General features: G+C 44.3%; 2 long non-coding RNA genes across 2 annotated transcripts; one reads left to right on the top strand and one right to left on the bottom strand.

Moving 5' to 3' along the window:
* Nucleotides 1–52245: 52245 nt before the first annotated feature.
* Nucleotides 52246–53195, bottom strand: LOC138525568 (uncharacterized). Its single transcript, XR_011283366.1, has 3 exons — nucleotides 53088–53195; nucleotides 52883–52967; nucleotides 52246–52730 (listed from the first exon to the last, which is right to left on the bottom strand). It is a non-coding gene; the product is annotated as an uncharacterized lncRNA (long non-coding RNA).
* Nucleotides 53196–53436: 241 nt separating this feature from the next.
* Nucleotides 53437–54301, top strand: LOC138525567 (uncharacterized). Its single transcript, XR_011283365.1, has 3 exons — nucleotides 53437–53540; nucleotides 53661–53745; nucleotides 53898–54301. It is a non-coding gene; the product is annotated as an uncharacterized lncRNA (long non-coding RNA).
* The last annotated feature ends 17788 nt before the right edge of the window (nucleotides 54302–72089 follow it).

The raw sequence follows: 72089 nt of genomic DNA, 5'->3' as shown, positions 1-72089 counted from the left end.
ATTCCAATCTCCCACAGGAACATGCACCTCAGAACTAAGGATGTGCAAGTTCTGTATTGCTTTGAAAATTGTCGGTGAGGAATCTGGTAGGAAAACACAGCAAGCGGACCCCACTAATTTGCATACTCCACCACGTTCTGCCAGGATGACATCTAATGCCATCCGATTTTGGAGCGCTACCAATCTTATTGTCTTTTGTTCTAGTGTCATATTGTAGAGTATATCCGTGGTCTGGTTGATGGTTCTCTCCAGTACTCTTGCTAGCCCTCTAATGTTTTCAGAGTTTGCTATCTGTCCCCAAAATGGCACAACTGATTTCGCTATATCTCCCAATACTTGCCCAGGGGTATCTCCGTTCTTGTCCCGCCGTGGGCGAGCCTTAGAAACTTCCAATGTACTAGCTATACATACCCCAGGTAACAGGATTCCTAAATAACAGGTTCCCTGCAAATCCTTCGGCAACCAGGGAAATGCTGAACTACCACAAACGAAATAAACAGGCCCCCCTACATACAGAGGCCTGTTCTCCCCGGTCAAATGTACAATGTTCACACAACCTCAAAATCTCCCATTGGCCGAGTGCCATTTCTTTGTACACAAAAGGGGACTGAATCGGGGCTATGATTAATAGAGTAGGAAGGGGGCACAGCATCCTTATTGCCTATCAGAGCCATTTTAAAGGAAATTAGAGTTTGGAAAGGAAGAGATAGTTTATCAGATGGCCTAATAGAAGCAACATTAGGTCTACTTCTATTTGCGAAAAGCGAGCATCCCAGGGGAGTCAATTCACGTTTCTCGAAATCATTTAAATTAGTTCCATCAAAGTTCCCTGAGATGCTATCATTCCAACGGCCAAAGAATAGTGCTCTAAGAGAAGCATAGCAAGCAGTCGTTAAAGGTAAAGGGTGAATATACCATCCTAGCCCCTTGTTCCCATGTTGCGGTAAATGGGTGCAAATCCAGCAATTACTCTTATTAAAAATAGCATGCCTTGCATTCATTACTATCATTAAAGTGTTATTATGATACTTTTGTCTATGCTTGGAGTCTCTAGGTGACAAGGTGTGAAGGTGTACAGAGGGAGACAAAGCAGTAGGTACAATCTCAATTGGCAGTAGAGGTTTTAGAGGGAAAATTTCTTCGAAGTACCAAAGTCCCACAGCAGTAATTACACAAATTCCAATTATTATTAACACAACACAGCAATACGTTTTCGGGGCCCAGGCACATTGTTCGTTGTCCGAGTTGGTCACCCCCTTATTTACAAGTCCAATGCGGGGAGCAGCGGTGGAGGTGGCAGGCATCGTAGTTTCTCAATCGACAACCCCAATGTTCGTTGCTGGCGACACTCCGGTCGCGCGACTTCTTAGTCCTTCCCAACCCTAGCCAGCAGAATCCCTTTTTTTTTTCCTTTTGTTCGAAAGGAACTTTCTTTTACAAGAGAAAACTTTCAATCACTTCTTCTTTCCATATGCACGGAAAAGACCCGTGCCGCAGTTCTATTTTCTTCGTCGAAGGTCGTACCTGGTGGTACCCAGAACTGTTTGAGGGAGAGTGAATCGCAGAGGTCACGAAAGAGCGCAGATGAGGAACAGGGAGAATCAAGATGGATGTTGAGGTCACCAAGGAGGATCAGCTGAGTGGTTGAGGCCAGGAGGGAGGAGGAATGGTCTGCCCACTTGGAGAGAAAAGAGGTAATTTGACCAAGGGGCCAGTAGAGAGCAGCAACAGTGAGAGAGTGGCTAGGAGAGAGGGAGAGCCTGCAGGCAAGGCATTCAAAAGAGGAGTAAGTCTGAGTGGGGATGATAGAGGCAGGAATACACTCTGGGAAGATCAGGGCTACACCGCCTCCAGGCCGGTTGGATCTTGAGGCGGAGAAGATCTTGTAGCCGTCAGGGAGGAGAGTGTCAAAATCTGTGACAGAGCTGGTTGTGAACCAAGTTTCGGTAAGACCGAGGACATCCAGGTCAAGTTCTTCCAGGAGGTGGCAGAAGTCAGAGGAGTGTTTGACAACAGAGCAAGAGTTGAGAGTGGCAAGATGAGGAAGGTTGCTAGCCTTTAAAACCTTCCGGGAGGGTAGACAATTGTAGAATTTTAGGTGAAATGTTTTCTATGGAAATGGCAAAAGATTGCCAGAATGACTAAACAATATCACACAAACTTGGCGTTTGGACAGAAATTTCTCTTGTGAAATATGGAATCTGCCTGTCTAATTTTCCTGATGATGACATTTGTAAATATAAGTGTTTTGCTCCATAACTGATTTTGGCAAAAGTAACTTTGGTAGAACAAAGCAAATTGTAAAAACGCACACAATAAAATTGAGTCACTTCCTTTAGTCCAATCTGCTGACAGGGAGGAGGCAACATCCACAGGTTGACCTATCAGATTCTTAGAGGTAGGTCTGGCTTAGTTTTGTCCACATCGTAAAAATCCTCTGATGTCATCTGGCCTTTATAAGGAGGAAGTTTTGGGGCAGTCAGGACATTAAAAAAAATCCAAGATTCAAAAATCCAACTCAACATCCAGGTACCCAGACATTCCACATTCACCCTGCAAGATTCCAGATTCCAGTGCCAGGCCAGGGGTAGCGGAGCGCAGATCCAGGCAGAACCTCTTTCCCTAGGCTGAACCTCTAATCCAGAATCAAACCCTACAAAAATCCCAATAATTCAGGGAGAAAGGGAGAAAGGTTGTGGAACCCTTTTTGGGATTATCCAGTGACCAGCCAGCTTTTTCTCCAGCTACCTGATTTGCCCATCTGATGCACCTCGTTGTCTACAGTGACCAGCCTAGGCCCAGCTGTCCCCTCCATGAAAGCCCGCCACTGTTGCCTCGCTGTCCAGAAAGCCGGCTCGCTGTCCAAACTACCCCATACAAGTGCTTGTTGTAAGTATCACCCTTCCCCAGTAACCAAAAACTGCATCCCTTGCTTTGTTACCTGGTATTATGTGCAAGCCCACAGAAATCCTATAAATACCCTAGTAGATCCTTAAAATTGTTAGAATCCTCTATGTATCCAGTGCTTAGGACAATCTGTGTTAATCTCCATGTGTTAGCACAATTCGTTCCAAACCATTTCGGTCCTTGTGTAAGTCCCTAGTACCATTTTGAATAATTTAATGAATTCCCATATTGAGCTGAACGCAGCATGGATAGGTTGCCTCTGCAAGTAACCTCCTCACATACCGTGTGTTTCTTTAACAATCTAGTTACTAAAATATAGTTTCAGTAAAAGAAATTACCTTCCTAACAAAACCAAGTTGTCCCGTGAAATTGTTGCTGTTTAAAAACCAAGATTCCTTTCATTTAAGAATTCCATACTGTAATCCATCCACAGTTATCCTTTCATTTTCAAACCATACCTGTTATGTGCCTTTGTCCTTTAGTATTAAAACCGTATTCCGATGATTTTGTCTGTTTAGCTCATTTTCCCAGCCGTTTTGCTATTTTAAACCCGTGAAACGAAACAATTGCAATTTCGCCATGTGTGATTCTTGCTACACTGTGATTTTCTTCCATAGTCGATTTTCTAAACTGTATGCCTGTTGTTTAGTACCTTCCCTTGTAGCTTGCGAGTTTTCTTGCTTCTTTGATACAGCCACACACATTCCTGCCTTATTCATTCAATCGCACATGTAAAACAACTGTTTAGTAATTCCGAGTGCCATTTTGCTAATTTTTCAAGGGAGCTCATTCCAATTTTTGCCTCCCATTTAGGGGTGGTAGGTCGGATTTTCAATCCGATTTTAGCATAGTATACCTGACTCCTTGCTACACCTCTAGATCCACACAATGTGGGTAACAGTGGTTTGAGGGAGTGTTGCAGGGCTAATGCTTAACTGTCATGCCGTTTAAAAGCACTACTCTAAAAGTAATCTTGCTTTCTTTCAATTGTGCATTGTGTATCCTGCACCAAAAGGTTAAACTAAGTGTATTCTATCATTTTGTTGTGTAATTGTCCCCACACTGGTGATTGCTGCCCTATTTTGAATGTGTTTGATTTTTATTCAAAATTAAAAATAAATAAATATTCTATCATTACACACCGGCCTGGTTCATGGTCCAATTGCGACATGGGGTGTACGTTAAGGGGGGTGTGAGACGGGTTGTCTGCCTTCTCAAAGCTGAATCCAAATTCAGAAATGTCAAAGCATTTTGATTGTGCGCTGCATCCCTGGCCAGTATAAAGAGTCCTGGTCTGGAGTGAGACACCTCTTTAACATTTTTAACACCCAGCCATCTCCCCATCCTCCCCCAGTGATGCTTAATAGTGTAATTATGTATATTTGTAAAGCACTTTTCTTTAGCTTGAGGCATCTAGCTCCTTAGGTTAATGTTACCTTTTAAAGTCACCTGTTTCCTGTATATTTTTCTGTTTGTTTTATTTGATTCCAGGTGTATGTCCATCTTTTTTGCACCCTCGTAAACTGGCTCACCACTTGTTCACATCTGTGAGTGTTATTTTAAAAGCACTTGTTCTGGAAATGCCCTCAGCTTCTGTAAATGTTTCATTTTAAGTTATTTCTGATCGAAATTGACATCTCTGTTATTCAAATACATAAAACAACTATAAATAACTTCCCGTCTGTTTTCATGTTTCAAGTCTTGCAATAATTCCTTTGTCTTCATCAATTGTGTAATGTGTTGTGTTTTACTCATTGACACCTTATGTTCATTAGGGACAGTTGGTTTTGCACATAGATACCTTAGTCAACATGTAATTATATTTGTAAGGAGCAGTGAGGGAGAAGATGAGGAGCTAGATTACTTTTCAACCTCTGTGTCAGATGTTGAGGTAGATTGTGAGACCAAGGAGCAGGGTGAATGGAGGTTGGGATGGAGTGTGACGAGAGATAGACAGTGTTTGAGGAGAGGGAGACGGCGGTTAGGGAGCGGAAGACAGTTTTTGGGGAGGAATAGAATGTTGTTGAGTAGGTGGTTATTGTGGTTGAGGATAGCAAGGTGGAAGTTGAGGAGGGGGAGCCAGTGTCTGAGGGAACACATTGTTTGAGGAGGGAGAGTCAGATGACATTTGATAAGTATATGGCTAGTAACACGGAGCCGGTTGAGATGTCTTCAGAGCCACCCGATGAGGTAGGTGAGTATCTTGACTTTTAAGTTTACAGGGAGGAGTAACTACTCCAGGAAAATAAACTAGAGGTAGCCACAGTGGTGCAGGGAGACAAAAGGCATAGGCATGAGGATTAGGAGGTGTTGCAGGAGACACACAAGAGCACCAGGTGGAGGAGCAGAAGATGGTCCCATAGGAGATGTATCAGGAAAATGAGATTGGGGCCTCTGCACCATTGCCTGAATGTGTAGAAGGGACAAGGTGGGCTTGGGCTTTCCTTAAGATGGTAAAGTCATTTCAGAAGACAGCCCCACACTTGGCATTGATGCCCTGTGTTATGTTCAGGTGGGAGCAGTAGAGTGTAATATCTAACTTCTACCAGAATTCCGTACATTGGGGTAACCCAAGTAAGAGTGTGTTGGGCACCTCGTCAATTTTCAAGCACTTAGGCAGTGGTATGATGATGTGTTAAGGAGCCCATTGACTAACAGGGACACTTTACTGCGACTAGCAATGCAGCCTTCAGTTGGTGTTGGCAGAATTCAGGGTGGGATCCCATTTTGAAAGAGAAAGCCAGACAGAGTGACACGGAATTCAGATAATTAACTCACGTATTGCCTGACTTTGCCAGTTAGTGTGGGCCCACTAAACCACTTGCACGCTAGTTCTTAAAAGTGCCAATACTTGACCATATGTGTAGACAGGCATCAAGCATGGCAGGTATACCAGAGCAAACAGCATCAGAAAAAAATATAATTAACACTTTAAAGAGGCGGTAAAGAGGGGTGAGGGGGGGAGATACTGCAGAAAACAAATTTCCCATTGTACTTGAACATATTGGAAATCCATGTTCATGTGAAGGACAAGAACAAACTGCGTTGAGGGTCAAGAAGAAAAAAAAGAAGGACTGGTACTGTTACAGAGTTAAGAGCAGACAGATCACTATTTGCCCGACTACTTGTTGCAAGCAGATCACAGAATTAAGTAGATTACATGAGACATTAGACATTATGAATTCTCTGCAGCACCCTGATCACTGTTTAAAGATGATGGAACTATGCATTAATGCCAGCAAACTAATCAAAGTCTGGAAATTGATCCCACCACCAATGTAAAGCAGCAGCAAGAACAGCAAACAAAAAAGACCAACACAGAAATTACCAATAATCTACATGAAAGGAACTTATCTGTTGCAATTGTTAATGACATGCCAGAGGTACAAGCTTTGCAAGAATAAAAAAACACTCATATGTCCATTCACCAAACATTTCAAAAGAAGCTTTTGGAGTGTAACAAAATACACTTAGGGTAAGATTCTCAACCCCCTTCAAACCGGTCATAACACACAGGTCTATCTAGGCATAGTAAGACGTCAGAGGGAAGGCAGAGGGGGGACAAGACAAACGATCTTACTAGACCTTGTGCCATTCAGACTGTGCAAGTGTGAAAACGAGAAGTGCAAGGGGAAACGGAGGGGGAGTGCAAGGAAGAGCGTACCAGCTTTGCAAGAATCAAATAACACTCATATGTCCATTCACCGTGTGTATTGGTGTCCAGAAACATTACATAAAAGGGGCATGCCTGACAATGCTGATTGTTGGGGTTGTGCTCAGGAAGTTGGATCATTGGAACACATGCTATGGAGCTGTGTGCGGGTCAGGGATTTCTGGATTGACATTTGTGATGTGTGTGTCAGAATTTTGGGTGAAGGGTGTGTCCTGGACTTTAAGACAATGATCCTGGGGGATGATTCTGGGCTGGCTGATGTCAGCTCTGACCTCAAGAAATGGCTTTTTAGAGCAACCCCTGTTGCTAAAAGGTTGATCCTTCGAGGATGGAAAAGTGAGATTCCTCGGTCATTTGAGGAATGGGTTCTGGAAATGCATGGTCTGTCTAGAACAGAAAAATTGATCTACAAATTGAAATGTAAGTTGTCTTCATATGAAAAGATTTGGAATATGTTCAATGACTTTGTTTGATCCGGTTTTTGCTTATTATTCTTCTGTATTTTGATGTTGTTTTTGTATATACTTGTACATAAATAAATAAATAAAATTAAAAAAAAATATGTCCATTCACCAAACATTTCAAAAAAAGCTTTTGGAGTATAACAAAATACACTTAGGGTAACATTCTGAAACCCCTTTAAACTGGTCTTAACACACTGGTGTATCTAGGCACGATAAGACGTATGAGGGAAGGCAGAGGGGGGACAAGACAAACAATCGTACTAGACCTTGTGCCATTCAGATTGTGCAAGTGTGAAAACGAGAAGTGCAAGGGGACAAGGAAGGGGAGTGCAACGGAGAGCGGAGGGGAAAACAGGGCAGCAATGCTCTGAGTAAGTGCAGCCAGCAGGTCAGCGCAGCTCTGGGTAGTACAAGGAGAACAAGGGACTGTAAAGGTACAGCTACAGCCCCTAAGTGTGTGGTAGGCCCAGAGGAAGTGCAAGGGTGAATGATCAAGAAAGAGCCTGATACACAGTGATACTCTGAAAGTAGCCAAGCAACCAGTCGGTACAGCAGACAGGTAGGTCAGGTAGGTTGGCAGGGGAGGGAGAGAGAGAAAGCAGAGGAGAAGAGGAACGTTTTGAGCTGCTTCCGGAATCCAGGTGTTCCGCTCCCATTGGAGAGGTGCAGGGAGGCCCTTCCAGGGGGAGACACCTGCAAAGGAGAGAGATCTACCCCCACACTCTGCCTAGAGAAGTATCTAGTCCTTAGAGAGTTTGAGGTAGCTGAGCGAAGGGCTTGAGAAGGAAGGCATTTTGGTAGAGACCGTTGGATCTAGTGCGGGCCCTGGCCACAGAAAGCCTTGTGGACAATGCAAAGGGTCTTGAACTTGATCTTTGCAGCCATCGGTGGGAGCCAGTGGAGTGATTTCAGGGCTGGAGAGATATGGTCCCTGGACTTGAGTCCTGTTCTGGATTAGTTGCAGAGGGTGGAGTGTAGAGGAAGGTAAATTGAGAAAGAGGCTGTTGCAGTAGAGAGAACCAGGGATATGTTGACAGTGAGATTCTGGGGGAAAGTGAGAAAGGGAAGAGTCCCTTTGAGTAGGTGCAGCAGGTAGTGGGACTTCTTGGTGACGTCTGAGATGTGAGGAGAGAAAGAGACACTGGAGCAAAAGATGACATTAAGGTTTTTTGCCCCGCTGAAGGCGAAGGACGAAGGCCCAAGGCAGGCGGCCAGAGTGAGAGAGGGAAAGCAGGGGTAGGGGTCACAATGAGAAGGATATCCATCTTACTGACATTAAGGCAGAGATCATTGGAGGCGCACCAATCCTGAATCGCGAATAGACAGTCAGGAATGAGTGAGAGAGGCTGAGGGGAGCCTGAAGTAAAGCTGAGTGTCATCTGATTAACAATGAAAGTTAGAGAAGGTAGAGATCAGGTGGGCCAAAGGGGCCAAGTAGAGGTTGAAAAACAAGTGTGAGAGGACAGAGCCCTGGGAAACGCTGCAGGTAGAGAGAGAGGTGACAGAGAGAAAGGGCCCAGGTTGGACCTGGGGGGGTCCAAGAGGAAGGAGGTCAGCAACTCCAGAGCCTGATCCATGATGGCCAAGTTCTCATGGAGTTGATTGATGAGGATGGCTGGTTGACCCTGTCAAAAGCAGAGGAAAGATCATGGAGGATGAGGACAGAAGGAATGCTGGAATCAAGGTTAGAGAGCAGATCTTCACATGTGTTCAGGAGAGCAGTTTACATGCCTCTGGCAGCTCTGAAGCCCAACTGATGGTCATAGAGACAACCAACAGATTCAGTGTGGAGAGTAAGCTGGGAGAAGGTCAGCTTTTCCAAAAATGTTCGCAGAAAAGGAGTGATGGAGATTGGGTGATAGTTGCCGGCCAGGTAGGATCGGCAGACGGCTTCTTGAGGAGGGATTGCCCAAGGGAGTGCTTATGGGGAGAGGGGAAAGTTCCAGTGGGGAATGAGTGATTACAGAAATCAGTCAAGGCTGGAGCCAGCGTGTCAATATGGTCCTTGATGGTTCTGGAGTAGCAGGGGAGCACCTGTTTGGATGACACTTTCATACATCAGACTTGTCTTGAAACCTCATCAGGTGTTGACAGAAAGAAATAGGAGAAAGGAGGAGGAGAGGGAGAGATGGCCTAAGGGGGCAGAGACTGGAAGAGGGAGAGGAAGAGGAAGAGGAGATAGACAACAGGATGTCCTGAGCTTTGGAATAGAAGTGAGAGGCCAGAGCCATACAGAGAGCCTGGAAGGGAACAGGAGAGGTAGAGACAGCAACAGGATTGGTCAGTTCCTTGCAGATTTTAACGAGTTTGGCCATGTTCTTCTGTAGTAAATACATTCACTACAGTCACCAAACACACCCCTTTGGGTCTTAATTCACTAGGACCACAGGAAACCATTTCTAATCAGGTATTCGATAAACTGCAAGCATTAACTTTCCAAGTCTGTCTGTCCAGACCAGTATAACTTAACTTGCAGAGTTATGATGGACAATGTTACAAGACGTGTTTAGTACCTGAAATAAAGAGAGTCAACTCACAGGTTGTGATTTGGAATCAAGATGAGCAATCAAAGCCAACAATTCTGTCTCCCATTGCACATAGATATGACATGGAGGACAGAAAAGTAGCTCCTGATCTCTGTGAAATGCCATGTGCTCCACAATCCATTCTGCATTTGATAAAATGTTCATTTACAAATAACATCCATTGTGTAAATGTTTAGCAAGCAACCTACCTTGTACAGACTTGCGTGCGTGTGAAGGAAATGATGAGCTATGTGATGATGAGTCTCACACTGTACCAATTTTAAATGTTTGTTATCGAAGTTTAGCAATTCAACAGTTCGGTCTGAATATATTGTCATATATCAGAAGCTGAAAATACGTAACAATTGTTCAAATGTCATATTGGTAGGTTTTCTTTCCTGTGGGACATCCTATTAAACATACAGAGAAGGTTTCATAATGGGCACATGAACATTGTTGAGACACCAATGAATTCAAAGTAAATGTTGGTACAACCACTGTTAAGGCCTGACAATGGCCCTCATTACGACCCTGGCGGAAAGCAACTGACCTGACCGCCATAGCGTAAATAGCGTTTCCGCCATGGCACGACAGAGTAAAGTGCGGCTAATTCTGACCCATCGGGCACGAGCACTACGCCTTGGCGGAAGTGCAAAGCCCGCGATGGCGGAAATGTCCCCAAAACGCCCCTCACCGCCGTCGTACGGCGACCTAGGTGCAATTCCGCCACCGGACATAGCGATCACCGTAATGAGCGGCAATCGGAAAATACGGTGACCGTAAATATACGGAAACGGAAGCAAAAACATGCTCCCGGAACGGGAAACAGCACGCCGTACACCTATAAAATCAGAATATTCACACAACCATTAAAAATACTACCCTGAGAGACATCCCAACCCGTCATCCACCCTAGTGAAACCAAAACAATGGGAAAAGTAGCGAAAAAAGCGTGCGACCGCAAGCGGCAGGTCCACTTCTCACGTGAGGAACTCACGGTGCTCACAGAGACGATCCAGGAGAATGCTGCTGTCGTCTTCTCGACGCAAATGACCAGGACGGCACTTGCGAACAAGAAGGCCATATGGGCCCTGGTGGCACAGCGGGTAAGTGCGGTGGGGACCGCACCCCGCAACCCACAGCAATGCAGAAAGCGATGGGACGACTTGCGGATACGCGTACGGAGCATACTATCCGCCAACCGTAACATTGCCACAGCTACCGGGGGAGGATCGGAATCACCCATCAAGTTGACCCCCTGGGAAGAAATCTGTGCCTCCACCATTGGAATGGAGACCATAGAGGGAGTCGGAGGGATGGAGAAAGGAGTGCAGACATCCGAAGAATCAGGTAGGTGGGACAAATAAAACTATGCTAAAACCACAATGTCCAATCATGTGAAGTACCATGTGTCCACATAGTGCAACAGAAACACATGTCCAGGAGAACGTCCACTTACATTGGCCTGATAGCGGACATTAAAAGTCACAATAAATAAATAAATAATTAAAATTCCTAAAAACACCCTCTACACGTGCAGCAGGCACCCCCTAACTGCAGGCTGCAATACAACTGCACCCTCAATGCACACAAAAATGAAACCACCTCCAAGGCCCTGACCCAAATCACCCTCAGGTACCACCCCAATGCATGTGACACATTGCCATTCCAATTTCCACAGACCCATTAATAACGCTCGCCCTCCTTTACTCCACCACAGGGTCCGATTCAAACGACGAGCTCCAGGACACCCCTACCAGCACACCTGCAAAGAGGGCCAAGACCAACGGCCAAAGACCCTCCACCTCAGCTGCACGGATCAAGACACGGCAGCAGCACAAATCAAGTGGCAGCACACAGGAGGGGACTTCAACAGGCACCCCAGCAGCCAGCATGGCCACAACACCACCACCACCACAGGCCCCCCCAATGGATGCCACAGAAGGCACTGCTTCTGGTGGCAGCAGCACCATAGGTGACACTGCATTAATGGCAGCATGCTCCGACACAGAAAACGGTGATGTCGATGTACGATCCATCCATGACCTGTCCCAATCCCCCTGTTTGTTTCATCCCGTACAACATGAGGATACCACGCAGGGGCACTCACAAGACGACGACTGGCCATCCCCCACAAGCCCTGTGTCAAGGCAACATGAGGTGATCAGCCCCTCTGTGACACCACCGCAAATGGCCATGGCCCAGCAGAGGCAACAGTCCCTCGACCAGGTGATCGTGCAACAGCAGCAACTGGCCACGCTCCTCAAGGACCATGCTGATGAATGTGGGGGTACCAAGGCAGCCATAGAAACATGTACAGAGACACTAAGGGCAGAAATGGAGAGAAGCACCGAGAGCCTGAGAGTACAAATGGAGAGAAGCACCGAGAGCCTGAGAGTACAAATGGAGAGAAGCACCGAGAGCCTGAGGGGGGAACTGCATGCGACGTCCAAAGACGTATGTGCTGAACTTGCCGCTGTGCGCCGTGTGCTCACTGAGCTCTCACAAACCCTTAGGGACATGCATGGACGTGAGCAGGCAGAGACATCATCCGTTGCAAGTTCCGTCCAGGGCAGCCCCCAACGTAGATCTGCGAGGAACCTGCGCTCCACAGGCAGGGGTGCCCCTGATACCCGGAGAGGGGGCTTACAATAGCGTCTGCCCACTGACAATGAGCATCTTTGGACACTGGTGTTCGGGGGGGAGGTAGGAGGGTGGAGGGGGTGTGTTGGGCTTACTTGGGTGGTGGGTCGATGGGGTGTGTAACACAATTTCACATATGCTATAAACATTTCACAATCATCCAATGAGATGTGTGGACATTGATCTTTGTGTACGAGGCCATCATAGGCGTACAGTCCATATTGTGCATGTTCCAGACACACACACTGCCACAAGTCCCGTGTCCATGTATCAGCCACCAGGCGTGAGTGCTAGAAGCATGAATCTATGATAATCTGACGAATTTCACGGCCCTCCTGTGCCTCGCGGACTCCTTGAGGTTCTGCCACATCCCCACCCACATCATCACCATATTCTGGTGCTTGCAGTTCTGCGTCAGGGGGCATGGGCACATTTCTACGTATGCACATGTTGTGTAGCATGACACATGCCATGACCATCTTTGCAACCTTCTCATGGCGGTACAGGAGTGCCCCGCCAGACCTGCTGAGGCAGCGGAAACGACCCTTCAGTAGGCCGAATGCCTGTTCTATGACTACACGGGTACGTGAGTGGGCATGGTTGTAGTCCTCCTCATGCTGGTTCTGTGGGTTCCGGAGTGGTGTAAGGAGCCATCTCTTCAGTGGATACCCGGCATCACCTGTATGTGGACAATAAAGGATGTTTGAGGAATGACATTGCTACGTAAGCACCCCCCCCTTCCTGGCAGGTCATTGCCGCATCACATACCCCACATTATCATGCATGAAATGAGACTCACCGAGTAGCCAGGATCTGTTCCCTGCATGTCGCTCCATGTAGCGTGGTATTGTAGGGTTCCGTAAGACCATGGAATCATGGGTTGATCCAGGAAATCGGGCACAACAATGTGTAATGATCCTGTTTGAGTCACACACCATTTGTACATTAAGAGAATGATATTGTTTTCGGTTGCGGTACTGGGCCTCCATGGCATGTGGGACAACCAATTCCACATGGGTGCAGTCGATGGCACCAATGCGACCCGGTATGCCGGCAAGTGCATGGAATCCCACTTTTGTGTTCGTAATTTCCTGCTCCGAGCGTGGTAGAGAGATGTAGTCGTCTGCGTGCTTCAGGAGGGCATCAAGCACTTGCAATAGTGTCCGTGACAACAGTGGCTGTGAAATGCCATGCAACTGTCCGACTGTGTGCTGGTAGGTGCCTGTGGCCAGGAAGTGGAGTACAGACACCACCTTCACTAGGGGTGGGATGGCGGTTGGGCTATCTATCATGCTGACAAGGTCAGCGTGTGTCATGTCCACAATGGCGGTTATGGTGTCCCAGTCCAAACGGTAGAGGGTGTGGATCTGCTCATCAGTGAGGTTGAACGGATGTGCTCGGAGGCGTGGGATTGCGGGCTGCCTGCGTGGTGGTAGTGGCTGTGCTGGTGGGCCTTGCTGGCCCTGCCTTGCCCTCCTCCTCCTCCTGCGTCTCCTCTGTGCGGCCGGTTGTTGTAGTAGTTGGTGTTCGTCTTCTTCTTGAAGTTGGAGTACTTGCAGTGCTATCAGGTCCCCCAGGGCCAATATCGCAAGTCCTGCCGGTAGCATTTTGGAGTGGGTGTGGTTGTGGGAGGGGGTTGGGAGTGCAATTTATGTGTTTTCAAGCTGTATAGCCTCCACCTGTGGTGATTCATTCCACCTGTGCAAGCTGCAATCCCCTTTGGGCGAGCACGTCCCGCACACAACGCTGCAAATCGACGCATGGCATCTTGCTATTACAATCATGTATTTCATCCCGATGCCAGTGAGATATTGCTTCATATGTTAATTCTGCTATGGTCCCATTGTTTCACATACTATCTTTGCAGTCGGGAACAAACTTGTGAAGGGTCAGTGGAATGTAGTACTCGATTAACGGTGGACCCTCATGCAGCGCTTTACCGCGGTTCACCGACGGGCGGGGCGTCCCATTTGTGAGTGAAGCCAGTTGCCATTTTCACACACTGCCGCACTAAATGGATGGATTTGTGATTTCAAGCGGTCACAGATGCCTTTTCGACGTGATGTTGCAAATGAGGAATTCGAAGGACAGCGCTTTCGGTTTCCAGCTAGCGGCGAGGAGACGCCCACAGGTCTGACTGCAGATAGAAAGTTCTATTGTTTAATGTCCTTGGGACAGGGGCCATGCCGAGAATGCAATGATTGATATGAATAGTATGGAATGCGCAATAGCGTAGTGGAGGATAAGGCAGGACGTTCCCAAATACATGTTACTTCACAACACTAGAATTCCGGCCTGGAGCACAGTGGATTTTGCAGACTGCATTAAGCACAGATTCAATGGAAATTTCAAATGTTATGTGAGTAAATAATCAGGCGTTTTTATACCGGAATGAGGGAATGATGTATGGATGCATGGACAGATGATTTAATAGAGAGTCTGCCATGTACATGGCTTTTTGGAATCTATCAACTTCCTCTGCGCTATGTGATGCAGGGCTGCCATAGTGGGACCATCGTCTATCTGCCCTTGTTGAACCCTCCCTGTCTCGACGCGCCTTCAAACACTTGTGTCTATGCACGTTACTAATCCCATCTAATGGATTCTGTTTTAACAGACGCATGCACACAAACACTCGTTTGTAATAGTGTTTTCACCTCGATTTATATAGTTATGATTCGCAAGTGATTTTTGGGTGCGAATAATCCTTTTGAGTGGGCTAGCATGCATATGGCTGTGGATTTAGTGTGATCTTTGAAGTGAGTTATTCAAACGGAGTTCAGATGCCCATACTATTCTTTTTCGTTTCATTTGGGTGACAGGTATCTCCTCCCCTTTTGCCGCTGCCATCTGTATGCCACTCCTGCAGATGGCTTTTACTCCCGACACCTGCTGCTTCGTGTTAATCAGTGGAGCACCATTACGATCTTATGGGACGATCGCCAATGGCCCACATGCCCTTACGCAGTACTAGTGGCTAGGAGCAACATTTCGAGCTTTCAGCTGGACTAGTGCCTACCTAATGGGACGGACCTGCGGTTCTAGGCGCTTCCATGTTTCCTTTTTGAACGTGAATGTAGCCCCTGTGTACCATGGAGGAACAGGGCGTCACACAAGAAGAAGCTGGTCATTTATTGCGGATGCAGCCCACAATTATGAGATATGATTTGGAGTTCATGACCTAATAGCTGTATGGCCCGGGTGATTTTGTTGTGCATTAAATTTTGATTATGATATTGACCGTGTAGCGTTATTCTTTGCAAGTAATGTAGCATATTCCTATTTGTGGAGCGATGTATTGTGAGGAGATCTGCTTTGGGTTCGGCCTTCTGAGTATAGTTGCGTGGTACTGTACTGGGCGCGTTTGCCTACGAAGCCCAGTAAGGTCAGGGATAGGGGCTGCAATTATGTCTGTTTTGATGATGTCATGCTCATGGGAGGGGGGTTAGCTTTTGTGTAACAGATGCCGGTCAGCCAGGTGGATTGGTGGAATGATGTGATTTTCAGAATATGGCTGGTCACAGGTGCCTGTGTTTGCGTGCGTTTCTTGGAGGGAGACTGAGGTCATGTCCATTGGAATAGCTTCTGTATTCGTGCCATCTGTGCCCTGCTGCTCCCATTGGCCCCTCTTGAGATGTGCCTGGCTGCTCAGTCACTCTGCCAACTTGTGTGGTACATGCTTATGCTGATGGTTGGTTTGTTTACTGGCAGGAGTACAGGGCTGGTGCAGTCTCACTCAGGATACTGCTTTGTATGTTGCCTTACACTGGTGTCAAGCGATGGGGGGCCTGTTTTTGTTTGTCTCAGTTTTCAGTTCATGTTGCTGTACTTGAAGCTTCACATGCCTGTGCTGCATCAGTACGGCAATGGTGCCATGGCTAATATGGATGGCCACTCACAAGGCACTTGGAGCCCCTAAATTCATTTGTTCGTTGGCATGCATGGGTGACTTGTACATTTCACTGGTTGCATTGTGTGACTTCATTGCACCTACGAGGAGTTGTGCAATGTGGCCAGGGAGTGGTGTACAGGCACTCAGTAGGGCCTTTTACGGTTGGTTCGCGATGCCGTACTTCTCACCATGCCGGAATGGTACTTTCCGCCATGCTTGATGGCGTTAGGTACATGTCCGCTAGGGTCAGAATTCCCGTACCGTTGCGCCATGGTGGTAATTACGGTTTCGCAGTGCGCGCGTGCGCGTACTTGGTGCAGTTAGCGTTGGCGTTCACTACGGTGTCGCTAATGGCATCGTACTTTACGGTGACGGGTCATAATCGCACCGAGCGGTATTCGATGGCGGTATTGCATTTCCGCCATCGTTTTTCGATTTCCGCCAGGGTCGTAATGAGGGCCAATATCTTTCAAATGAGACCATAGAACTTTAAATCTTTTGATAAATAACAAAGATATTGACGAGTTACTGAACTTTGATGATGGCCATCTTGCTGATTTCATGAATCATGCACCATAGAGTGACATGATAGAAATGATTCTTTCATTTGTACTTTCTGGTGAAACAGGGCCAGCAGTGTTACCTTTTCCTAACTAACACTGCCATGAACGTACATATACTTCCCTACTAAAAGCACCTTAGAATGGGCAATCAATGCAGGTGTTACAGACATTTACCGGGATCACAATAAAGCCAACATGCTGCATTCTGAATTATCTGTAAACAAACTCTAGAAAAAAGCTAGAATACTTTCGTAGATAAAGTTTGTTGTAACAAACATCTTACCAACTATTGTAGCACTTCTTATTAAAGACAATGGGCCTCAGTACGAGTTGGGTAGTTTCTGGCAGTAAATCCGCCCAAATACCTCTGAACCCAATTACTGTTACTTTTACTTGGTCCAGCAGTATTACCCCTTGATTACAAGTGGCATTAGCAGTGTAACTCCCCATATTGTTTTAGTCCATAGGACTCAATGGTGAATTTTTGTCAGAATTACTGCAGCGGTAATTCCGCCAAAAATGGGCAGAAAGTCGGCAGATTTACCTCCAGCTCATAGCCGGAGGTGAATCCTCCAACTTTCCACCAAACTCATAGTTGGGCGGTGTGGTAATGCGGCAGTAACGGTATTAATGTTGCATTTTTACCAGACTGCACAACTCGTAATGAAGTGTCACAAAGCAACCACATTTTTGGGAATTGATTGAAAGGGAATTGCTTATCCCTACACCCGTCCTTCCTCCCACTCCACACTTGTACCAAAATTTGATATCTGGTCTGGAAATCCTAAGGTCATGATGTTAAGAGACAGCTCTGCCCTGGAATGCATGAACCCGTGTAGAAAAAGTATTCTCTTTTTCTTCAAATTTTTACAAGTTAAATCTCTAGGCATACAATTTTGTTTTTTTCAGAGTTACAGAACATTATGCCTTTTTCTCCTACCATAGCTTGATTTCAGAGGTGCTCATTCGATTTCAGTGCTTTGCCAAGCGTCCCAAAGTACCGTTTAGAATAGTAGGTCAAGGTCAGAATTAGCACATGTGGTCAGAAGAATTATGATGCTGTTCAGTTGAGTGGAAATAGTGAATGGGAACCAGAGTTGAGTGGTGACATCAATCCAAAAGATCCTTGTGCATATGCTATAGTGTATCACATATATGCAAAAATGTACACAATGCCTTGTGAAGTGCAGTAAAACCATCAGAAAAAAACAGAATGTGCCATGATGTGCAAGTCATGTACAATTCATTGACTTTGCTAGAGTCCCTTTCGGGAGGTAAGTTTGTCATCATGGAAGATGCTGGGTGACAGTACAAGGACATCTGTTACTCAAAAGGTATTAAATAGGAATAATTGATGCAGAAAAAATCATTGAGAACACGTATTGAAAATTACGTTTTTGACACAGGCATTGTAATGACCAATCATGTCTCTAAGAACCAATTAAAGTATGTTTCTTTGAAATCAATTAACAATACTGTACTTTCCCAAGCAGAACCAAGTTAAAAAATACATTAAAACATGATGTTTCTGTATCAGGCTGCTGAATCACTACGACAAGCCATCTTGAGAGTGGAGAACTGGAAACTTTCATGTTCCATCACGTAGGACAAAGTCACAAAAGCAATACAAAAAGGTGGATCATCCTTTTTCAAATGGTTCATAGGTGAAGAAGATTTGATAGCTTGTAGTTTGAAAATATATATTTGAACCAGAAGGTTCCTCTTTACCCTCCTTCCTCCTCCTTACAACATATGTTACCCTCAACGACATGTAAAACTTTGATTGCTTCCTAGCTAGGTTTGCGCCATATACAAGGCTGTTGCCTTTGCATAAACCTTTGTGTATGAGTGCCTAACAGAAAGGCAAGCTTCATATGATGCCTAGCTTTCAATAAAGTTATACACACATTTTATGATATCTTGCATTTGTATTGCGCATTCTGCCATAGTTCATGGCATCGACGTACCTTTGCCTGTCAGAGAAGCAAAAGAGGAATATGATAGTACATTCAGTAGTGGTAGAGAGGAGCAAAGTTGGGTAGATAGTTGGGATCAGGGCGAGGGATAGATAAGATGCTCAAGAAGGCGTCTGGAGGAAAAGGTGGAGGAGCTATGTGTACAATTGGACCACATTTATTGTGGGACTCAACTGTAGTCCGTGGGGCGCAAAGCCAAAAGGAGAGATATCTGCAGGAGAACTGTTTAATGTCCTAGGTCCCCCAAAAACCATTGGAGTGGTTCTATGTCAGAAATCAAAATTTTGAAATGTTTGCAACAGCTCAGGGAAAAACAAGGGAAAAACTAAATTCGTTGGTTTCTTCAATTATTTGTGTCATGGTTACCACAACCCTGGCATGTGCGCAAAGTGCTTTAGCACACAAGGCCTGTCTATGGCTTAGCTGTGGTTAGACATTCAAGCCTTCCACAATGTCATGGTGAGTCAAACCATGCCCAAGAAAACAGCATACAAAGTCCTTCTGATCCCCGAATTGTCACGAACGGCCAGGTTACGGCAGATGGGAAAGCTGCACTGAAATATGGGTTCATTTAACTGAGGGTGAGATTTCAACCATGGCTTTCCTGGGAGCAGAAGCCCCAGTCCAGCCTTCCTAGATGTTCATGATTTCTGCCAGGGCTTTTAAGGTAATGGCTATATTGGTGTTTGAGGCTGGACTCCTCTTAGGCCAAGGCATAAGGGAGTTAATTTACGTAATCCAGCCTTTGACTAGCATTCACAACCTGGGCTGCAATTACTGTGTCCAGTTAGTAGAGGGCATCATGCAAAAGTTAGGACAAAGCACATTTCCAAGTCTACCCCTCTGAACTTACATTCCAAGTTTATGTTGGCCTATCAATACATTCCAAAAGCCATGGCAAATTGTTGGTGGAGCTTTTCCATGGTTTTAGGTTCCTCGGTCGACTATAATAAAGTCATGACAACTTTAGCTAATGAAGTCCTACACTGAATGGGAGATAATGGAGAAGTATATATACCACTTAATATTGATTTGGAATTATTTCTAGAAACACCTGATGGAAGGGGACCCTTAATGCAACTGCAATGATTTGTCGCCAGTAATGTCATGACAAAGAAGAATTACAGTTCATAACACTTCATAAAACTAGGCTGCTGAGCCATTCACTATAAATACTACCCTGCTACATAAAAGGCTTCCTCTCCTGCATTGGCACAAAGCTCCTAAACCAATGAGTACCGATTAATAAGGAATCTGATGTTACCAGAGTAACAAAGGATGTGCAATCCTTTTGAGAACTAGACCCCGCATGATTTCTATCTAGTACTTTTAATGTTGAGGACGCATATTCTGCCCACACGATCGATAATGGTGAAAGGGGACTCTCAAAATGAAAGTAGGAAAACATGTTCAAACCTGGAATGTTTCACTGCAATATATGCAAGAAATGTCAAATCAAATAACTTCCATACGTGTTCTGCCAATCGTACCAGCTATCCCAATAGACCTTTCAATTCAGTTGACTTACTTGCCATAATGAAAAAGTTAGCAACATATATTTGTTCAAAAGTTTCACAGTATGTTGTGACATTAGATTAGGTCTCTAATGTCCTGTGCATCAACAAATAATGTCTCAACAGTGTCTTTGTGAGTGATTTGTTTTACAGCATGGTGATCTGCACACACATATGGCATACATTTGTGCTATAGACTCTTTTATTGATGGGTCCATTATTTCTGAAATGTGGATGTCTGGACAGTGAGAACATTGTGCAACAAATGATCACAGGGACACATTTTCAACACATCGAAGAAGAACACAATCATACACATGTTACACTCTATGCCTGCTACCTGCAAGTGTTCTTCAAAAAGCACCTACTGTGTACCCTCGGACGCCCAGGGAAGTTGGTTGGTGTGGACAGCTGTTGGGCATAGGGATGCCTTCTGAACTTCCACTATGGCCCTGCAGAGATGCACAAAGATACATCTGTCAGTATGGAAACATTCAGGCCCTCGGCAATATCCACAAATCCCACACTGACACAGGTCCCCTACCCTTGCCTTTTTCTGTTTCCATCGAGCCCCCATGGAGCCAGGCTGCAGGACAGGGGGCAAGTGGTTGATCACGCGCTCTCCAGCCAACAGAGTGAGGCAGGCAGCAAATGAGAGAATACAGTAAGTGAAGTGGCAGCACAGCAGGGAGGGAACAACGAGTCTAATCTGGAACCTGTGGCATGAGCTATGGCACAATGCGACACAAAGGTGGAAGAAACAGGGAGTGAATGGACACCAGCGGTGACAGAACTCCCGCAATGAAACCAGCCTTCCGTAATGAAACCAGCCAAATACAATATGAGAGTTGCTTGTCAACTTCTCCAGTCCTTCTTCTCTTTATATTCTTTAGCTATCCATTAAATCTTATGTCTAAGAAGTGCGCCATCTTGGAATGGAGCACACATCACATGTTATACAGTGAATACAACAACACCCATCTGTAGAAATTCTTAATAAGGTCAAATAATTAAAGCCAAATGAATCAAGAGGTTCAATATAAATTTTTTTTTAATATGTCTCAGAAAATGAAGACGTTTGACAATCTTCAAAGACAGTCTTAGTCAACATTTACAATGATGCTTTATTAAATGGCCATGCCGGAATCATTTTTGCAAGTAAAAAGGTCTGGATTTGGTGACTGGAATGCACACATTTCATCAGTAGAAGCAGTCATAGGTTATTTATTTGCATTAAACTTTCACAAATATTCTGGGATGATGGCACACACTCTTGTAGAAAAAGGTGTTTCACAAGAGTCAGATCCTGCAATATGGGAAGAGTTTGAAAAAGTAACCTGAGTTGTGAGGAAAACTAATATTCCCTGCTGTACTCTTGGAGCTAATAAAACCCTTAAACATGGAAACAGTGCTTTTAAGATTACTAGAGGTTTAGTAGACATGCTACAGCATTCAAGCACATGTGCACTCTATTTTCTAATAGTGCCCATACTTGACCATATGTCCGGACATCGAGCTTGGCAGGTTTAACAGAGCTAAATGCATCAGAAAAATATAATTCTGCCTGTAGAGAGGCAGTACAGAGGGAGGGCACTACAATAAATACATTTTATATTGAAAAATGGGTATGAACCCATTAACATTGCAACCAAGGTGAGAGTATTTCAGAAGTTGTGATTCAGCTCATGCACTTGGTACTAGTTTGTGCAGTGAGTTCAAAATAGAGAGACTCATCTCTGAATCTAGGTGGCATTGCTTGAAAAAGGCAAGAAGTAAAGCTGCTTCTGCAATGAAGATGTGAGCCGTGGAATTTGGAACGCCACTTTGCTCAAAGTAGTTCCATTGTTCATGTTATGCTGCAGGAAACTAGCATAGAGAAATGTAACTGTTTGGCATGCATTAGCTGCCCCAAATCTCTGTGGAAAGGTGACAGGCAAAATGTATTCTCTGGAATCGTCTACAGGTTTGGCCAATTGGGGGGGTGGTGTCTGATTGGCATGTGACATCACAGTCAGGGGTAGGCAGTTCTTACCTTTTCCATAGGGGAACATATGTGAAGGGGCAGATCACAGAAAGATGTCTTAAAAGGGAAGTGCAGAGATAGTTGGGGGGGGGGGGTCTCTCTGAGGATCTGTATCTCTTTGCTGACTGTGGGCTGGTTGACTGATTTGATGGGCTTTTCCTGCCGAGAGGGAGATAAGCAGATGAGAAGGGCTTTCTGTGTGCCAACCTGTAGATAGAGAGAGCCCCAGCAGCAGAGGAAGATGGGGCCATCTGGGTTCAGCAGACTGAGGCAGACCAAACCTACCCTTCACCTGAATCTACTGGCAAGGATATTTCAAGCATTCTTTAGGTGAGAATCTGTGAGGTGTCTGTAACGTTTTACAATTACAAGAGTAGATAGCTATTTTCATGTGTTTTCTGCTCCGTAAAAGAAGTAGATTTCACATATATGAACTGAAAGCTCAAGGCTCTGATAAAGTGATAGCAGTGTTTTGAAAAGCAACACTAGAAGTGTAATTGGAATCTATTGTGGGGAAAAGGGCTTTATCACAGGGGAAGCAGTTACGTGAAGTGTGCCCACAGTTCTGTTTTGGCCTGAAGAGTGGAGTCTGCTATCACTGCAAAGGGGAAATATGAAATAGCGATGTGTGCTTTTATTATGAACCCAGCTCCCTGCCTGTATTGGCATTCAGCCAACCACTCTCTCTGCATCCAACGCTCTTTCAGCTCCACGTACACTCTCACTTCAAAACCAAACATTCCACAACCATCCACGCATGCGGATGCTAGGCATCACATCTTCACATCTAGTAGTCATGCCAACAGATAGAACAGAACACACCACCACCCCCCCTTAAAAATAATGAATAACAAAATCACAATTTGTTACAACAAACCCTAAAGACATTTCATCACCAAAAGCATTGAATAACATCCAGAAAGTAGCATGAGTGGTCCTAGTTCATTATGTAGTCCTTAGACCACACAGGAGGTCTTTTAATCCTGCCCCTTTGTAAGAAAGAATTATCTGAACACATGTGTGCACCTTCATTGTTTCTTTCGCTTCCTCCCTGTGTATGACTTGTATAAATCGGTGCATCCCTTTGTACATTTACCACACCTTCTACTTCATCGATAACATCACTTACATTCGCCTCTCTTGAATTACCTTGAGCATTATCATCAAACAACTCAATGGCACTTCTTCTCCTCCTTTCAATTCGTCCCTCAGCACTGTCACTCCTCGACCATCTACACTTACTCATGGTATCCATGTTCCAAACAGTACCATCCTGAATTCTGACTGCATGGCTGAACACCTCTTTAACTTTTACTGGGTCAGAATATTTGAATTCTCCCTTTCTTACTACATGTCCTTTCTTTATTCTCACCAAATCACCTGGAATAATTTTCAACGTGTTTCCTTGCAAATGTCCATCATTCCTCTTATAGTATTTCTTCCTCCCGCTGTAATTAACCCAACCAGGGTTCAATAAAGTATTAGGAATTCTGCCTCTCATCAAGTCAAAAGGGGATTTGCCTGATTCTCCCCAAATAGTAACCCTGCTGCTCCAAATTCTATCTCTCAAGGCATCTTCTACAGACATGTTGTTGTGCAAAGTCAATTCTATAGTTTCTACCACAACTCTATTACAACTCTCGACCATCCCATTAGTCTGGGGATGGTACAACGATGAACATATCCAATCAATTCCCAAATGGTTTGCAAAATCAACATCTCTTTGCTTTTAAATTGTACTCCATTATCACTTATCATGCATTTGGGAAAGCCTTCCCTTCTAAATACTTGCAATAAGAATTTTGTTAACTCTGCCATGTCAACTTTATGCACCAGCTTCACCTCCATCCACTTAGAATGGTAGTCCACCATCACGATTACAAATTTCTTTCCTTGTATGAAATTCCCATATGGTCCTACTACATCAATACCCAATTACTCCCACGGATTCTCCACTTCAGGTATTTTGATGGGCACACTCTTAAAACTCTTACAACTTTTATCACTATTCTGGCATGGCCAACAATCTCTTACAAATCTCTCTACTGCCGAATCCACTCCTGGCCACCAATATTTGGTTCTAACATTGACTTTTGTACCCGAAATTCCAGGATGCCCCTGATGTGCCTTTTCTATCAACTCCATCTGCAATACTTGTGGGGGAATTAATTTGTCATTTCTTAACAATAGCTCCTCATCTACTGAATACTCATCTCTCACTTCCCAAAATTTCAAACACACTTCATCTAACCTTTTACTTTGCGGCCAACCTGATCTGGTATATTCAATAACTTTAGACAAATCTTGATATTTCCCTAGTTCATCCAACCATACTTATTTAGAGGTTACTTCAAATACAGTAGTAACTATTTCTGTTTCTTCACTCATCTCTTTTCTGGAGTCTGCCAAAGGCAACCGTGACAAGAAATCTGCTACTACATTACTTTTCCCAGGGACCTATCTCACCAAGAAAATGTAATCCTGTAACTTCAAACTCAGTCTAGTCAGTCTTGGAGATGCCTTGCACATGTCCTTCACTGATAAAACCTCTATTAGTGGTTTGTGATCAGTTTGTACTAAAAATGTGCTTCCCCACAAGTACTTTCTAAAGTATCCTATTGCCCAAACACATGCCAGCAATTCTCTTTCAATGACTGAATATCTACTTTCTGTATCTGTAACAGCACGAGATGCATAACTAATTACCTTTTCTTGTCCTAATTCAGAAATTTAAGATAATACAGCACCTAATCCATTTCCACTAGCATCCACAGTAAGCTTGGTTCGTCTACCAAACACAAAACTGCCTATTTCTGCAGTTTCACTGATACTTTTCTTTATGAAATCCTCTGTATATTTGCATTACTCATCCTATGTAAATCTCACATCCTTCTTCATCAATCTCCTTAACGGTTCACTAACACTAGTGAAATTTAGAACAAATCTATTGTAATATTCGCACAAACCCAAGAATGGCCTTAACTCCTCTTTACTACCTGGGTCAGGAGACTCTCTGATAGCTTTCATAGCCTCTATTTTGGGTTTATATCCTTCACCATTCACTACATGTCCCAAATATTCAACCTCATTAGCCTTAAATTTGCACTTTTGTTTTTCAGTCAGACCCTTAGCACACAATTTGTCTAATACATCACTTAATCTATGATCATGTTCTTCAGCACCTTTACCATAAACAATGATATCATCTTGATATACTAGTGTCCCTTTTAGACCCTTCAATATATGTGCCATAGTTCTTTGAAAAACAGCTGCCACAGATGCTTATCCAAATGGCATCCGCTTGTAACGATATAATCCAAAAGGTGCAATAAAAGCCGTGATGTCTCTGCAGACCTCTGTCAGTGCTATCTGATTATAGGCATTCGATAAATCCAATGTGGAAAAAGTATCGGCACGTTCAATGCAATTTAGCATTTCAGAAATAATGGGCAAAGGATATGTGTCTGCAATAACATTCTTATTAACATCCCTTAGATCCACACATATTCTTAATTTACCATTTTTCTTCAAGGATGCTACAATGGGACTTATCCACTGTGATGATTCAGTCTTCTCTATTATGTCTTCATTTTCTAGCCTTTGCAATTCTTCTTCTACTTTATTAATTAAAGCAAATGGTATGTTCTGGCTCTCTTGTGAGCAACTGGTATCGCATCTCTTTTAAGTTTTATTTTGTGCGCAAAATTTCGAAGTAATCCCAATTTTGTTTGGAATACACTTGACTTTTCTTATTTTGTTTGTCTGTTCATCACTGCTTTTCACCAGTAGTACAGCTTCCTCCTCACATGGATCCAGCCTAATTCGTAGTGCTGCTTGATCTCTCCATCAAATAATGTTCACTCCCTTTTCTGCCACATATACTTTTATCTGGGCCTGGCGTTCCTTGAATTTCACAATACTGGTGGACCATCCTTTTATCAGAATTTTAGATCCTTCATATCCTCCTAGATTCTTGATATCTGGGTTTCTGAAAGTACTTTTTAGTCCTTCACTCACTAGTTTTTTCCAAGTTCCTTTAGTAATAATTGTGTACGGCGAATAACTGTCTACCATAACTTTTATCTTCCAATTATCCAGAATAATTTCACAACGTGGGCATTTTAGCTCTCCACCTGGAGGTTCACGGATTACTATTACGCTTTCCTTGTCTGATTCTTCCTCTTCCTGTTGTACTGATATTATTTTCTTACGTCTGTACACCACTGTAAAATGTCCCTTAAGTCCACAATTTCCACATTTCTGTTCAATTGCTGGACAATTTCTGGAGTTTGCGTAGTGCCCCAGCCTTCCATAGTTGAAGCACCTATCTCCATCCCTGGTTTGTGCTGAATACTTTCTTGAGTCTCCTTTTATCCATGGCCTCCTGAAATTTCCTTTAGCTTCTTTGTATTCGTGTCCCTAACTCCAGTTCTTGGTCCTCATGAATTTGCACTCATTGTTTTCTCCTTGGCACATACTACACTTACTGCTCCTTGATCGTCATTTTCTAAAGTTTGCTTTATATTGCTTTGTGAAGTATTTTGAGATACTTCTAGCTTTTTAGCCTTCATCTCCTTCGAACACAATTGACTTTGTTCTACTCTTTTTGCTATCACTAGAGTCGTGTGTAATGATGGATTCCTTACCATCCATAACCAATCTTGAATTAATGGATCTCTGGCATGAATTATAATCTGATCTCTTATTAACTTTTCCAGAGTAATACCATTCCCAAATCGACATGTTCTAGATAACGTCTTTAATGCTGCCATGTATTCTTGAATGCTTTCATGTTCTTTTTGTGCTCTGGTGTAAAAGTGTTATCTGTTAACAGCTACATTTATCTCAGGCGTGTAATATTTATCTAGTTGTCTTAATGCCTTCTTATGCTCATCACTATCTCCTGCTTCAACAATAGTCAATTCAGGAAGTTCTCTATTCCTAAGGCATGTAGTAAAAGTAGTTTATTCTTTTGGGGTGTTAATCCTTCCTGTTCAACAGTTTTTGTATAATTCACCCAGAATTCTCTCCATTCTGCCCATGTTACTACTGGTTGGCCCGGGCCAGGTAGAAAGTTTGCAGGCGGTTGTATGCTTATTCCTTGCATTGTCCTAAGTTAAATATGGCTATATTTCTTATAGCCTCTCCTTATAATTTCTCCTTTGAACTACTTTCCACAACTTCAAAATCCTTATAATGTTAAAAAGCTCACATAGAATGTTCTAAAATGCGGATTGAGAAAAAAAATGTGTTTTTTTTCACTGTGACGAGTAAGAGGGTATCATGAAGATTTCTTGCTTACTTCCTGACTTTAACGTGTATCCAGACGTGGATCACGTGACCCAGTATGTGAGTTTATGTCCTTTCCTCTATTTTTTTTGACGATGCAGGTTATTGGCCCCCTCCCCTCTCACTGTTCTCCTCTGCTACTGGCTGCTGCTCCGTGAAGTCTCTGAATGACTTCAATATATTTAAATCCGATCTGCATGGAGGAACAACACCAATGTCCCTCGGGAGCTCCTGCTCTCCATTCCTCTGCGTGAGTGATGCGCTGGGTATCCTCATCGCCAAATGTGGCGAAAGGAAAGTGATGAGACTCGTCATATGAGCAGAGGTAACTTTATTAGGAACCCAGCGCCCCGCCTGCACCTGCATTCAGCCAACCACTCTCTCTGCTTCCAACGCTCCTCAGCTCCACGTACACTCTCACTTCAAACCCAAACATTCCACAACCATCCACACATGCGGATGCTAGGCATTACATCTAGAAGTCATGGCAACAGATAGAACAGAACACAACAGTGTCACTCCTGAAAATCAGTTGCTTATAAAGTATGTGAATGAAACATATCAGTTTGGTATATTTATAGTGGGTCATAATTACTTGTGATAACTCATAGAGAGGTACAGGCCTAAGAAGGTATATCCTATTACCACCGGTGGTAAAAAGTGAGGAATAGCAAAATACTGTGAGCTGGGTCAAATCATAAGGAGCTGATTTATGTTTACGGGTGACCTTGTAAGTCTATACTGAGCCTCTACCACCAATGAAATATCACCAATGAAATGCCACCAATAAAATACTATCAATGCAATACCACTAAGGTGGAGAAATGGCGCCCTAGTGCGCAAGAAGTCCGGTTACTGGCTTGTTGCTCATGATCCCAATATAAGAACAACACCAGGTAGTCCTGTGTCTCTGGGGCTCACAAAATACCTCAACAGAGCATTTAATTCATTAGTGCTGGCCATTCCATTACATATTTGCACTACTGTTCAGACCTCCCTCAAATGTGAAGGTCAACTTTGAGAATAAGGTGACCTGCGCATTTCTGCCATGAGTGCAAATTAAAAAAGTGCATCCTCTACACTTTTTCATTTGCGTTAATTTTTGAGAATCTGCCCCCTAGTGTTTAGCACATGCAAATACATCTCAATGAAGTGTATGACAATGCAAACCAGGCTCCACAGCAGTGTACTAGCCCACTACAAAATTATTGACATCACAATCACAGCTAAAGTTATTATGAAGAAGCTGATTTCACACCTAAACATTGATGGTGAATTAATAGATTACTTAGTTCAGAAAATGCTTTTGCATGCACAAATGACCATGACCAAAAAGGACTTTGTAGTGCTACGGTAAATATAAGTAGCCATCACACATGTTGTCTATCTTGGTAGTACACAAGAAGGGGAAGAGACAAAAATAAATGTTCTTTCCATCACTGTCACAGGAAAAGAGCTATACAACTCTGCATAGTTGCAAAGGACACAGATCTTTGGATTCTTGCTGTAAGAATATATCCAAAATGTCCCTCTGAGTCTGCACTGCTTGCTTCTCAATGCTCGATCTATTCCTGCCCATGTTTTGGATGTATTTTAGTTATATAATGAGGAATTCCCAGATCATTGTTTTATAACTGAAACATGGATGTGTGATACATCTGACCCTACACTTATTCAAGCTATGCTAGCTTACTATAACATTCTTCGTGTAGACAGAACATCCACCGACTCAGGAGGCAGTTTAGCTGTTGGTTTTCGATCCACCTTGAGGTGCTCACTTCTGATTCTGCACCATGAGATTCATATGGAGGCTTTGTTTCTGCGTATTATGGTATCCTCTAATCAAACGGTATACATTTTATTAATTATCGACCTCCATCTCAAGATGGACCTTTTCTATCTAGGTTTCTTCACTTAGCTGCCAATTTGAAATGGCAGCACCCCGGTCTCCTAATATTAGGTGGTTTTAATTTGCCATCTCTTCAAATTGCTTCTGTAAGTACGGAACGCTTTTTTCAGTCTATGAATCACCTTGATTTTAAACAACATATCCAGGGGCACACTCAGGTGTGATGCAACCTGTTAGACCTCGTGTTCTCTGCCGCCTTTCTAATGACTTATTTGCCTCTGTTTGAGGTCCTTTGGACCGAGCACTTGGTGATTCCATTTAACATCAATCGCTCAGCTCATACCATGCCCTTGGTTCAGCCACAAGTTATGCAACGGAAATGGGCCGCTGTTGGCTCTTATGATATCGCAATTAAGGTAAAGTCACGGATGACACTGAGTTATCCCAATTGTTATCAGCTTTTCAGACCACTGCCAATTTATTGGCTCCAATTAAACTCACTAAATCTCCCACACACCCATCAGAGCCATAGTTTACTTCCCATTTGATTGATTTACGTCGACTTCGGAGGCAAGCTGAAAGAAAGTGACATATTGACTATTCCTCTCTCGCCAGGACGACATTTTGCACAGCAACTATTACTTACAAGCATGCCATTGTTCTGGCTAAGCAAACCTACTTCTCAGCTCCAATCACTCATGCACTCAATCAGCCTAGAGAGTTTTTTCAAATTGTGAGAGAATTATCTGTTCTTCCACAAAGTGATAATGATCTTGCATCTAGTCAGTCTTTCTGTGATGTGCTATCTGATTTCTTCATTGACAAGATTACTCTTATTCGCCCGGCTAACTCTTCATCAGCGCAAGTCTCTTATGTCAACTATCTGATCTTATCGGGTCCCCCCTTTAGTTTGGTTTCATCCTCGTTTTCCTGGCTTGACTCTGATGACATAATCTTGGCTAAACGGGAGCTCAAGTCCATCTCTCCTCTGGACCCTATTCCGTTACACGCCATGAAACATGTGAAACCTGACATTGCACCTCTATTCACCAAGGCTGTTAACCATTCTTTTACCTCTGGGTTTATTCCTGTTCCATTGAAACATACTATGGTGACCCCCCTCCTTAAAAAGCCTTCTCTAGACCCTTTACTTCCATCTAATTATCGCCTTTTTATCCTCCTTTCTTATTTAATGAAGTTAATGGAACGATTGGTGGCACCTATGCTTAGTTCTTACTTGGGAAGCTTTTCATTCATTAACCCATTTTAATTGGGTTTCAGGCCTGGCAGGGGCACCACATCGTTTTGGTTCCAGGCATGGATGATTTCACCTTATTAGCTGACCAAGGTGGAAGTGGAGCATTGATACTCCTGTATTTGTCTACCGCATTTGACACCATTGACCATACCATCCTTCTTCATAGGTTGTCACTGGCCAGCATCTCTGGTGAAGTGCTCAACTGCTTTTGATCCTTTCTGTTTGACTGCTCTCAGACGCTTCTATTGCAACCTTTTAGGCCTCTTTCTCATCCATGTGTATGCAGGACAAGTAATAACTTTATGGCCACTATGCTGGACTTAGGCCTTCCTCAGAGAGTTATATACCCTACTCATGTACCTGGAAATGTCCTAGACCTAATCTTTGCCCCAGTTAGTCTCATCAATATCACCCCACCTAGTCCTGTGGCATGGTCAGATCATTTCCTCGTCTCCTTTGCGTGTGCTAATAAGACTCCTCTTTCTCCTTGTCCTAAACCTGTTACCCTTAAACCTAGTTGGCAGGGAGTTAGCAATCATGCGCCTGCCATTTCTTTGTTAGATCACTGCGGACAAGCTGATAATTGCTCCTTGCTCATTTTAGAAGAGGCATGTACAGCCACGGCTGACCTATTGGCTCCTATGAAACTATCAAAACAAAGATGCCGTCCCTCTGAACCCTGGTTTACCACAGAACTTCGAGCTCTCAAACTCCAATGTAGACAAACTGAGAGGAAATGGTGTGCCAATTATTCGCGTGAAGCAAAGCTCGCTTTCGAAATATTTGTGACACATATCACATAGCCATTACAAGTGCTAAGAAAGCCTATTTAAGTCATACGGTGCAGGAGGCACTTAACAAACCCAAAGCTCTATTTGACTTAGTTCAATCTCTCTCAACCCCAATATCAAGTCGCCCTCGGTCCCGTCCTCCCAAGCATTATGTGACTCCCTGTCCTCGTTTTTTGTGGACAAAATAGCAACTATTAGAATACTATAAACGAGGAAGCAAGGACTCAGACTCCCAATAGGACCCTGGTTGAACCCCCTCCTTCTACTGCTTCCTGGTCCACCTTTCCTGGCTTCTCTCAGTCTGATATTTCTCAAACTATTCAGCACCTAAAATCTGCTTCCCCTGCAGATCCCATACCCTTGGCTCTTATAAAGGAAACCTCTGGCAACCTGATCGCCCATATGACCTCTGCTGTAAATCTTTCCTTCTCTACTGGAGTGATTCCTCCCCTTCTCAAACACGCGTTGGTCATTCCTTTGCTCAACAAACCTTCATCAGACGCGGAGGTACTTGCCAACTATCGGCCTGTCTTTTTGTTGCTGTTTCTTATGAAGATCTTGGAAGCTCTGGTATCCCCTCTCCTACCTTATTTTCTTAAGTCTTCCCAATATTTCGACAGGTTTCAATCTGGCTTTCTCCCGGGAAGAGGCACTGAGTATGTTCTGAACTCTGTATTGGATGACCTCATTTGTTTGGTAGATCAGGGCGGTGTCAGAGCTGTCCTGTTATCAGACCTATCAGCGGCTTTCGACACTGTCGATCATTCTACCCTGATCTCATGGTTATCCGCTGCCGGCTTGTCTGGCCAAGTGCTTAATTGGATTTCCGCCTTTCTGGCGGACCTGTCCCAATTGATATTTCTTCCTCCTTTTCGTTCAGCCCCCGTTCCTATCTTATGCGGGGTCCCCCAGGGCTCTGCATTATCCCCTATTTTGTTTAATGTGTACATCAGACTCTTTTTGATTTTGCAGTCTCATGGGTTCTGCTTCTATTCTTATGCAGATGACACACAGATCCTGGTGCATCTGGATCTTTCTTGGGCTGACACAGCCGCCCGCCTGAGGAAGTGTCTGGAGGAGCTGAGAGGCTGGATGACCTCAAACTGGCTAAAGCTTAATGCCAGCAAGAGCGAGGTCCTGGTTGTAGGTACCACTTCCCCCCACCTGTTTTGGACAAATGGTTTCTGGCCCACCTCCTTGTGCCCTCTTCCCATTCCTGTATTGTCAGTAAGAAATCTGGGGATATAAATCTCTGCATCCCTGATGATGGAAGATCTGGTGGCCGCAGTCTATAAGACTGGCCATTTCAAACTTTGGGTTTTAAGGAAAGTTCTTCCATATATCCCTACTTCTTCTCAGGCGCCTCTGGTGGCTGCCCTGATCCGTGCGTAGGTGTGACCATCTTGCCCGTCCAACTTCCCTCTACCACGTGACTGGACACCATGAAATCAAGTCTTTTCGTGTATTTGATTTTATTCTCCAATAGTCCTCTGATGTATTTTGTTTTTGCTTGACCTTTCTGAACAGGAGCCTCTGTTCCTTCACGTTAATTTTATCCAATGTCAGCCAATTCCAGTTTAATAAGACCTTGGCTTTCTTGGCTCAGTCAACTCCTTAGTTGAGCTTTTATTCTGTTTAATTCAATTGCTTTTCTTAACTGCGACACTGAAATGAGGCCTTCTTGCTTTGTTCAGTACTGCTTATGTGCGTAGTGGAAACATCCATCCTTTACTTGTGCATATATATCTATATATGTATATGTTGGCTCTTGCCACGGTCTAACTATTCAAAGGCATGTGGCTATCTTCATAATTGCTTTACTGCTTGTGTTTCATTGCATCTGTACATGTGTAAACTAACTATCTTCATCAGGTCTGTGGCATAAGTTTCTTCACCTTGATCCCAAGATGTCACTTATCCTTGATACTTTCTTGATGGTTTATAAATCATCTGCATCCTCTGGTCGATTTATCTCTTCTATGGGTGTCAATTCGATTTTCTACGACGCCACATTCATCTTTGCCTTTTAGTTTCTCTGCTTCTTCAGGGATCTTGTTCAAATGGCCATCATATTGATTTGTATGCAGGTATGGTTTCCTTAATGGGTACTTTACCACCCATATTCTCTTAGGTACAGGTATTCTTATGGGTACTGCACAGAGTCCACGCTCATTTCTTTGTTGGTTTAACTGTTCTGTGTATGTCACATACTTTGGTTTATACTTTTCAGGTAATGTAGGCGTGGCAGTTGGAGTGGGGGTACTTGGCTCTGCCTCTACAATGGGCTGTCAGTTGCACAGAGAATTGAGTTTAAAGTTCTGTGTCTAATTAATTGGGCCATTAATGGGCGTGGTCTAGAACATTTACAAACAAAATTTCGTTAGCATGTTCCGGCTTGACTGCTTTTCTCTTCTGGAGATCTATGACATCCTATTCCTAGGTTTTACCGGGCTAGACAGGGAGGCAGATATGTTTCCACTCCGGCAGCACATTTATGGAACAAGCTGCCCCATAATATTCCTAACGTTAATGATCATTTAATATTCTGATGTCAATTCAAAACAGCCCTATTTCAGTAATTTAGCTGCTTATTTCTTTTAGTTGATTGTTCTAATCTCTCTACAGCTCCATGTTGCCTTCAGGTGTTAGCTGTGCTCTATAAGTGAACCTAAAGTAAAACAAGGTCTTACTTTGTGCCTTCCTCAAAACTTGTTTCAATTGCAGTTATAATCCTATCAATAGGCTCCTTGAAGGACTTTCTTAACATTTCACTCGTTGACTAGATTCATTTGCACAGGTACTTTATCAGGGAAAGGTATTACATACAGTAACTGAAGACACCCTTTTTGCACCTAATTCACTAGGAACACAAGAAACCATTCATAGTCAGACACTGAATAAACTGTAAGCATTTATTTGCTAAGCCTGTCAGCCCAGGAACAGCAGAACTAAACTTGCAGATCATGATTTCTAAGTGACAGGTAAGCTGGGAAAATGTACTCCTTACAAGAAATGGGTTAGTACCTGCAATGAAGAGAGTCAACTACTGTGTCATGATCTGAAATCAAGAGGACCAATCACAACCAACAATTCCATCTCCCATTGAACATAGATGGAACATGGAAGATGGAGAAATAGCTCCCGATCTGTGTCAAATGCCACATGCGCAACGTGCCATTCTGAAGTTGATAAGATGTTCATGTACAAAAAACAGGTATAGTGCACCATGTACATTTTCAGCACACAACCTACCTTGTACAGTCATGCACGTGTTGAGGAAATAAGGATACATGTGATAATGATTCTCACACCTTAACAAATTTAACAGTCTCTCACAGTGAAGATGTTTTCAGCACAATTAGTGTCCTACTAACAGATGTTATATTGTTATGTTATGTCTCAACGATAGTAATTTAAACAGTTTAGTGCTAGTATGCTAGGAATTGCTCATATTTCATATGGGTAGGCTTTATTTCCTGTGGGACATGCAATTCAAAGTATACGTATGGTTTCATAGTATGAATACCATCAATTCTGAGACACCATTGACTTCAGATTAAATGTGGTTGGAACCTTTATTTTAGGAGTGAAAATATCTTTCAAATGAGACCCTAGAAATGTAAATCCATCAATAAATAACAGAGATATTGAACATTTTGAAAACTTAGCTGGTGGCCATCTTCAAGCCGTTATTAATCCTGAAAGCCATGCTTCATTTTATGTATTTATTCATTTGGCATTTATATAGCGCACCGAACCCTGAGGCATCTGGGCACTTTAAGCTTAAGAATGTGATTACAACAGTTACAAAGTGCATTAATGACCAGGTGCATGCAATGGACAGCATGACCTCATATTTAAAGGTGGCTACATCAGAGCATCCTGTTACAAAAGGTAAGTCAGGTACATGAAGTTGGAAAGCCTGATCTCATGTTGCGAGGCGGATACATCAGAACATGCAGTTGCAAATGAAAAATCAAGGTACACAAAATGGGAAAGCCTAACCTCATGCTGCAAGGTGGCTATATCAGAACATGCAGTTGCAAGTGGTAAATCAGGTACATGAAATGGGAAAACCTAACCTCATGTTGCAAGGCGGAAACATCAGAGCATGCAGTTACATATGGAAAATCAAGGTACATTAAATGGGAAAGCCTAACCTCATGTTGCAAGGGGGCTACATCTGATCATGTAGTAATAGGATAAATAATGTTAGGGAAGATGAGGGAAGGAGGAGGTGCCATGGAAGGAAACAACATGGTGGGGTAGCACAGTGCATTCACTAGGCTGGCCAAGTTTGTGAAGATAAGCAAAGGAACAATATGCATTAAAGTTGGCAACAACAATTTACAGCCAGTTAAGTTCAAAGTGTCAAGCAATGACTAAAGAGTAGGCTAAATTCGACTTTGCGTCAGTAGTTGTGAATAGGCTAAAAATGAAAACATAACAACCACTGAAAGTAGGATAAATTCACGTTTGCAACAGTAAATATAAACAGGCTGGCACTGTAACGCTCACCTGATTCTCGCAGAGGCGCCGGTCTTGACTGGGCGACTACCGTATCTCCAAAGGTGATGTGTAGCACCCGGTTGGCTCTTGGGCTGGACCTCTGTGCACTGTATGCCTGACGTGTAGAGTAAGATGTCTGCAGATAGAAAATATGGGGTTAATGAACTGGGGTTATTGGGGTGTCCCTATCTCTTTCCTCTTCTCCTCTCCTGTAGACCCCCAAAGGTTAACGCTCTCACCTTAGGTAAGTGAATGCCGAGCTCTCCATATGCCTCGGGGCAGGGTGCTGTAACCAGTTTGTTCACTGGATAGGTAGCGCAGGCCTCTTGACTTCAGAGGTCTGCTGTCCGTCGTTTACTGCACGAACGGTAAGTTTAGAGTCATTCAAATGTCTTTAAAGTCTTTAGTAATGATGTCTCTTGTTTTGCAGGGTTCCGACGATGGCGGATGACGGGCTGAAGTGAGTTGAAGATGGAGCCCGTGTGATGAATAGAAGCGCCTGGAAGCACGTAAGTAAGCGCTTGTTGCCTGCTTCACGATGCGCTCTAACTGTCTTTTTATTTTGCAGGTACGAGTTCGGAGCGGCTGCAGGGTGCCGGAATACCCACTGGATTAGATGTGGAAAGGAGTAATGGCACGTGAGTATTAAAGTTCCCCAATGTCTTTAAACGCACCTTGTTTTGTCTTTCAGATGCGGGATGCAGCGCCGAAGGCCTCCGGAGCGTGCGAAGAGTTGGTAAGCTTTTGTCTTTCAGATGCCGGAATGCAGTGTGAAGACCTCCGGAGCGCACAAAGAGTAGGTAAGCCTTTGCCTTTCAGATGCCGGAATGCTAACCTGTTCTTTCTTGTCTTTATAGGTGTTGCTGAAGACTGGATTCAGGATGGTAAGCCTTTGCCTTTCAGATGCCGGAATGCTAACCTGTTCTTTCTTGTCTTTATAGGTGTTGCTGAAGACTGGATTCAGGATGGTAAGCCTTTTTCCTTAGGCCCAGGACCGGATGCAGAAGACACGATGAGCGTTCTGCTGCAGAGGTTGCAGAATAACGCAAAGCAAGATTCATCCACCGGGTGTGGTTTAAATAGCCTCCTGTAGTGATTCGGTGTCTCCTTCCACAGCCACGCCTAGGTAAGAAAAGAGTTCCTGCTTTCCAGAAGAGTTCCAGTGTTCTGAATCTAGGGAGTGGCTCCAGCCCCACCCAACAGGAAAAGTAGTTCCAAACAGAAGTGGATCAGAGGCTCAACAGGCAGGAAAGTAAGCAGCATGGTCTGCTGCAGGTAAGTCCACCCAAGCATTATGAGCCCAGCGCTTCCAGCGCTGGGACTGGGCATATTTATGAGCCTGGTGCCACTGGCGCCAGGACTGGGTCCAAAAGGTCCCAATTGGGACTGGTTGGCACTCGGAACCTGGGTTATGGATCTGCTTCCAAGGGAGTTGGGAAAACCCTGACCTTTTGGAAGCAGAGATCATGACAGTACCCCCCCTCAAGGCCCCTCCCAAACCGGGCTTCTGCGGGGGTTTTGGCTTGTCAGGAAATGTTCGGTGAAATCTTTTGATTAGGCGAGGAGCGTGGACATATTCAGCAGGTTCCCAGGATCTCTCTTGGGGGCCGTAGCCTTTCCAGTCAATTAGGTAGAATAGTTTAGATTTGGAGATCTTGGAGTCCAGAATGCTTTTAACTTCAAACTCGAGTTCTCCATCAACTAGGATAGGTTTTGGAGATTTGGTTAGTCGGGTTTGAGGTTGCACGGGTTTTAATAGAGAGACGTGGAAGACCGGATGTATCTTCATGTGCGGGGGCAAGTCCAACTTGACCGCTACTGGGTTTACTATGGTAGTGATGGAATAGGGACCAAGGTATCTTGGGTTGAATGTGCGTGGCCCTTTTAGAGATAGATATTTGGTGGATAACCAGACTTGATCCCCTACTTGATAGTGAGGGGCTTCCTTCCGATGTTGATCTGCTCCTTTCTTGTATTGTTCTTTAGCCCTTTGAAGGTGAGAAACAGCTTCCTTAAAGGCTTGGGTGATTGTAGAATGCAGGTAGTCTACTGCTGGTGTTTCAAGATCTTGGAGGGGATCCAACTCCGAGGTTCGAGGGTGACTGCCGTACAAAAGAAAAAACGGGGTTTTCCCAGTTCCCGAATGGACAGAGTTATTGTAGGCATATTCGGCTATCCAAAGGATATCTTTCCAAGTTTTTTCAGTTTGTTGCAGCATGCAGCGTAAATACTGTTCCAGAGTTTGATTGGTCCTCTCGGTTTGTCCGTCGGTCTGAGGGTGGTGACTGGTCGATAGTCTCACATCAATTTGAGCCGACCGACAGCAACTTCGCCAAAAATGAGAAATAAATTGACTACCTCGATCCGAAATTAGAACCGAAGGAAAACCGTGCAGTCGGACGATGTTTTCGAGAAATTCTCGGGCCAGAGTTGCTGCTGTTGGCAAGCCTTTGAGCGGAATGAAATGCGCCATCTTGGAGAATAAGTCCACGATTACTAGAATCGTATTGTATCCGGAGCATGGAGGTAGATCGGTGATGAAGTCCATAGAAAGCGTATGCCAAGGGCGAGGTGGGATGTCAATAGGGCGTAAGAGGCCTGCTGGTCTTTCCTTTTGACTCTTGTTTTGGGCGCATACTCCACAGGACATTATAAAGTCTCTGATATCTTTCTTCCAAGACGGCCACCAGAAGTAGCGCTTGATCTTTTCTGAGGTCTTGGCCATACCGGGATGACCTTCCATTAAAGAGTCGTGATAACAAGAGATTACTTTTTTCTGTAAATCTGTGCTGGGTAGGTATAATCGTTCTTGGAAATACAATAAGTTGTCCTTTACTGCAAAGTCCTTTCCCTGCAGATGCCAATTCTGTATGTCTGCTGGAGTTACAAGTTGCCTGGCTTTATCCTTAACTTCCTCTATGGATTCGGTGGCGATTACACCCAGAATTCTTTGTTCGGGAATGATTGGTACAGGTTTGGGGTTGATCAAGTGTTCTTCCACTCCCATCCGAGAAAGGGCATCAGCTTTACCGTTCTTTGTACCAGGTCGATAGGTAATTATGAAGTCAAACTCGGCAAAGAATAATGCCCAACGGAGTTGTCTAGAGGATTGGGCTTTTGCGGTTTTCAAATATTGCAGGTTTCGGTGATCCGTAATCACAGTAACGGTGTGTCGGGCCCCCAGCAGGTAATGCCGCCAAGCCTTAAAGGCAGACTTGATAGCCAGAAGTTCCTTGTCAGTAATCGTGTAATTGATTTCAGGAGGCGAGAATTTGCGGGACCAAAATGCCACGGGATGCAACTGATTGGTTACCGGGTCCTTTTGTGATAGAACCCCCCCCATGGCAAGGCTTGAAGCATCAGTTTCCACGATGTAGGGGAGTTCGGGGCGAGGGTGTTTTAAGATTGGTGCAGAGATAAATTTAGTCTTCAAATCCTGGAAAGCTTGTTCCGCCTCGGTAGACCATTCAAAACGTTTGTTTTTCTTTAACAAGGCAGTGATGGGCTGGACTATTCGAGAGAATTCGGGGATAAACCTGCGGTAAAAGTTAGCGAAGCCTAACATGCTTTGCACACCTTTTACGGAGGATGGTGATGGCCATTTGAGAACTGCATCGACCTTCTTCGAATCCATACGCACTCCGCCAGGTGATAATATGAATCCCAAGAATTCAACTTCAGTCACGTTGAAAACACATTTTTCCAACTTAGCGAAAAGTTTGTGTTGACGCAATCTTTCGAGGACCATTTTCACGTGTTTCCGATGTTCAGATTCCGATGAAGAATAAACGAGGATGTCGTCAATGTAAACAACAACACATACATCTATGAGCTCTCTGAGGACATCGTTCATAAAATATTGAAAGGCGGCCGGGGCATTGCAAAGTCCGAAGGGCATGACCTGATATTCAAATAGCCCATACTTGGTGCGGAAGGCCGTCTTCCATTCATCGCCCTCTTTTACTCGTACCAAGTGGTAAGCTCCTCTAAGATCCAGCTTTGTATATATGCATGCTTTTCTGACTTGGTCCAGGAGTTCAGGGATCAAAGGTAACGGATATCTATTCTTAACGGTGATCTGGTTCAGGGAGCGATAATCGATACAAGTTCTAAGGTCTCCTTCCTTTTTTGGAACGAAGAACAAAGCTGAAGAAGCAGGGGACTTGGAAGGACGAATAAACCCATTTGCCAGGTATTGATCCAGGTATTGTCGAAGGTGAAGGTTCTCAGGCTCGGTGAGGGCATAAATTCTACTACAAGGAGGAGTAGATCCAGGTATCAGGTCTATCTGGCAGTCATAAGACCTATGAGGAGGTAGAGAGTTAGCCTGATCCTTCCGGAAAACATCTTGGTATTCTAGGTATTCGGGAGGTAACTGGGGAGTCTCTGAAGAAATTGCGGCCAGTGCAACACCAGGTGGAGGGTGACAAGTAGAGACACATTCTGGAAACTGGACCGTTCTTGCTCGCCAATCGATCAGAGGATTGTGTTTCTCTAACCAAGGTATTCCTAGAATAATCTGAAACTGAGGGGCCTTGATCACATCGAACATGATCTTCTCATGGTGTCCATCTTGACTTACTAGCGTCACCTCTTGAGTGGTATGCGTTACTGGCCCGGAGGCTATCTCCGTACCATCCACCGTAGTAATGACGTCCTTTACAGCCTTGGGACAAAGAGTTAGATTCATCCTCAAAACCATTTCATGATCCACATAATTGCCGATGGCACCGCTGTCGACGTAAGCTTCAATTGCATGTAATCGATCCGGATTATCAGGGCTAATGAGGACCATAGGTATCACGAAATGCGAGGTCACGGAACTGGTTTTCACGCTCGGCAAGAGGACCTCTATTCTTGTCGGGCGAGGTCGTTTCCCTGCTCAGAGTTTGTAACTTTGGTAACTGCAGCTCCTACTGCCTTCTTGGCAGGTTTCACCGGACAGTCTCGAAGAAAGTGCCCTGAGTTTCCGCAATATAGGCATAATTGCAACTGTTTCCTCCTTTCCCGCTCCCTTTGTGTTAGAGGACCTTTCAGACCCCCTATTTGCATGGGTTCCCCGGAGTCTACTCCTTTGGAAGGAGTTGGCGGTTTGGAAAATACTCGAGCATCAAACTTGGAACGATCGGCCTTCCTGTTCTGCAGCCTGTGATCTATTTGAACAACCAAGTCTATATTGTTATTGTTATTGTTATTGTTATTTTGCACTTATATAGCGCCTTATATACCATTGGTATGGTCTGAAGGCGCTTGTAGGTTGAACGCCCTTGGGAACCGAAGTTCAGATCAGTAGAGAGAGTAGGGAGAGTCAAAAGGTGCGTGTGAGCACCGGGTATGTGTGCAGCTCGTGCGGTACTCGTGTAATAGCTGCTTCTTAGCGGTAGGTGTGGTGGTTGAGAAATCAGGAGAATGTGTTCGTTCTGGCCGGATTTATCCGGAACGGATGTGGCTGCGTTAGGCCTGAGGAAAACGCCTGGCTGGGGGTGTGGAACCAGCAGTGATTACATAGAATGATGTGGAGTAAGCGGCGGAATGTTGGTATGAGAACAGTTATACCGAATGGTGTCATAGTATCTCTGTGTTCTAGTTGAGTGGTGATGTAAGGAGAGAGTAAGCATGGTGGTGTGGTATGGTCGGTTATATGCTCTTTCACTGAGCACACTTCTAATTGCAACTTTCCCAGAGAGGGTACTGGGTGTATTTCTAAATACAGTTTTCCACAGAGAGGCTAATTGGGCACACTTCTAGATTCAGTTTACTAGAGGCTATTGGGCACACTTATAAATGAGACTTTCCAGAGTGTCTATAGGATACAGTTCTATAGTCAACTTTCACAGATGCTATTGGGGACACTTCTAAATTCAACTTTACAGAGCGTCTATTGGATACACTTCTATAATCAACTTTCACAGAGGGTATTGGTTGCACTTCTAAATGCAACCTTCATAGCGACGCTATTGGGCGCAATTCTAAATTCAATTTTCTACGTAGTGGATTCTGGGCGCACTATTAAGTCAATTTCAGAGAGGCTTTTCCAGAGAGGGTGTTGGGAACACTTCTAAATTCAATTTAACAGAGAGACTATTGGGCACACTTCTAAATGCAACTTTCAAGAGTGTCTAAAGGATACATTTCTAATATAATCCGAACAGTCTTGTGGGGGATTCACTACTTGGGCTAAAACGTCTTTGAGCTCTCCACGTAGACCTCTATAAAACAGCGTAATCCTTTTGTCCTCAGGCCATTGAGTTTCCGCTATTAGTCTATTGAAAGATGCAATATAAGCCAAAAGGTCTTGATTACCCTGTCGCAACGAAAGAAGTTCATTGTCCAAGGCCTGCCCCTGTGAATGTCTTGCGAACAGTTTTTCCATACTAAGCTGAAAGGCTTGAAAATCATGGAGAACCGGATCATCTTGATTAACTAGAGGGATCGACCAGTCTGCCGCATTGCCACTAAGGTACGAAAGTACAAAAGCTACTTTTGCTTGATCAGTTGGAAAGGCTGCTGGCCGGCATAAGAAGTGCAACCGGCACTGATTGATAAATACTGCAAACCTCTTTGGGTCACCAGAAAATCGTTCGGGCGGAGCCAGAGGTACATTCCCAGGTAGGTTGATCTGCACTGGATTCATAGAGGATGTTGAAGGAAGATTTGCCCCTGATGCGGGTAACGGGGTCTGTCCGGCTTGTGACTGTAGCACTTGTCTAGCAAGATTGTCTGTTCTCTCCTTGGAAATAATTAGTTCCCTTCTTAGAGCATTCGTTTCCTGACGAGCTGCATGCACTTCTGCCCTTAGTTCCCCAAGTAACCGGGCTAGGGGATCAGTATCCGAGGTTTCCATAGCGCCTGGGCGAGAGTTTTGCGGTAGGCTTTGCGTTCTGTAACGCTCACCTGATTCTCGCAGAGGCGCCGGTCTTGACTGGGCGACTACCGTATCTCCAAAGGTGATGTGTAGCACCCGGTTGGCTCTTGGGCTGGACCTCTGTGCACTGTATGCCTGACGTGTAGAGTAAGATGTCTGCAGATAGAAAATATGGGGTTAATGAACTGGGGTTATTGGGGTGTCCCTATCTCTTTCCTCTTCTCCTCTCCTGTAGACCCCCAAAGGTTAACGCTCTCACCTTAGGTAAGTGAATGCCGAGCTCTCCATCTGCCTCGGGGCAGGGTGCTGTAACCAGTTTGTTCACTGGATAGGTAGCGCAGGCCTCTTGACTTCAGAGGACTGCTGTCCGTCGTTTACTGCACGAACGGTAAGTTTAGAGTCATTCAAATGTCTTTAAAGTCTTTAGTAATGATGTCTCTTGTTTTGCAGGGTTCCGACGATGGCGGATGACGGGCTGAAGTGAGTTGAAGATGGAGCCCGTGTGATGAATAGAAGCGCCTGGAAGCACGTAAGTAAGCGCTTGTTGCCTGCTTCACGATGGGCTCTAACTGTCTTTTTATTTTGCAGGTACGAGTTCGGAGCGGCTGCAGGGTGCCGGAATACCCACTGGATTAGATGTGGAAAGGAGTAATGGCACGTGAGTATTAAAGTTCCCCAATGTCTTTAAACGCACCTTGTTTTGTCTTTCAGATGCGGGATGCAGCGCCGAAGGCCTCCGGAGCGTGCGAAGAGTTGGTAAGCTTTTGTCTTTCAGATGCCGGAATGCAGTGTGAAGACCTCCGGAGCGCACAAAGAGTAGGTAAGCCTTTGCCTTTCAGATGCCGGAATGCTAACCTGTTCTTTCTTGTCTTTATAGGTGTTGCTGAAGACTGGATTCAGGATGGTAAGCCTTTGCCTTTCAGATGCCGGAATGCTAACCTGTTCTTTCTTGTCTTTATAGGTGTTGCTGAAGACTGGATTCAGGATGGTAAGCCTTTTTCCTTAGGCCCAGGACCGGATGCAGAAGACACGATGAGCGTTCTGCTGCAGAGGTTGCAGAATAACGCAAAGCAAGATTCATCCACCGGGTGTGGTTTAAATAGCCTCCTGTAGTGATTCGGTGTCTCCTTCCACAGCCACGCCTAGGTAAGAAAAGAGTTCCTGCTTTCCAGAAGAGTTCCAGTGTTCTGAATCTAGGGAGTGGCTCCAGCCCCACCCAACAGGAAAAGTAGTTCCAAACAGAAGTGGATCAGAGGCTCAACTGGCAGGCAAGTAAGCAGCATGGTCTGCTGCAGGTAAGTCCACCCAAGCATTATGAGCCCAGCGCTTCCAGCGCTGGGACTGGGCATATTTATGAGCCTGGTGCCACTGGCGCCAGGACTGGGTCCAAAAGGTCCCAATTGGGACTGGTTGGCACTCGGAACCTGGGTTATGGATCTGCTTCCAAGGGAGTTGGGAAAACCCTGACCTTTTGGAAGCAGAGATCATGACAGTCACTCACACAAATAGCATAAGGTATATGACATGGTGCAGATATGCAGTGTGCAATTGGAGATCAGGAGGATGGGAAAGAGGGAAGGAGCAGACAGAGAGTACTAACTCAGGGTGGATGGGGCGAAGAGTCATTGTAGATTAGGGTACACTGCAGTGTGAGGCATCGATCGACCTCTTAGAGCAATCATGAAGGGAATCAAAAGGTTCTCACAGCTAACCGGCCTTGGACAGGGAGAAGACAGGGGCCTTCGTTGTGGGCCTTAGTTCGAATGGGCCAGCTCCTGTCTCCCAGTTGGCATGATTGGCTGATGAGGAAATCCATACAGTGACACTATTCATATTATTCATCTAGTGGTACTTTCTGATGACACAAGTCCACTCACATATTTTACTCATTAAAGTGCCCCGAGCTTACATGTACTCTCCTACTAAAAGTCAGGTAACCGATGGAGGTGCATTACAGATATAGTATTGTGAGACATTTATGGGGATCATAGGTTAGCTAAAGTGCTGGATACTCAGTGGTCTGAAAACAACCTCTGCAAAAAAGCCAGAATACGTTTGCATATAACGTTGGAGTAATCCAACTTTTCTCTGACAAATAGGTACCTGACCATTGTAGAGCTTCCTGATAAAGGAAACTTAACCCTACCAAAACCTAACACAACCAAGACAGAATTCATCCTCCTAGGCTCCCTGAGCAATTCAGGCTCCCACTCAAATGTGGCTGGATGGTTTGTACTTGGATGGATTTAACCACTAACTCACCAATTCAGCAAAATCTCTTGGATATATTATGGGCTGCAACCTATCCTTTCAACAACTCATGCCTAAAACGTGGTAGTGCAGGCTATAGTAATCTCTCATATAGATGGGGAAGCATTCTACTAGCAGGGCTCCCAGCCACACCGCTGGCCCATCCTTAAAGTGTCAAACCACGCTGAGAAACACCTCATCATCAGGGCACGGACTTGGACCACATCTCCGCCACCCTACGTGAGCTGCACTGGTTACCCTTACTAGGTAGGCTCTTGCTAAAACGCCTTTATCACCTAGAAGGCTGCCTCATACAACACACTCGCTTACCTGGTGGCTGTGTTAAATAGCTATGTCATGTTGTGCAGTATGACTATTACCAGACTTGAGACTAGATGGACCTGCAAAGAAAGAACTAGAAAAAAGTATTTTTCCTGATACACTGCGGTCCCATCGAATTCCACCCCAGTAGCAAGCCAGACCACTCCCTTTAACCTCATGTTCCAGAAAGAGCTGAAAACCTGGTTATTTCAGTCACACTTTGACATTACCTATACTCCGAGGCTACACACCAGCCATGGTGTGACTATTTCCAACTCAACACAGTGCTCCTGTGTTAATTGTTTTGTGTACACACACTGTACTGCGCTATGCGAGTGCTCCTGTGTTGTTTTGTGTACACACACTGTACTGTGCTATGCGACTGTCTACCCCTTTGAACTCTTACCCGTTAGTGTTACCTAGCCCTGATCTTCAGCACTCTGCCTTCGCTGCTTCAGAGATAGGTTTGTGCAATATAATAATAATAATAATAATAATAATAATAATAATAATAATAATAATAATAATAATAATAATAATAATAATAATATTGCCTTATCTTCCTTCGGAATAGTAAGGGTGGCAAAGCCATGAGAAGAAACCACATCTTTGGGAAGTTGATAGGGAGGGTGTTGCTTTTCCTTATGCCTGACCTTCCTCCGTCACCGTGTATCTGGACTAAAATGTGATCTCTGGTAGGGAATCCTAAGGTCATGACCTTAAGAAATAGACGTGTTCTAGGAACCATGAAATCCTTAAGAAAATAACTGTCCTTTTCTAAACATTTCAACGTTTTTAACCTCCAGGCAAACCATGATTTGATTCGGAGTTTCCGAAAGTGACACTGGTTTAAGAGGCTCGCAATCAGTTTCAATGCTTTGCCAAGCATCTCAGTAGACGTTTAGAATGATAGGTCAAGGTCAGAGGTAGAACATGCGGTCAGTGCAAGACAGTGACACAGGACACATGTATAAAGTTCAGGAGCCAATCCAGGAGCACTAGAGGGAGTCAAGACGTCGGTGTCACATACACCGCCCTATTTAAATGGCAGCGATAGGCCAAAGTACAACTGCAGAATTTAAACAATGGCAGTGTTGCAAGTAAACCAATGTCGGAAGCCAGCCTTTTAGGCCAATAAAAAAGATAAACATTCTTTGACAGTGAAAGACATGTGTTTATGTAGGAGGGAGTCACGGCTAGTTAATTACGGAAATGTGAGGAGGAAACAGCTGACCGCCGGTGCTCGCTACCAAAAGAAGCGTATAAGTTCAGGCGGGGGGAGTACAGAATAAACATATGCGTAAGGGGCATGAACTAATTTCAGAAATACTTTACCAGAACGCCTCTTAATTGTTTAGAAGATAAGGCACTCCGTAATATTTAAAAGAAATCCTCACTGAAGGTTAATTTAACCAATATGCAATTGTAGTACAGTCAAGATAGTCATCAATATTAGCAATGAGAAGCTTTCCAAAGTAATATACAAATCTTTTGGGGGAAAAACTAACCAGCATTTTTGTGATTGGCTGTCTCTTGAATTAGAGTCTTTAGTGGGCCAATTACTGGAATGTATCTGGGTCATCCTACCAGCAAGGATCCGCATTTGCAGTCCTTGTCAGTGCTGTCATTGTCCTCTCAGCCATCAATTTTTGTACATAGCTTCCTGGTCCGACATCCTTCCTGTGTACTTGCATGTAAACATGGCCCACTCACTTTAATTAACACACTGTTAGGCAAGAATTTATGTAGTAACCCTGTGGGAGACTACACCAGCCGTGTCCTCTTGGTAATAGGTAACCCAACCTTTGGTATAGGCCTGTACTACACAAGTTGGTAGTGTGATTGAGCAGCCAGGCTTATCTCAAGAGGGGTAAACCGGAGCGGTAGGGTTGAAACATAGAGGTTTACAGTGACATGTATTCAAATAGCACTTATACTCAAGGTTTCTTGATTCAAATAATTCTTTATTAATTTAACAGTCAGTTTTAAAATAAGCCTTCTTTAGAAGGGAGCAATGTGCAACACTTAAATATGCTTCAAAATACACTCCTTCAGATCAATAGAGTAAGTAAATACCCTTTTGGGATGGCACACAGATATTACTACACCCTAAGGGGACTTCAATAGTTAGGATACTGTTGACATTAATATATCACTTTTCACACTTAAATGGTAACACTGAAGTTGTAACAAAAAGTAAAAGGTTAGGGAAGGAAACAATGGTTAACAAGTTTCTCAAACGGGTAAGCACTTTAGAATCCCCCACTGCAATGTATGTTAACCCTTCCCCAGCTATACAAGTAAAGTATGCATGCATTTTTGGAGGGATAGTTAAACACAAAGTCAGAGGGTAAGAAGAGTCTTCAGGGAGCCAGGACAGCCAATGTCAATTGAGCAAAGTCTAGGGGAGCTGAGGCACTGTTTGAAGATAAGCACAAAAGTCTTGCACAATGTTAAAGAGAGTTTTGATGTAAAAGAAATCACTGTTGGGCCACAGGCTGGGAGGATTGTGAAGGGCAAAGCTGCAAGCAACTCTGCAAAGGCAGCCAATGCAAGTCTCCAGTGGGAGCAAGCAAGCTACACACAACAAGAGGTAAGTACCCCCTAGTTCACAGTACCTTGAATCTGAAGCAAAGGTTCCAGCTGGCTTGTGTAGTCCTGCAGATCCTGTTGTTCCTGTGCCTCAGTCGTGGGGACAAGAGGGAGGGCATCTGGGGACTCCTGCACTACGGTTTGATGGTCGGCGGCAGCAATGGGCACAATTCAGACCAGCGGCACTTCGCGGTTTCAGATACTTGCAAATAGCACCATTGCGGTTCTTTGACACCTTGTGGACTTTTCTTGCTTCTGGAGTCCTGGATTTTGGTCAGCCCTGCGTCGAGGGAATCTGGATGATCTTCCTGGAGCTCAGGTCCGGCTTAAAGGTGATGCACTTTATTTTGGTGTTCCTGTCCCCTGGCACTCATTTCCTGCAGCAATGAAGTACAGCCAGCAGAGAGAGGGGTTCCAGTCGAGTTCGTCTTGGGGCTGATTTGTCCCACCAACCCAAGGGGAGAAGTCGTCCTTGCAGTGCTTCTCTAGTCGATTAGAAATTCAGAGCTTCAGCAATGCTACAGGGCTTCATCGGGTAAACCAACGGCCCAGGAGGTTACAGCAAGCTTCTTGTTCGGTTTCTTCTTTGGTTCCTTCGTCCAGTGGCTGACTCTGCCTTCCGTGCAAAAGACCTCTCCTTTTATGCAAGCCGTTCCCATTCATTCGCAGCCTAGCTGTCACTCACACTGCAGGCTGGCTGTCCTCCAAGAACAGCCAGCCAGCCAATCACCTTTGATTGCATTCCTGTAACCAAGAAGACTAATCACAGGGAGTTTCGGGAACCTCCCTTGCTTCCTGCCCTGCCAGACACGCTGGAGCCAGAGGCAGGCTTCACCAGTGAATCCCGCCAAAGACAAAATGAACAAAGGGACCAAACCTAGTTTGCCGCACAGAGTAAATCTCAGGAAGGATGTTTCTAACAAGAAATGGTGAAAAAAGAAGACCGGAGCCATTTTTACAAAATGGGCACCCAGGAGTGCTATACTGCAGCTGCAAACGCACCCCGTTGTAAAAACTCACAATGGTAGGAAAAGGTAAACCAACACCACCAGCCATTAATTGTAGAAAGGGTAACATACAAATGTTTCATGAGAAGGAAGATTAAGGGGATACTAAGTAACCGCTCCAGCACTCTATGGAAGATAGTGTGTGCTGGATTTACAAAGAAAAAAATGTAAGTAAAGTCAATGTCACTTTACTACTCTTGGAAACAGTAGTTATCCAAGAGAAGCTATTTAAACCTTAGTAGAAATCCAAAGGATTTCTGTGTGACGCTGCACTGAGGGTGCTGTGTGTCACAATGTAAAACGATGATGCCTATGGAGTTTGTCAGACTCCAAAACAAAAAGAAACATAGTGTTCAAATCAGATATAAATACATGAGAGAGTGGGGAAAAGCTCTTACTCTCTCTAGAATGAAAATTAAAAGTCCTAAAGTCCAGTAAAAGAGCTGGGGGTCTCTAAGGTGGAAGGGAATTGGGACATTTCTGAAAATTCTCCCTAACAAACACTGTAGCCAGCTGAACCATGAGTGCAACTTTTTGGAAGAGCACACTCCTAGAGAACTACATTGCTCTTAGGGGCTAAGAATTTTGTCAGATTAGCACAATGAGATTAAACGAGTTGCCAAGGATCACACCATTTGCCTAAGTGTCAGAGCTGAGATTTGGATCTCCTCTCAGTCTACAAATGTCCCACTTGATCCCATTGTTTTCCATTCTTTGTGGTACTGCATAGACAATTATTTGTGAATATGTGACTTTCATGTACTAAAACAATTCCCTGGTTGCAGACCTTACTTGGAAAGTAAACAAATTGCAATAAAGCAACATGAAAATGCATGTTTCAAAACATTCATCATAGGAACATTTTATCCAAAAGGAGCATGATTGCAGCTTTGTTTTCTCCGTCATAAATGTAACTTTAAAAGCACCAGAATGCTAATGGATCTGAGTATGAAATTGCTCATCTGGGTTTCATTACAGTATTTCAAAGCTTTAAATACACCAACAAAAATGATCTCACTTATAAAATCACCCTCTTACGGTCTCAGTTTTACACAGGATATCAGGTTGTTATTAATGATGTGAAGAAGCGCATTTGAAATTTTAGAAACGAACAATGTTTTTGTGTTATATAAGCAGACCTGAAAATAACCGTGCCCACTGCATGTGACATTTGGTCGCTCTCTCTTTTCGAGTCAGCCTTCCAGCTAAATGTTCTTCATGACAAGATCAAGCAGGCAATGGGCTAAGCAATGCCACCAGAATGTGAGAAAGCAAACGTTTGTTTTCACAGAAGCCAGCAGAGTACTATACATTGAGATAATATGATTTGTCTAGATCACGCTATCGTCAGGGACAACGCCAGGATACAAGCCTCGACACTGTGGTCCCACAGTTTCGAATGAGTCCACCTAATTACCTTACCCGAATCATGCTTTATGCATTACATTGGGAGTGGCTGCCCACGCTTAACAACTCTCATTGGGGAATGAAGGTCCAGTATTGCACCATACTGATGGTGTGCTCGTTTTTATAACTAGCATGTTCTTCTGCGAGTCCTTAGATGTGTAGCACAGTACATGTTGCACCAATCAACATTTATACACCCAGCTGTATTAAACTCAGAGAGAGGGAAGGATGAGTCTACTTTGCCAGGGTTTGAGACTGTAATCTGGCATATGAAAACAGATCTCTGCCACAAGGGCTTAACACACCAAGCTATCTTCTGAACCATCATGACACTTAACATATCAATATGCTTTTCAACTTTGGTTATTTCACATAATCAATGTATTCCCCAAAGAAAGGTGAAACCTTGCCACAAGTTGTGCTATAGTGACCACACAAACTGGCAGAATTACGAATCAATGGATGTGTTGATCAGATCAGACCTTAGTTGTCAACAAGTAGTAGGCAGCATGGTCAGAGCCTCAGCAATGCACACAATCGTAGCATGCCACACGATATTTGTATTTTGCTTCGCAAAACGTGTGCACTGAATTTTTTCCTCCAGTCAGCCAGGTCGGGTCCCCTCCCACGGTGGGTCCTGGGTCACTTACCCATTTTGCTGTTCTATTAGTGCATGAAGCAGAGCAGGACACTGTTTTGGGGAGCCCATCGTGCCAATATATGTTAAATAAAATATTAACTTAAAAGCTGCAGCAATGTGCGTATTACACAGCCATGGTAGTGGCTGTGTAGTTATGGTTAAGTTACTGTTTCCATAGGAAGAGCACTTTTTGGGTGGCTTATAACTCTGCTCCCTCTGGACGAATCCTCACCAAACCTTGCAAAAAAAGTATATGGCCCAACTCTGAATTTTGGTGATGTTTGGTCCAGGGGGGGGAAAGTTATGCGGGGTTCCCTATACGTCTTTTTTTCCCATAGACTGAATGGGGGAAAAACTTTGCGCACACCTACAGCCCAAACCGTTGGACAGATTGTAACCAAATTTGCGGCAAGAGCGTGGTCCCGAAAGCGTGCTTTTGTAAATTTGGTGACAATCTGTCCAGTAGTTTTCTTTAAAACGACCAAAAAGTATGTCTCAAAAAATTAGTGATATCTATGTCCGCTCCGTGGTCACACTTCCCTGTTCACTCCGCGGACAAGATAATGATTGGCTAATCGGCAGCGTCATGTCCGCGGACATGTGACACGTTCACTAATAGGAAGGTGAAGAGCGTGAAGTGCGTCAGATTATTCCGATGCGCCCGCCATCTTTCATCCATGTTTTGGTGTCTGCGGACATCGCTGCTAAAACATATAAAAAAATAAACATTGCACTTGTTAAACTTATCAAATACTGTCTCGGAAGGTGAGGGTTGACGAGGCTGGGATGGGATATGGCAGCAGGAAGAAAATAAATGGTTTTTTTTTGTCACGAAAGACATACGGTACATTTGAAGTTGTTGCTCAATATAATGTCCGTAAAGTACAGGCAAAGAATTACTGTGTCTGTATTACAATGTATTTAAAATAATATTGCAGTCAGACTGGCACCCTAGAGTTTGAAATCTGAGGCAGCCACCTGCAGTGTTTGATGGAAACAGCGGGTCTGCAAGAATATGGGAGTACCAGTTCTCATGAATGCGTTGGGCCATGTTGTTGCAAAGTGAGATTGTATTTGAACAAAGGGATTGTGGGAGTAGGGCCCTATTCAGGAGTGCGCACACCTGGAAGTCTAAATGGATGATCTGAACTAATATTGGTAAAGCTGCTGTCGTGTGGATGGTAAGGTGATCTCCCACTATCACCTGGACTAAAACAAATTGAAAGGGGTAACCATCTACACAGGCTGCGCTTGTTACCTCTTATATGCTCACTGGGTGTGATAAGTTTGAACAAAGTGGATGAGGAGTGTTCACAAAAAGACACAACTGATTTATGTTATAATTGATTGGTAAATCAAGGAGCCCAGCTTTAATTCCTCAAGTCATTACTTGGGACATTTTAATTTGAAGTGCCCCAAAAACAAATGATACATTCTTGGTACACATGGGTACACATTTCATGTAAGAAGCTTGATACTACAAACAGATAAGTGCCAGGCAGTGTCCTGCCGGTTAGTGTCCAAAACAAAGTACATACATATAATGCCAGAAGTACAACAAATGCCAAACAGATGCCAAAAAAAAATGCCAAAAAAAAAAAATGCAGAAAATGCCTCAGATGTCAAGAAATGCAGAAAATGCCATCAGGAAATGCGAAAAAATGCCAACACGTGTTTCAACCTGTGAGGTCGTCATCAGGGCATATAGATACATATAGTGCATTGGGCTATAGTGCTGATGCTAAATCCTGAACTGTGTTCATTTTAGAAACCTGCCAGGGGGGGGGAGAGGGTGTCAAAGCAAGGAGCAATTGGAAATGGGAGAGAAAAGAAGGAAAAAAGAAGAAAAATATACTGTTTAAATTCCTGCGTGCATGACATGACTCTGAAGGTGAGTATGTAGGCTATAAAAAATAAAGCATACCTCATTGTAATTGTTCTCTGTCAAGCTGTAGAAAAAATGGAGCAACGGACGGTTCCAAAAGCATGTTACTGGTCAGTTCAGTGTACTGTGAAATATAAAGCAAGTGAAGCGTATTTAGTCTATTCAGAACGACTTGCTTGGGTAGATGATATAATCACCGATTGTTGGTATCATGTGCAATAAATGAAAGGCAAAAAGTTATTACCTTAACTTCTAAACAGGTCATGATATATTGCTCGGCAGAAATGCCATTGGGGTGGCAATAATGCAGTAAACAGGTTCGTATTGGGTGTGCTGATTCCGGATATCTGGCCGTAATCTGTAAAATGAGTATAACACCGTGTTTATGTGAAATGGGTTTAAATGCGAGCCAAGTAAATTGTAACCCCTCGTAACTGCGACTGCCTTCAGCACTTGAGAAACTGCCTGCCACTGAGCACGTCTACTTCACAAGCCGGTAAGCATTTATTATCGCATTTAGCAATTTACTTGGCTCGCATTTAAACCCATTTCACATAAACACGGTGTTATACTCATTTTACAGATTACGGCCAGATATCCGGAATCAGCACACCCAATACGAACCTGTTTACTGCATTATTGCCACCCCAATGGCATTTCTGCCGAGCAATATATCATGACCTGTTTAGAAGTTAAGGTAATAACTTTTTGCCTTTCATTTATTGCACATGATACCAACAATCGGTGATTATATCATCTACCCAAGCAAGTCGTTCTGAATAGACTAAATACGCTTCACTTGCTTTATATTTCACAGTACACTGAACTGACCAGTAACATGCTTTTGGAACCGTCCGTTGCTCCATTTTTTCTACAGCTTGACAGAGAACAATTACAATGAGGTATGCTTTATTTTTTATAGCCTACATACTCACCTTCAGAGTCATGTCATGCACGCAGGAATTTAAACAGTATATTTTTCTTCTTTTTTCCTTCTTTTCTCTCCCATTTCCAATTGCTCCTTGCTTTGACACCCTCTCCCCCCCCCTGGCAGGTTTCTAAAATGAACACAGTTCAGGATTTAGCATCAGCACTATAGCCCAATGCACTATATGTATCTATATGCCCTGATGACGACCTCACAGGTTGAAACACGTGTTGGCATTTTTTCGCATTTCCTGATGGCATTTTCTGCATTTCTTGACATCTGAGGCATTTTCTGCATTTTTTTTTTTTGGCATTTTTTTTTTGGCATCTGTTTGGCATTTGTTGTACTTCTGGCATTATATGTATGTACTTTGTTTTGGACACTAACCGGCAGGACACTGCCTGGCACTTATCTGTTTGTAGTATCAAGCTTCTTACATGAAATGTGTACCCATGTGTACCAAGAATGTATCATTTGTTTTTGGGGCACTTCAAATTAAAATGTCCCAAGTAATGACTTGAGGAATTAAAGCTGGGCTCCTTGATTTACCAATCAATTATAACATAAATCAGTTGTGTCTTTTTGTGAACACTCCTCATCCACTTTGTTCAAACTTATCACACCCAGTGAGCATATAAGAGGTAACAAGCGCAGCCTGTGTAGATGGTTACCCCTTTCAATTTGAGATTGTATTTGGATTCGGAGTGAAGGTCACTAGCTTTGCTTTTTTGGTTGCGAGCTCAGGAGGCCCACGCATGGGACTGAACCCATAACGGTCAATTGTTTTTTGACCTTGAGCAAAAGGGAATATTCAGTAAGAATGCAGGGAGTGGAAGTTTGCAATAAGGAAAATTTGATAAGGTTATGTATACCACACGTTTGTAAGACACATGTAATATCAGTTCATAAATATTCTTTGGTGCAAGCACATTGCTGTCTGAGTTTCACGAAGAAAGTGAAGACGGTCAATATCGTGTAAGTTTGCTTTTGACAACTCTACACCGGAACGAGATTTAATTTTTTATTACCTGAACATTAATTTTGGCAATGTAACTGAAGTACTATCTTTTTGTGTAGTTGTCATTTTTTTGGCAATGTAACTGAAGTACTATCTTTTTGTGTAGTTGTCATTTTTTTATAGTTATGGGAAGTGTAGAATCTTGCCGTTTGTAGACTATCATTAGATTCACCCATGTTCAACGCTAATATGTCTTTAAAATGTCATGTATGACCACATCGATTTGTGTATCAGTCTCCATGTTCTTTTTGTCTTTTTTTAAAATTGTTTGTTGTGTGTAGTAATCGTTAGTTTAAACTGTATGCTGATTTAAGAAATCAATACTTGTATTGTAATAAAGGGTGGGTATTGATATGTATTTTCGGTTATGTTTTCCAAATAGTTACATGCTGCCTTACTGCGATTGCCATGGGTTCCAGATGCCAAGTGATGGATTTTTTGTACGGCATCACCGTGACTATTTTGTGGGTTGATCGCGCAGGGCACATGTGTACGCTGCACTGGTGCTTAGGAGTAACATAACATCTTTTATGGTGGTCTAGGCCCAAGTTAATGCGTCGCCGTGGAATTCACTGTGCGACCCAAGCGGTTCCTTTATCGAAAACAAACACTTTGTGTATGGAAAAAGAACAACGTGTGCCTAATGATTAACATTTTCGCTCACAAGCGAAGAAACAAATTTGCAATTTTATTGAATATGGGAATAGTCTGATGTTCTCTGGGAGTTTATTGTGAAATAAAAGTAGTTTACAAATTGTACAGTGTTACTGTTTTCTTTAAGAAAAACGGTTTATTATTTCAAATTGTGATGTGCTATGTTGTACGTCAATGTGTGTTCATTTTCAGGTTCTGCGTCACGGCATGTAGGTACTTATGGGCGCATTTAGCTACGCTGGAGAGGAGCGTCATCGAGAAAGTTGTTGAATATCACTAGGGTTGGTTATGTGAGGGTCAGGGGCGGGCCATATGATTTAGTGATGTCAGGGTGATTTATCTTAGTCAGATGCAGCAATGGCCAAGATTAGCAGAAGATGGACGCGCTCTGCTGTCAGATTTCGTATGTTTCTAAAAGAGGAAAAATGAGGTAAGGTACACTGAAAATGTTTGCGATAGATCAACGTTTGTAAAAAAATACATGGTCGAACCCTCGGGATAATTATATTTTCTGATCGTTGCACTTGTGAAACTTATGAAATAATGTATGGGGAGGTGAGGGTTAATGCTGATGGTTGGAATACTTCTGACGTGATTGCGAATGAGTTCACAAAGTTTGTTGCGATTTTGTGCACACCTAATATGACGAAACATTTGTGTATTCTTTTGACAGTTTTGAAAAAAAAAGCTGGGTGAATTTACAGTAAATTTGCGTAAGGCTGATTGGCAACGACCGAGAAGCATGGTGTTGGAGATGTGGCAGTGTTTTCGTATTTGACAAGTGTCATAATGTAGTTAAAAAAAATAACGGTACAGCTTCAGTGACTGAGGGGTAGGCTGTAGCCATGGGCAGTGGGCAGAATGTTGGGGTTATGGTGTACGGTCACGATCCAGACAATTTGGCTACTGGCCATTACCAGAAGGCACAAAACATAGGATTAAAGTGGCCATGTCCACTTGGGACTGGCTTTGTGGTAAAGGCGTTGCACATTAGGATACATTTGAAAGGGAAGAAAAATGTGATCAAGGCAATATGGTCACAGGGTTTCCTTTTTGCTTTTTGCAGGCTGCAATGGAAAGCAAAGAAGGGACCTGTATGGAACACCCGCCTTCCCCTTCTATGGTGGCCATCTTGGAAAAGGATTTTCTTTCATAAACCGGGACGCCAAAATCATCTTTTTTAGTAGCACGGCTACTGCTTTGGAAATCTAGATTGTTAATGGCATTCATCCCCCATTTTAGGGGTGGAAGGGGGGGTAATGATCCAGAGACCTCGTTATGCACTCTTGCTTCGATTGGGCTGATAACTTGGCCTGCTGGCCCTTTATCCACCGTTCCAGTTCCTGGAACGGAGGATGAACTCTACAATATTCCCATTAGCATAACACAAACGACAAATGGAAATGTTGGAAAATCTTATTGCGTCTATGTAGTTTACTGCGAAATATAAAGTGGATGGAGTCTATGCATTTTTCTTTTGTTCCATTTTTAACTGTGAAAGGTGGATCATAAAGGAACATTTATTTTATTTATGGATGGCTTTTTTTGGGAGGATAGCTAAGAACGAAAGTTGCGGATGGAACGGAGGAAAGAGGCACCAAACAGTAATATGGAGGGGTAGGTGAACGGGGGAAAATGTTGTGCGCGTGTTATTTGTAAGCTAGGGGCAGTGTTTCTCGTGCTCTTTCATTACAGCAGTGGTGCTGTTTCTTGGGGAGGAGGAATGGCCTTAAATGATGTCGTTTTAAGATAAATAGCAGTTTTGCCAAAAGTATGTACTGTGTACTATATTGTTAATGGCTGCGTACTAATAGGTGTTGGAGTTGCACAAGGGAAATGTTGCAGTTGCAAGTGCCTACAGCAGTACAAAATGTACTTCCACACTGTCCACGAGACACAGATCTTATTGTGAAGTGTGTATGGGTTTTCGGACATGTCACCATGCTGTGTGCCAGCACATGGTCATGTGACATTTTTTCAGAAGTTGTGCAATGAAGTCAAATGTTCGTTTACATTATGGTTACGTGCCACTACTAGAAACCTATGAAATTCAGTAAAAAATATGTGTTAAATGGACTTTATGGTTAGGTTGCGCTACTAAAAACTTATGAAATTCAATAAAAAAATGTTGTTAGCGGGACGTTATGGTTCCAAGTAAAACCGAAAAACCCTTGAAATTCGCCAGTTATGGTAAGCTAAGCAACCATAACTCGTCATTGATGACATCACTGATGACATCACATGTGCATTTAATTTTCATGAAAACTCTGTAGAAGGGATTCTTATTATAATGTTCACCAAAAAATGTCAAGGATAATTGGAATAAATATAATGTGGTACTTGGTGCATTAAGCAATGCATTGATATAAATAGCACTCTATTATGAAGTTCTATCCGGTATACTAAGCCAATCATGCATAAACATAGGCAGTGTGTGCAGCATACATGATGAAGGTGCAATATTCATAATATTGCCATGTTGAATAGCGAATTGATAACTGCTTTCTTATTAGAATTTTGTGTACTGTGAAACATGTAACAAGTAGCTAATAAAACCCACTTAATACATAATTGCATTATTATAGACAAAACACAAAGAGACAAAAACACATATAAATATGAGTATATACAGGGAAATTAAAGTAAGGAAAAAAGCAGCAGTAGTAGCAGAAAGTGTTCATAACCTAGCTGATTATCTTTATGCAGAGAAATCATTGCTCTGTTTCAAAGGAAAGTAGTGTGAGTACAATGTATACAAATATGAGCAGATACAGGGAAAGTACAGTAATAAAAAAAACTACAGACCTATCAGAAAGTTCTGATTATCTTCTTGCACATAAAGCATTGCTGTCTTTCAAGCTTGTGTCTTCCCCTACGCATATGTTTCATATGATATGACTGGACCCTAAGGGAATTACTGTAAGAACATACTTGCAGGATAAGTCTACAAATATAGTACGTTTTCAATTTTTATTTCCTGCCTGTTACTGAAGAAAACCATGTGGCCTAGATATGTCAGTAAAGGAAAAAAGAGGCAGCCAGATATGTGCTGTCATCAGTGATGTCATCAATGAGATTTGTGATGTCATGTTTCATGTCCTGGGTGTTAGTCTTAGCAGTGCACAATGGTGGCGCGAGTTATGGTTGCTTAGCTTACCATAACTGGCGAATTTCAGGGGTTTTTCACTTTTACTTGGAACCATAACGTCCCGTTAACAAAGTTTTTTTGTGTGAATTTCATAGGTTTTGATTAGCGCAACTTAACCATACGTCCCTTTAACAAAGTTTTTCTTACTGAATTTACGTATAAATATGACGCCTGATTGCATCTGCGAGAAGATCAGTCTCAGCCCACTCTGGCCAGAACAAGAGCACAGACACAACATTTTGAAAAATGCTTCATGTACTCACTGGATAGACTACAAGAGGATGCGAAAAAAGTGCTCCTTTTTGTGAGAAGGTTACACTTGTCTTACTGAGCACAGTAAAATATCACAACTTCTGATAGAAGGTTATCATTCCAAGATGGGCAGTCTTCTATACTCCTATTATTTTTGGAATACCCCTATGAGGAAGGAGAAATTGACAAATGGTCCCCTTAAGCGTTCAAGGCAGCTTTGCATAAAATCAAAGTGCATTTTGGGAAGATACAAATGACCACAGATTCAAAATATGCCCACGATAACAGGGTCATATGCTTGAATCACTAAGTACGTAACGCCTCAGTGTAAGGGTTACTGTGCACATGTTCAGTTTCAAAAAATCATGGACATCCTAAGAGACTTATAAATAAATAAATATTGGACGAAGGATAGGTTTCAGACTATTATTATTTTTGCATTTTTAAAGTGCTGTTACAGGAATTGTTTGTTTTTCACTTGTGTCGTTGTTTTTTTTTTGTCTTGGTTGGTACTATAACGCGCTTAAACACCCAGAGGTTTTTAAGCGTGGAACTGGATCGAACCTGTGTTGCTTGGGGTCACCTTCTTTCCAACGCCAGCACATTGCCGCTGAGCTATCCTCTCGAGACGGGGACTTTGGATGGGGAGTAGACTACAAAGTCATCAGTGTCATTCTACCGGTTCAAAATTGACAGATTGCTAAAACACATATGCATGACGTTTTTGAAAGGGTGAAATAGCTTATAATGTGGGAGACAGTGTGACGTTAAATGCTTTATCCAGGCACTTCACAATGAAACATACACGCGGGCTCACAAATATTCAACGGGAAGCAGTCCCATTTAATGCGTCATACCTATATAGAAAAGTCCTGAATAATTTAGGAATTTTACATCTTGTATCAGCATTTTCTCTTCAGCATTGAGTCTTGGCCTGCATTCACTAAAGTAATGAAACACCCTGGTCTCCAGCCCTAGTCCATTGGGTCGTTTCTATGTTTTAGCAATTATAATTCTAAGGTTGAGAATCCTTTAAAGACAAAAAGGAAAATGAGGAGTGGCAGCCTGCCACTATGGATGGGGTGCATCACCACCTCACCTGAGTGGCGCCCCTTCGTCCGAGTGGCAGGCAGCACAGTCCGCCTGTGTGCTGCTTTATTTGCACAGAAGACTGTTCTGTCTACCACTGAGCTGGGGTGCATCTTTTATTTGTTTGTATGCTGACCCCTCTTGCCTCCACAAAAAATGTAGTGCTTAGCAATTAGAGGAGGCGGAGCATTGGAATTGTTTCCCGGCCACCTCTCATTATTGCGCTAAGAGGATAGAAACCTTGACTGCGAGGTGAGGAGTCCTCTGCTATCAATCAGAGTTTTCATGTTGAGGAGAGGAGTTCCATCCGGTCCTCAATGAAGACGTGGCAGCTGTGGTGGCTGCATGCAGGTAATTTAAGTGTTTTATATGTAATGTGTATGAATGTGTTGGTGTGTTTGTTTTTTTGAATGTGTGCGTGCATGCACTGAGTTGTTTGATTGATGCCTGGATGCATGGGTAAATGTGTTCTATGTGTGCTTGAGTGTTTGTCAGCTACCACCCCTAAATTGAGCAGCCTTGCACAGCTGGGGCCCTCTATTTAGGGGTGGGGCTGCCCAGGGCATGGCATTCTTTTTTTTGCTTTACTCTTGATGCACAGTACTGTGAATCAAGGGTAAATCAAACATATCTGTTATTTGAAGTGTTATTACTTGACTTGTCTGGCCTACATTGCATGAAGGCCAGTCTAGCCACGTGATAACACTTATGTTTGCTTTAAACTTGATGCAGAGTTACTATGCATCAAAGATGAAGCAAACATTATAAGTCCTATTACGTGGCTAGACTGGCTACATTACTGGTGCCAGTCTCCATACACTTTCTTAGTGTGGCATGATATTTTTTACTTGCCATCAAGGGTATTACAAACATAAGTGCTATTATGTGGCTAGACTGGCCTACATTCAATGTAGGTTAGTCTATACACATAATAAAATCTATCTTGTTTGCTTAAAACTCGATACCAAGTAAAAACATGCCATGCCAAATTAAGAAAGTATATACAAACTGGATGAATCCATATCATATCATATCATATCATACTACTAGTGTCAATCTGCATAATCGTTCTTAATGTGGCATGGCATTTTTTACTTGGCATCAAGGGTAAAGCAAACAAGATAATTGTTATTACCTGGCTAGACTAGCCGGCATTAGTAGTGCCAGTCTTTATTTACTTTCTATAATGGCATGATATTTTTACTTGGCATCAAGAGTAAATCAAACATTAGTGTTATTACCTGGCTAGCCTTGCCTGTGGTGTAAGTATTCATGTACTTTCTTAATGTGGCATGGTATGTGCTACTTTTTACTTGCCATCAAGTGTAAAGAAAACACGAGTGTTATTACGTGGCTAGACTGGTTACATTGGTGGCTCCGGTCTGGCCATATATTCTTTGTGCATCATGGCATTTTTGTACTTTGCTTCAGTGTGAAAGCAACTGTGTGTTTATGTGGTACACTGGCCTATGCTGGTATAGCCAGTCTGGATATGCTTTCTTTCGGTGTCATGGTATTTTTTACTTGCTGGGAGTCCTTATAGGGTAATACTGACATATATTGATGCATATATTGATGCAGTCTGCATGGACACCGCCAGCACAAAATTGTTAATATACTGGCATATGTAGTGGGGAAAGGCATCATGAAAATATGTTGAAAAATTGTCCTTTGCACTGTTGGTGACTTGCATCTATTCGTGTTTTTTTTTTCCAGTGCAAAGACTGAAGATGTCCTCGCTGACTCATCATTTTATGCAGTGACACTTGCATCAACTGGATTATTGGTTTCTTAGGACCCATCATAGGCAAATATTTTCCATGTTTAAGACAAGCAGCAGCAGTTGCAACACCATTATCAGTGGCAGTTCACAGAGCAGTGGTGGCGGAAGTGAACACAGCAACAGCAGTCGTGAGAGTAGGGCCTAGTCCTTCTAATTCCACTGCCTAGGAACTCTAGTTCCTGACATGGATCCCACAGGATCATAATGTCAGGTTGCACACAGGGCCCAGTTTTTTTTTTTTTTTGGGTAGAGCCTGTTGTTTGGTTAAGGGGAAAATATTGAAAAACTAAAGAAATGGGTGTTTAATATGCAACTGCTTTATTCTCTTTCCTTTCGAGACTGCCTTCCCACCCTGCTTGCTCCTCCTCTTCCTCCTCTTTTCTCCCCCTTGCCTTACCTTCTTTCTCGTTCCTTAAGGTGGTCCTCCCCTTAAGGTGGATAGGTACTGTTTCACTCTGCTACATTAGGATACTCTGTGTCTCGAGGATGATATGCCTAGGTGACTAGAGAGGATATGTAAAGGCTTGCTGTATAAATGTGCACTGAAAAAAGTAATCGAAATATTGCTTTCTCGTGTAGTTCGCAGTGTCACTTTACCAGCCTAGAAGTGATGCGGAATAGCATGAATGACATTAATTTGCTTCATGAATCACATAGATTTGCAGAACATTGTGATTTTTATATATACTTTTGCTATTTGAGATATGTTTTGGTCATTTGATGTTGGAGCAAGTGCATTGTGAGTTTCGTCTACATTCCAAAGTTCACATGTAGTAAAACATTAAAGGGCACATAGGACGACAGTCGGGGTTCTTTGTGCCTCAAGTGGGATGTGAGCAGGGTGGCCAAAGAACAATTGAAAAGGTTTGGTTTATATATGTGGGCTACAAAAGAAATGTAAACAATCATTTTTTCTATATTTTGGCGATGTCACTTCTCCAGGTTTTTCCGAAATCTTCATTCAATTTATGTTGGTCTCTGGAGTATAGCTCAGGGGCAACACGCTCCCCTTGGAAACAAGACGACAGGAAGAAACACAGGTTCGATCCCCGGATACGCACTTAGAAACCTCTGTGTATTAAGCGCATTAAAAACAACCTATCATATCATTTTGGAGGAAGTGATCTGTAGATCACAAAAGCTTTCAAATAAATCACTTTACTAGCATTATTATGATATGCACTTGTCGTTTTTTGGATTAAGTTGGGACAGTTGGGAAAAGGTCATCCAATATTTTTTTTAAATGTAAGCGTGGAAAAAAAAACATATTTCGGAGCAATCCCATTCATTTTGCCATTGGAAAAAAGTTGCATCCTTAAAACAGTTGCACAGCAAAAACTGCTGGATGGATTTGCAAAGTTGAGCACACAGCAGTGCAGATGTGTCTTTTTATGGTTTGTTTAATATCAGACCAGTAGTTTTTAAAAATTTGATGGAGAAGCGAGTGTCCAAGTCCTAAAAAACTTTTACAAAGCCCCCATGGTGCATTACAGCACTGAGACATTTCAGAACTGAAAAGAGACCCTTTTATTTTGATTTATGTGAGCTGTCCCTGTGATAATCCCAAGGCACCAGAAAAAAGAGCAGGTCACAAAATTATATTTAGAGAAGGAAAAAGGGAGGTTTGATATCAGGAAGATGTGGGGAAGGAAGAAGGAGGTCAAATGATGATGTAACACTGTGGAGAGGGATAAATAGAACGTCTTCATTCATATTGTTTTTGTCTTACCACTTGAATCATGAGGGACTATAGCGGGAAACTCATTGGCGTCAACAGGAAATTAATATACGTCACAGAAAGAAACAGAGTTAAATGATATTAAGAGAGGGTCAGAGGGTTGCACTGTAGGGGGAAGTTGAGAAGAACAAAAAAGAAAGTGCTCTGGAAAACATTTGAATTTGAAGGCGTGTTCATTTTACTTCAGTAATCAAAAGACTTTGGGCCTCATTACGAGTTTGGCGGTAGCCATGGAGCTATTAGCTCTATGGCTGCCGCCAAACCGGGCTCCTTTACAGGGTTCCCTGAATGGGGAATTACCGGGCCATTCTGAGTTCGGAGGGCCCGGTAATTCCTCCCTCAGGGAACCCAGGCCCGGACCTTCCCCATTCCCATTGAGCCTACATAGGGCTCAATGGGAATGGGAGAGGGAGCTAACAACGGGCCGTTTACGACCGGCCCGTTGTTAGCTTCCTGGTCCCCTCGCGGGACCCGGTAACGATGCCTGGTTTTACCAGGCGTCCTAACCGGGTCCCGCGAGGGGACCTCGTAATCGTGCGGAATGGTGTTAACGGGTCCGCATTCATTAGCGGAACCCGTTAACCCATTCCGCACGGGTCATAATGAGGCCCTTTGCCTTTTCGTGGGAACCATACTCACAGGAATAGAAGTCTGTGCAATAGTTTTCTCGGCTATGATGTAATGGGAACTTCTGGGCGGAAGATCTTGCAGGAAAGATAGAAGGGGAGACAAAATCAAGCGACACACTGACAACACATAGGGGCTGATTCATGGAATTTGTGCGCCGAAAAACGGGGATTTGTGCGCCATTCTGCCTGCAAATCCCCATTTGTTAAACAGGGATTAACCGGCATAATGGTGCACAAATCCCCGTTTTTCGGCGCACAAATTCCATAAATCAGCCCCATGGTGTTTTACTTTACAAGGTGGAAAATGGCACGCGCCAGTAGTGTAAGCCATGATCAGTGGGCCATGCTATATCACTCAAACTGGTGCAAAGTAGTCGGGACACAGCTAAAGGATGTGGCCACTGGCCATGACCAAAGTCCATGGACAGTTGTACATCGTTTTTCACAGCTAAATGTGATATGGATCACAGCCAATCAGCTCATTAAAAAAAATATAGGCAACACCCAATCCGGCTGATGGACTCATTGCATTTAAACATATGTGAGCACAATATTTCACACATTTTCACACGTCATGAAAGAAATACTGTATCAATGATCAAATGCATATATATTCCTCTGAGTAGTCTTAAACTATACATAATGTATTACTTTACATAAACATTCATTCTGCAGTGGTCAGTACACAGAGACTACAATCACACTTTGTTCCACTTTCACACTGATGCATCATTCAAATATCTTTGGTGCATGGTATATTCATGACTATCCCTCTGTTTCCTGTTTCGTGTTGCATTAATCTTGGGCTCGCCAAATCTAGGGGCCCGTATTAGGATCTCTGGACCAAAGCACATCACTGGGGCAATGGTCGTGCTTACCATAAATTAGCACTGTGTTATTTGTTACTACTATCAATCTGTGTGAAGGTAACTGGGCACTGTATAACACATGCCCATGAAACCATGATCCAGTGGTCATATACCACTAACTGAATGTGCCACTCCAGAGTTACCCTAATACTTATCATACACATTATGCATATCATGAAAGTGAGAAAGTGTTATGTTTCAGAGGAACATTTGATACCCTTCACTTGAAACCAGCCCCACCAGTAAGCCTTGGCGACCCCCCCTCACGCAAAATTAATGCCTGTTGGCTCAATCGCCAGTGTGGGTGAATCGTCGAGACCCTGGCAACAAATTGCAACTCTTACATTTCTCTCACAAGTTCAGATGCGATTGGGAAGCGTGTACCTGGATTCAGTCACAGTGTGTGGATTCGGCCATCAGCGCCATAGTGGCCTCTGTGTCTGGTAGTCTCATGTGAATTTGGGAGAGTACTTATGCAGAAAATGAGTTTGGGAACCGTGACAACTCTAAGGTAGTCATCCTCTCTCCCCAAAGGGGAGCCACTCCCTTTGGGACTATAGCTGTGTGCCCGTTAAGCTTAACATCCTCTGGGAGACAGAGGAAGTGGGATCGCACTAGGGGTGACCGCCCCTCTGGGAATCAGAGATTCCACGATAGGAATAGCATTGATTCGCCCTAATGTCAAACTGCCAATACATTTGTTGGCTACATGAGAGTGAACCTGTGTAATGATTAGAGAAATCCTTTTGGACTGGCGGGTGTGGTTTCTTACCCTCTGCATGAAGGGGACTTGCTGGGAGTGACGATAGGCTGGAGCAGCCCACCCCCTTTTAGAGGGGAAAAATGAATAGGCAGTCCATATTCAATGAGAGAGAGAAAGAAGCCTGTGGAACTACCAAAGGGTGGGGCCAACCTCCTTTGAGGCGCGGCAGGATGACCAGGAGTACACACCATGTGTTGCAAGGACGGCAGCAGCTGAGCCCATGGAACGCAGGCAAACCTACCGTTCCAGGAGCCAGGAAGGCTTGACCTGAAGTCGCGATGTGAGACCGTGTCTGCTGGTGAAGCAGAAAACCAGCGAGGAGAGATAACAAACCCAGGGCCCTGCAGAAGGCCTGACAGAGAATGGGATAATCTCTGCCAGGTACTCGAGGCGGTAGCTCCAAGGGATCGGGAGAGGGGAGGACTGACCCAAAGAGTCTCTAGGGTGGGGAAGAAGAGAGAAAACCCCAAGATGGATGAGATATCCAAGACCCCAATGCGGCGTAGAACAAACACAAGGTGGGGTAGAAGATACAAAACCCCAAGGCGGGGTGAGATACATGAGACCCCAAGGTGGAGTGAGAGAATACAGGCCCAGGACAGGGCAAAACAGACATTCATTGGACTAACTTGAACAAAAGAGAAGAGTTGGAATCGAGGGACCTCTATTGGAAAATACATATAATACTGGGGATGAAGGGGTTCAGAATCCAACCAACAGTCATTTGCTTAGAGCCTGTGCTCAACTGTATTCCTGTCGAGTTTATGTATTTCTTTACTAAGCGATAGGGGCAGAATTTAGTTAGTATACGATTCTAGCTAATGGATTTTATTATATGTGATATACTTCCCGACAATCACCCTATTTACCTTTTTCTTTATAGAGCAGGTCCAAGGCCCCTTAGAGTTAGGGATAGTTTAGGCTTTTGCTAATTTACAGATAAAGACACATTTTGAAAACAATGCCACTTTGTCCGTCTCCTAGTTTTGATCTACCACAAGTTGTATCAGATGTGGGATGTGAACAACCTGGTACAAGGTTGGGCCTCATGTCAGTGAAGTGCCTCACTTCAACAGCAATACTCCAGAAATAGGCAACCCCTCAGTCTATTGGGATTGACCTGTTTAGTTTAGTGGATGCTGAAATCCCCAGTCAGGAAAGGAGACTGATTTCTACCGTCCTAACCGTCTATTGCCTCAAGGTAACTACATTACGTTAGCGGCTAAATGAGGCCTTGCCTGGAAAAACGCCATAGATGTAGCAGTTGGGGTTATAGACCCAGACTATCAGGGAGAAATAAAAGTACTATTACACAATGCAGGGCCCCATAAATATACTTTGAATGCTCGGTACCCCATAACCTAATTGGCCCTTGAGTGGGTCTTGATTCTGCAGTTGTAGGAAGTTGAAAACATTTCTAATACCAAACAGGGGAAATAGGCAGGTGGATAAAAACGTAGACCTGCTTCCCCAAACCGACTGGGACGATAACACCCCCTGCACCCCCCCACCCCCCAGATCTGTCTATTGCGCTAAGAAATGACCAGAGCCTCGTAAAAGCATTTGAGAGAGCCATGCCAGAAGAAGAAGGCCTGGCACAAAATGTGCCTTTCTTTTTCACAAAACAGGGATTGCTATTCCAGGGTTGTGTTGAGAGAAGTGGAACCCAGAGGAGTCAACTGTTTACCCAGCGGAGTCATAGGAAGGTTGTTATGAAATTAGCAAATTCATATTCAATCACAGGTTTCTACGTAATAATGCAGACCCAGGACCAAGTGCCTAGTAAAATTTACTGGCCCAGCGTCCGCACAAATGTCAAGGCATACGTGGCCACCTGTTAAATCCGTCAGAAAACCTTCAAGACCGAGGTACCCCGAGCTGCTTATAACCTCCGCCCATCATTGATGTTCCCCTTCTCTAGAATAGCCATGGACATCGTGGGACCCTTCTGCGCTTGGTAATAAATACATTCTTGCAATCATAGATTATACTACCTGGTAGACCTTTCCTTCAGGAACAATACAACCCTGCACATATTAAAACACTAATAGTGCTTTCACAATAGAGTTTAACATCTAATTTGTGTTGTTCTTCAGGCGAGTTATAAATAATTGGGTGATAAGAAGAACAGTGGTGGGAAAGATGTCTAAAACTGCCGCAGATGCAACATCCTATGTCTAAAGAATGGTCATTTCCAAAAGATTAAGAATTTTCCCAAGAATAATCTGATTTCTCAGAATTTGAGACATCAGTTTCTTTATTTTAAGGTCTTATGTTCTTTGAGTTACCCCTTTTAGGTATGTTGGTATATTAAAAGGTTTGCCCCCCCACAAAGATTTGCCTTTCATCAATTTGTAATCAGTTTCTTTTATCATAGAATAGGAAAATACATGTGTGAGGTGTTGGTTTTCAAATGGTTTTTAGGTTTGTCTTTGGTGAAAGGGTCCAAAGAAATCTCATAAACAAGGTTACCCATTATTTTACCCCTATTCATTTTAATAGGGACTGAAGAGAGATAAAAAAAAATGAACTTAAATTCTTCTACACAAGATATAAGGGGCAACATTTTTAACTTCCCCTCTTTACAAGGGAAAACATATAAATACGCTAGGAGGAAAATCTACCCTCAACTGCAAAGAAATGATCATCTTATCCTTTCCAGTTATCTACAGTTGTGGGGTAAAAAAGGTGGTAAATGTTGCCCTCCGCAGTTTTCCTAGTGGGAGAATTAGCTTGAATGCATAATAATTGGAAAACTGCGCTTACATTAGAAGGTAAACGGAAAATGGCTTCATGGTCTTCTCTTATTGATCCGAATCTGCTAGTGGAGAGTAGCACTTGTTTAGATTTCTCTCCAGAAATAGATGTTAGAGGAATGGAACCTGTTTCAAATTCTTGGAGATAGGACCCATTTGTGAGAGGAGTGTTGCTACTCCACTCTTCACCAAATGTCATGCAAGCCAGGCTAGTATTTATTATACTCATGTGGGATCACCAGTTTGTGTCAACTGATCCAATCCCACTCTGATACCATATGTGAGAAGTCAGAAATGGAGGGGGGACAACATGTTGTAATTTTGTCAACATCAGACATCTTTATCATCCTAAATGGGTTGGATAAAGACCTTTATGTCCCTATCCTAAAGAGAGTTTCACTGCCTAGAAAACTAAAGCTAAAGATCAGTCTGTGTCTCGTCAATAATATTATGCAAATAGTCCTTGTGTGCAGAACATACCTGACCCTCACACCTAAATAAACAATGAAAGGTGCAAGGTAAATTCTGTCTTGGCAAAAAGTATATAGAAATCAAACATGAAAATTCAAAAGATAATCTTGAATCCAGGAGGGAGATTCCTTCCCCTGGATTGTTTCAAGTAGGATAATGAAAGCGGTCCATTCAAATCCTGAGTCTTTAAGAGTAGCTGAAATGTCTCTTTCATAGAACACTTTCTTAAGGATGCCAAAAAGTGTCATTTTGAAAACAATGATTCCTCAGAAGTAGTAGACATGTCTTTTGACACAACACTGTTTGGAGGCTAGCAAATTAACGGGTCGATTCATGGAATTAATGTGCGCCGAAAATTCCCGCGCAGAGGTGCCAAAACGTGCGAATCGCAGTAAAAGTGCGAAAATCGCAGTGCAAGTGCGAAAATCGCAGGGAAACCAGTGCACATCGATTCATGGGAGTCCGTGCGCGAGAAAAACATTGGATGTGCGCTAAAAATGTGCGACGCGCACGCCGGCGCACAGGTCATCCAACAACGTGCGCCACGGCCAATGCGAAATCGCACATAGCGCGGCGCACATCACAAAAGTAGCCGGAACACGGGGCGTAACACTCGCAATGGGGAACAACGCGTGAAAATATGGGCGTCACGGGGGAAGTACAGGAGGCAAGTGCGCGGAACGCTCACACGCTCGCCTACAACTCGTATTAATGGAATCGAATAGGGCAAACCAGCGCACGGTCAAAGAGGCTCACAGGGCCAAACAAGTACGCCACAAGAAAGCAGGCAGTAGCGCCCCTGCGGCTGAAAAAAATGTGCGCCAAAATGTGCCCTAACAAAGGGCACCCATATACGGCCGTGATGGATGGGCCATACAGTGGCCCTCTAGGACAAATGAGCTGCAAAGGGGTACCGACAAACACGGACACCCGCTGTGTGAAAAGTAGCGTGTGCGTGTGTTCCTGGGTGCGCGGGAAGTTCCACACGCGATTGGCCTGGGTACATGTACTTCGGAGTGCGTGGGAAGTTCCACACGCGATTAGCCTGGGTACGTGTACTAGAGGGTGCGCGGGAAGTTCCACACGCGATAGGCCTGGGTACATGTACTTCGGGGTGCGCGGGAAGTTCCACACGCGATTGGCCTGGGTACGTGTACTTCGGGGTGCGCGGGAAGTTCCACACGCGATTGGCCTGGGTACGTGTATTCCGAGGTGCGCGGGAAGATTCACACGCGATTTCAGCAGGGTACGTGTATTTCGGTGGTGCCGGGGAATGCTACACGTGATTTGGCCATGTGGGTCCTCCCAGGTGTTCCCTCTACACGGCCCCTGCAGGCAGCCCACACCACAGGGGACTACCCTGCACCCCTGCTCATGTTCCACAGGCAACCCATCCACGATGGCCTTGCCCACCAGCCAACCCACATGTCACCTTGCACTACTGATCACCAACACATGTCTCCCATCACCCCCACCCCCCAGCCACCAGGGGCACCCTCCACCAGGCCCCACTCATGTCTCCTACCACCCCCACCCTCCAGCCACCAGGGGCAGCCTCCACCAGGCCCCCATTCATGTCTCCCACCACCCCTACCCCCCAGCCACCAGGGGCAGCCTCCACCAGGCCCCCACTCATGTCCCCCTGCACCCCCACCCCCCAGCCACCAGGGGCAGCCTCCACCAGGCCCCACTCATGTCTCCCATCACCCCCACCCCCCAGCAGTGCAGGGGCAGCCTCCACCAGGCCCCCACTCATGTCCCCCTGCACCCCCACCCCCCAGCCACCAGGGGCAGCCTCCACCAGGCCCCCACACATGTCTCCCATCACCCCCACCCCCCAGCCACCAGGGGCAGCCTCCACCAGGCCCCCACTCATGTCTCCCATCACCCCACCCCCCAGCAGTGCAGGGGCAGCCTCCACCAGGTCCCCACTCATGTCTCCCACCACCCCCACCCCCCAGCCACCAGGGGCAGCCTCCACCAGACCCCCACTCATGTCTCCTACCACCCACACCCCCCAGCCACCAGGGGCAGCCTCCACCAGGCCCCCACTCATGTCCCCCTGCACCCCCACCCCCCAGCCACCAGGGGCAGCCTCCAACAGGCCCCCACACATGTCTCCCATCAACCCCACCCCCAGCCACTAGGGGCAGCCTCCACCAGGCCCCCACTCATGTCTCCCACCACCCCCACCCCCCAGCCACCAGGGGCAGCCTCCACCAGGCCCCCACTCATGTCTCCCACCACCCCACCCCCCAGCTACCAAGAGCAACCCCCACCAGGCCCCCACTCATGTCTCCCACCAACCCCACCCCACAGCAGTGCAGGGGCACCCTCCACCAGGCCCCCACACATCTCTACCACCACCCCCACCCCCCACCCCCCAGGGGCGCCCTCCACCAGGCCCCCACTCATGTCTCCCATCACCCCCAACCCCCAGCAGTGCAGGGGCAGCCTCCACCAGGCCCCCACTCATGTCTTCCACAACCCCCACCCCCAGCCACCAGGGGCAGCCTCCACCAGGCCCCCACTCATGTCTCCCATCACCCCCACCCCCCAGCCACCAGGGGCAGCCTCCACCAGGCCCCCACTCATGTCTACCACCACCCCCACCCCCCAGCCACCAGGGGCAGCCTCCACCAGGTCCCCACTCATGTCCCCCTGCATCCCCACCCCCCAGCCACCAGGGGAAGCCTCCACCAGGCCCTCACACATGTATCCCATCACCCCCACCCCCCAGCCACCAGGGGCAGCTTCCACCAGGCCCCCACTCATGTCTCCCATCACCCCCACCCCCCAGCCACCAGGGGCAGCCTCCACCAGGCCCCCACTCATGTCTCCCAACACCCCCACCCCCCAGCAGTGCAGGGGCAGCCTCCACCAGGACCCACTCATGTCTCCCACCACCCCCACCCCCCAGCCACCAGGGGCAGCCTCCACCAGGCCCCCACTCATGTCTCCCATCACCCCCACCCCCCAGCCACCAGGGGCAGCCTCCACCAGGCCCCCACTCATGTCTACCACCACCCCCACCCCCCAGCCACCAGGGGCAGCCTCCACCAGGCCCCCACTCATGTCCCCCTGCACCCCCAACCCCCAGCCCCCAGGGGCAGCCTCCACCAGGCCCTCACACATGTCTCCCATCACC

Source organism: Ambystoma mexicanum, chromosome 7p (genome assembly GCF_040938575.1).
Source record: "Ambystoma mexicanum isolate Mex_15411 chromosome 7p, UKY_AmexF1_1, whole genome shotgun sequence".
In the NCBI taxonomy this organism is placed as follows: Eukaryota; Metazoa; Chordata; class Amphibia; order Caudata; family Ambystomatidae; genus Ambystoma; species Ambystoma mexicanum.
The sequence above is the reverse complement of the archived record's forward strand: the minus strand, read 5'-3'. Positions and strand labels throughout refer to the sequence as shown.